The following is a 72,089-nucleotide window of genomic DNA, read 5'->3' on the forward strand; positions in this document are numbered from 1 at the left end:
CTCTGATTCCCATAAAGGCAACATTAACAGAGGCAAGCTGGCCAGGAAGACAAGCAGCTTATTCTGCTAAAGATTGTACATACATTCCTGTTGGCTGAGGAGCAGACAGCTGTTTTATGGTTTTAAAGGGCTGGTATTACCCTGCCTGATCTGCTTTGCTTCACCCTCACACACCCCAACATCCACACCTGTATGAGTTTATTTTGTATTTCCAATATTTTCTAGAATCTTCTCTCCGGCTCATATAAAGGACTTGCCCTTGGCCAGAGGTGGAAACTGAAAAGGGGGGAGGGGAATCACTGTGTGCTGTCTAATCCAAGTACAGAAGGCAATGAGAAACACTTGACTTCTGGACAAAGGCGCCAACGTGCGCCAAAGATTGAGGCGCTGGGTGACATCACACGTGTGTCATGTGACGTCACATGGCATTTTGGGAGGAGCCATAACAACAACAACAACAACAATTTATTATTTGTACCAGGGGACGAAGCCAAAAGCAGTGGCCGTTGGCTCCTTTTCTCTCATGCTCAGCAGAAGCAGCAGCAGCTGGCTACTGAAGCAGTGCGTGGCCTCCTCCACACACACACACACACACACAGAGCAAGGGACATTGGGGAGACAGTCCAATGAGACTGCCTAGAGCAAGTCTGTGGGAGGGACATTTATTCTTCCAGATCTGGACTAAAGAAGTGCCACTGATGGGATGTGCCTGTGTGTCCCTTCCTTCCCTGTTCCACTGACATCCCACCCTTTACTCTGTCCCGCTTTAGGCATTCTGCCACTATGACAGCGTAGAATTTTGCATTCTGCTGGTGTATTTGCTTTTTCAGTTAAAAAAAAAATATTTCCTAACATTTATACACCTGAAAGCGGTTTACAAAAGATAAAATCAGTAAGGTCAATTAAAAAAATACAACCCTACTTTAAAACATACAATCATTAAAATACCAAAACATTGGTAGCAGTGCACCCACCAAATCCTATTGTCCCTTACCTAGCACATCACCAGTACACAATTGCTGTTACGCTGTGATCCTATGCACACTTACCTGAGAATAAGCTTGTTCATTGATCATTAGTAATACAGCTGCTGGGTTGCAGTGTTGTTTTATGCTTAAGGCACTTCAGCTTCAGCAGAAGAGAGGCCAATTAACACTTTAAAGAAATAAAACAGAAAGACATTTAATAAGCAAAGGCTGCCCACAAAAGAAGGAAAGGCCATTTTTAATATTATTCTTTTCATTCATTAGTACAGCGACTTTACCTTTAACCCCTCTGGTTAAAAAACTGGTCCTCAGCCAAAGTTTTAGTGGGCTGATTTAACAATTAAAACTTGCAGTTTTACTTCCAGGGATTTTAGCAAACACCAGTAGCCGTAGCTGTGGCAAAATCAGGAATGCATTGTTAAGGCAAAAGTGACAGCTTGGGAAAGGTGTTAGGCAAAATGCTCTTCAGCGTCAAGCCTTCCCTTGTGGCTTAATTTAAAGCATTAGCAGTGAAACCTGAAAAAGTGAAAGCAGCAAATATTAAATTGTAAATACCAGGCAGACTGTGGTGTAAGCAGATGTAATCGCCAGACTCACAAGGACAGCAAACACCGTCCTGCTATCAGAACAAACTCAGCTGTTAATGGTGCTGCCAGGTCAAAATACACCACAGTATCTGAAATGGAGGGCCTGTGTATAGACTTAGCATGAACATATTGTACTTGAGCTGGAACAAAGATACCATTTTCTAGATCTCTGAGTAAGAAACAGAAGGTGATGCACACATGCAGCTTCTAATGGTAAAGTAGAACACAAGTTCTATCTAAAGAATCAGAGTTAATGCAAAGCTATAAAGTCCACAGAAGACACTGTTAAAAATAACAGAGATTGTCATCATCTGAAATTTTTAAATATATATATATATATATATATATATATATATATATGTATGTATGTATGTATGTAAACATTACTTTTCCCTTTCCCTTTTTTGCTTTTAGTCTGAGAATTCACCAGTTAGTTATAGGAAGAAAAGGGAGTATAGAAAGAAAAATAAAATGAAACATAAAATTAACCTGACTTGCTGCTAACATCCATAGCCCCAACTTCACTCATTAGCTAAAAATACTGAAAGGTAGGAAAAACCAGGCTCATCTCACAGAAATGGCTGTGAATGGTACATGTACAGTTTGTTCCATCACTTTATTTCCAAGAAGACTAGACTAGACTTTAAAAGCGGGGGGCGGGGGCGGGGGGGGGGACTCAGAGTCTGGGGGTCCAGCTGACTGAAAGTTTGCACTACATCCATACATTCTGTCTACCCACCTCTCAGTGGTCCTACCCCATAGACCCAGGTTCAAATCATGGGCGTGGCCAGGGGGCAGCTGCCCCCCTAAATAAATAAAAACCAATACAAATATGAGGTTCTGCCCCCCTGCAACAAAAGCCTACCACACCAACAAAAATCCTAGCTACATCCGTGGTTCGAATCCCCACTTTATTCCTTTATTTAAATATTTATAGGCCACCTTTCAGGGCACGCGGGTCGCGATGGGATGCGGGTAGCGCTGTGGTCTAAACCACTGAGCTTAGGGCTTGCCAATGGGAAGGTCGGCGGTTCAAATCCCCACAACAGGGTGAGGTCCCGTTGTTCAGTCCCAACTCCTGCCCACCTAGCAGTTCGAAAGCACATCAAAGTGCAAATAGATAAGTAGGTACTGCTCCAGCGGGAAGGTAAACAGCGTTGTGTGCTGCTCTGGTTCGTCAGAAATGGCTTAGTCATGCTGGCCACATGACCTGGAAGCTGTCTGCGGACAAACACCAGCTCCCTCGGCTTATAGAGCGAGATGAGCACCGCAACCCCAGAGTCGTCCGCGACTGGACCTAACGGTCAGGGGTACCTTTACCATTACCTTTCAGGGCAAAGCAAAGCAGCTGACATCATAATACAATAATAAAATACAACCTCACATTTCAATAAAAATAAGCAGTTAAAGCAGCACGTGCTGGCATTACAAATTCTGAAACAGTTTCGAAAACGCTGCACAACAAATCCTTCAAGCAAAAAATGCAACCTGAAATGATGAGACTTCTAAAACTCATTTAAAAGCCTGGACGGATGGGGCCTGCCTCAACCTGTATTTCCCTCCAACTGCTTACCCATTTGTAGCATGGAAGAAAAGTTAAGGCAAGAGTGACATGTTCTGGTTGGCTGGGCAGCCTGATTTGGAGCCGTTTCATTAAAGGCTTTGCACAAGTCAATAGTGACATGGTAGTTTGCATTGCAAATAAAAGATAAGCAATATTGTCTGACTGGCACTTGCACTTGATATCGATCCTGAAATGCGTTTCAGTATCTTATGTATAAAAACAAAGCATCTTTCTTCATGCTGAATGTATTTGGTTTCATTCTGGAAGGGCACCAGTAGAGTTTCCCCAGGACAATAAAGATGAAAGCAAAAATATATTCACAGCTATCCATTTTTTTAATGCTGTATTCCAGGGGCAATAGCAGACAGGTTGGCGGCAGTGTTGGTGGAAGAAAGTTACGGTACCAAATGGCGGGTCCTGGGCTTCCTCAGGTTTTACATGTACACAGGACGGCCATACTTAACACAATGTTTCACCCACATTTGTGACTTTAAGGATGTTGAGAGTTGTTAGGAGACCCCTAGTCCCCTCACAGAGCTACAGTTCCCAGAATTCCTTGGGATGAGGGACTGATTGTTGAACCACTTTGTGAGGGGAATAGGAGGCTACCGGTAAAAAAACCCCACATAAAATAATACCACGTTTTCTCTTTCTAGAGCTTTTGATACTAATTTCAATTCCATGGGAACAATACTGATTTCCTAAAAACTCAGTGAATATTTTTTTTTAGATCACTAGAAAAGCATATATCCTGGAACATTATGATTTACACTTGCATTCATTCTCCCTCTCCATCATTTTGGCAGGTGTTAAAAATTATTATGAACTCCTTAATGAGAGTTCATCCTTGTTACAACATGTACAAAGTGCCTGGCTTCTGAAGAGGAGCTTTAAAAAAAAAAAGACACAATGCCTTTACATATGATAATGTCTATTATTTTGAGAAGGGTGAAGAGCATTCTGCCTTTCTCCCCCATTACTATAGCAACAGACATCTGTGAGTAATAGCTCTTTTAACTGTGTCAATTAGGCTTACATAAGAGTATTTTAATGACAAAAAGCCTGTGCAAAGTGCAGTCTAAGGTCTGGCAGAAGGAAAACTTCACACTCCAAGTGTTTAAAAAAAAAAAAAAAAAAACCTCGCCCCAACTTCCATGTGCAATAATTGCCATGTTCTGCATTCGTTAGCTACGGTTCACTGACGTGTTGTAGCTTTCCATTAAAATCTGGAAGTCCGTTTGCTTCTCAGGCTCCGGGAAATAGAGCGAGCACTTGTTACGTGTCTTCTATAAAAAGACAGCAGTATTAATGGGGGGTGGGGTAGGAGAGATGGCAGGCATGCCATGCCAGGTGGCTATGCTATGCCAGGGCTATTACCACCATAACATAAACTCTCTTCAGGAGTTAGGACTCCACACAGAAGTAGCATCATGTGGAGGAGAGTTGTGCCAAGAAGCTCTGCCTCCTGATGCCACCCCACCCTGAGCTGGAGGGCAAAGGTGTGAGCAAGGGAGCCTCCTCTACTTGTATAGAGGCCTATAACACAATTTAAAGTCCTGGAAGGCCATAGCCACAAAGATGAATGTGCTAGCTCTATTACCCCCAACCTCCAAATTGTCATCTTCATCACCATCATGAGAACATGCAGGATGAGGGCCAGTGATCCATTTAGTCCAGCATCCTGTTCTGACAGTGGGCAACCAGTTGCCGATGGTAAGCCCACAAGCAGCTAGCTCCTGAGAGCAACAGCACTTGCGATTCCCAGCAATTGCCGTTCAGACACATACTGCCTCCGATAACGGAGGCAGAACCTAACCACTGTGGCTAGCGGCCATTGATAGCCAAAGCCTCCAAGAATCTGTCTAATCCTCTCTTTTTAAAAAATAAATAAATTTAAATTTGTATACCGCCCTTCCTCTGCAGATCTCAGGGCAGTTAGCAACATAAAATTACAATATAAAAACCACAAAATACATAGAACAACAACAAACCCCAATAACCCCCCCCCCCCCGCTTCCACAACACATTTTTCATTTTATTTAATAAATGAAGCCATCCAAGTCGGTGGCCATCACTGCCTCCTGTGGAAGTGAGTTCCACAGTTTAACTATATACTCCATAAGTTGGGGGGCACCTATCTGAAATGGGCAGCTGCCCCTGTACCAGTGGAGACTCCCCATGTGTTTCAGCATCTTGATTTTCCAGGACATGTATAAAAAACAAAAACAAAGGTCTATAAGAAAGCAAAGCTGGTCAGAAAGAAAGAAAGAAAGAAAGAAAGAAAGAAAGAAAGAAAGGAGACAATGAATGCTTGCTCATTGCTTCATGGCATTTCAGTTGGTCATAATAAATGTATTGCTCAGCTGTGGAGAATGTCAACTGGTGTGGTGATGACATGTTCACCCCTGCACACACATGCCACACGTTTACTTAACATGACGGGAGAATGCCTGGGATTTTACTGCTGCCAGTTACCCAGAACTGAACAGGAAAGCTGGTTTGAAATGAAAAACAGACTTGCTCATTCTGCCCGTTTATCATCAATGGACAGTAAAGCCTTTCACACACTTTGTGTGCACTTTTCCCTTGCTCATGCTATGTCCATGTATGATCATGGCTGCATACATAACACTGGTGCTTTTTTTCTGGGGGTACACATACCCCCTAAACATTTTGTGAATCTAAGTTTGGCCTCATTGAGGGGCAGTATTTCAATACGAGTAGGAAAATGAGAGTACCCCTAAACATTTTTTTTTTAAGAAAAAAGCACTGCATAACATATATTTAAAGGACATACCCACTCACCCCCCAAATTCCTGGGGACTGTAGTTTACCCCTCACAGAGCTACAATTCCTAGCACCTTTAACTAAAGTTCCCAGGATCCTTTGAGAGGAAGGAAATGTGCTTCAAATGTACAGTTGTGTATGCAGCCCGCAGCTCTGCTTGCGTGGTTGAAACTAGTCTTCATTTACAAGCTTCTCATAAACAGGCAGGCCTCCAAAACAATACAAGCTTCAACCACGCATATCTTGTGTGAGACGCTGCATTGTTTTTACCAAAATATAATTTACCTTTGAAAAATGTCAGACATCAAATTATTGTTTTATGATTGATATATTATATCGTGCTTGAATACCAAAGGATTTAGTTTTAGCTGTTTCAGTTGTTTGGATTACAGTATTTTTTTTTTCTAGATAGAACATCCCGGAACAAAAAGGTCTTGTTAACTTTTTTTTTTAAAGGACTACTGACTCATACTTTTAGAGTACATAACAGCCATATAACCATAATGCTTTTTAACAACACTCTTCGTCCCTGAGGAAATTAAAGTACATCATGGACTAACATATTAATCTGAGAAGTGATATTTAACTGGAATGCTACCGTCTCATCTTCTTTTAACAAAACTAATAGCTTTATTAGGGAGCTGAAGAGCATTTAAACCAGAAAAAGGAATGTAGCTGAGGTAAAATATAACTTCCAGGTGCAAGTTCATTTTGCATTCAGATTCAGTGAGATGTCTTCAGAACAATATTATTATTATTATAACATTTATTATCTTCATCATAATTACTGCCCTATCGCTGTGTGTTGCCTCCTACAGAGCACGAGAGGAGAGGACTGTGTCCCGTGGGGTTTAAAATCAATAATTTGATACAGTGGAGGTGTAAACATGGAAATAATGTGTTATTTTGGTTGACATACTGAACATAGTCTATAAAAAGAGCCTTGAAAAAAGAGCCTTGAAAAACCCATCTAGGATATCTAGGGAAGTTGCTCCACCCCACTAATCATGCTGTTTGCTCTTTTTTGAACCTTTTCCAGCTCTACAATATCCTTTTAGAGGTGAGGCAGAACTTTATTTATTTGAAGTATTTATGTATCAGTTATTAACAATGCTAGGGACGCAGGTGGCGCTGAGGGTTAACCACTGTGCCGCTTGGGCTTGCCGATTGAAAGGTTGCTCGGTCCCAGTTCCTGCCAACCTAGCAGTTCGAAAGCACACTGTGCAAGTAGATGAACAGGTACCACTCTGGCGGGAAGGTAAACGGCGTTTCCGTGCGCTGCTCTGGTTTCGCCAGAAGCGGCTTAGTCATGCTGGCCACATGACCCAGAAAAACCGTCTGCGGAAGCGGACAAACGCCAGCTCCCTCAGCCTTTAAAGCGAGATGAGCGCTGCAACCCCAGAGTCGTTCATGACTGGACTTAATTGTCAGGGGTCCCTTTACCTTTACCTTTACCCATTAACAATATTAAACAGTGTACATAAAATTACAAAAAAACCTGAACAATTCAAACAATAAAGACCAGTAAAAATGCATCATAAAGCCGGACACTACCTTAAAATGCCTGCTGAAATAAGAAAATATTGGTTACGCACCCAAAGTTCAGCAAGGAGGGTGCCTGTCTAATCTCAACTGGGAGGATAGGCTAGTAGTTACAAGCGGTGCTCCTGAGCCATGAGATATTACCAAGAGGTACACAGTATTCCAAGTGCAGTTGCACCATGGATTTTTATGCTGGCATTATGATTCTGACTGTTTCGTTTTCAATATTTTTTCCTAACAATCCCTAGCATGCCAATCTGTCCCTTTCACAGCTGCCAACTAGAAGAAGAAGAAGAAGAGTTTGGATTTTATATCCTGCTTTATCACTACCCAAAGCCGAAGGAGTCTCAAAGCGGCTAACATTCTCCTTTCCCTTCCTCCCCCACAACAAACACTCTGTGAAGTGAGTGGGGCTGAGAGACTTCAAAGAAGTGTGACTAGCCCAAGGTCACCCAGCAGCTGCATGTGGAGGAGCAGAGACACGAACCCGGTTCCCCAGATTACAAGTCTACCGCGCTTAACCTCTACACCATGCTGGCTCTTGACAACCCCAAGCTCTTGTTCCAGACCCCATTAGTGTGTATGTCAAGTTATCAGAATTTTTTTTTGTCCCAATATGCATCAGTTTGCACTTTCTTACACAGTCTGGAAAGATATTTTTGGGGATCCTAAACAATCTGGTATCATAAGCAGAGTTGGCTTCCTCACTGCTGACACCAAATCCCAGTAAATTAATGAACTTCTTAGCAGAATGCTAGTCCATGGGGTCACGAAGAGTCGGACACGACTGAACAACAACAACAAAAGTATTACTGACAGAGGAGTCAGCCCCACACACAGTGCAAATACTGCTTAGGTTACTGCAAAAGCACACTGCAAGCAACATTATACAGCTGAGAGGACGAAAGAAATGGGAAGACTGAAAGGAAGTTGCTTAGCTTGAACAGAGAAACAAGCAAGCTTTAAACAACTGGCAAGATGCCTTATAGCACCTCCTCTGTTGGAGCAGACTAATCACACTTTCAGTAGTTGTACTGAGTAATTGTACTGAGCTGTAGGTAACCCGCTTGGGGCCTCATGATGGAAGTGCAAGCTACAAATAAGTAAATAAAATTGTGGCACAAGCTTTTGTGGAGTCTTACTCTGTAACTGTCCGAACTTAATAACCTCTGTTGGGGGCTCTGCAATACCAAAATAATATCAAACTGTTTTCAGTTGGTTGGCAATGGTGGAGGATCAAGCGGGGAGCCGGGGGTGGGAGAAACAAAAGGCGCAGAAGAGTTGCTTGGCTTAATGTTTCCAATTCAGGCATTGACCTATATTGACCTGCTTCCTGGGACTAAAAGCACACTTTCCCATTCTGGTGAAAAAAGATTTACTTCCCCGTGGCTTTTAATCGTCAATCTCCCAGCAGACCTCTGTTTTTTCCTTCAAGGCGTTCAATAATTTGTCTGTTTCAGCAGCACCCACAGAGTCGCCATAAATCACTGTTTACTTAAATGCTTTCTTCCCCCTCACTGGGATGTCTAAGGGTGTTTTGTCATCAGTGCATTTAGGTTATCGAGCCTCCCCTCCCCACCCTTGCGCACAGTTTGGAGGGCCATTCACAATGCTCACTCAGCAGAGCATAATGCTTGGGATCTCATACCAGTATTTTGAACAATGCTGAGAAAGGCTTTAGAAACACCAGTTAGTAGAAATCTATGTTAGGTGGAGAAGGGGGGGAGTTGGATTAAGTTTCGGCTATGAAAAAGCGGGTTCAGTAAGTACCAGGACTGCAGTGCTAAATCAAGAATCTGCTAGAATATTCTCAACAGCTCTGTACATTTCCTGCTACAACTTTTTCACACACCTGTGTACTCAAAAGTAAATTCCATTGAGTTCCCAGTAATTGGCTTTAGGATTGCAGTGCTAGGCTGTGCATATATCACAATTTATTCCAGCTCCAGTGTACTCTTACTACTGGTGTTCACGTGACATTAGCCACAATCCAAATGTATCCTGTAGTTTCTTGAAAAACACCGCTATTTGGTGCATTTTCCTTCAAACCGGCTTCCATCTGATTTGAAAACATAAGCTGTGGTTAAGCTGAGGTGTGTACATTTGAGACACCTGTAGCGTGTGTGTAGATGACAGCAATATGCACAGACGACTACTTCACTGAATAGTTTTGGGCGCTTGCATGGGGAAACAAATGACATAATGTGCACTGGGTGAAGACATCCCAGCCCCCTCTCCTGTGTGACTTCAAAGGCAACGTGGGCGAAACGTCCTTGCTACATTTTAATCAGCTAATGCGCACTTAGCCTTAGTTGACTTAAAAGGTGCCCTTAATGAATCACATCAATAAAAGCTAAAATTTGTAGCCTGTATCATTTATCTGAATTAAACAAATATGCATATATGTGCTTAATTAATCTGTTTCAGTGAGTGGTGCGCAAGGCTTTGGAAATAGTGATTGAGCCCCCTCGTCCCAGCTTGCAGCTAACTCCAAACTGCCTCACCTATCTTTTGAAAGGATACTTATGAACTTATAAATGTAAGTAGACTCCTGCTTGATCAGATGAAAGACCTGTCTCATCCAGCTGCTTCTTACAGTGACCAGCCAGATGGCTCTGGAAAGCCCACAAGCAGGACTTGAGATCAATAGCCCTCATCCTCTGTTGCTCCCCAGCAACTGGTATGCAAAGACAGAATCACAGGACTGTAGACTTGAAAGGGACCAAGAGGGTCAAGCTAGTCCAACCCCCCGCAATGCAGGAATCTTTTGCCCAACATAGGGCTCAAACTCACAACTCCCATGCTCTACCGACTGAGTGATCGCCATATAGGCATCATGGACAGTAAGTAGCCTTTGAAAATCTGATCTGCCCTGAATATTGTCCAATCCCCTTTTAAAGACATCTAAATTGGTAGCAAATTCCGTACTTTAACCATGTAGTGTATGAAGATGCTTTTCCTTTGGTCAATCCTGAATCTCACACAATTCAGCTTCATCAGATGACATCATCTGAGAGAAAGACACCTCTCTACCCACTTTGGGGAAAGGCCATAGTTCACTGGTGGGGCATCTTTTTTGCATACAAAAGGTGCCAGACTCAATTCCTTGGCATCCCCAGATAGGGCTGGAAGAGAACCCTGTCTGAAATCCTGCGGAGCCGCTGCCAGTCAGAACTGACAATACTTAAAAAAGGTAAAGGTAAAGGACCCCTGGACAGCTGAGTCCAGTCAAAGGCGACTATGGGGTGCAGCGCTAATCTTGCTTCAAGCCGAGGGAGCTGGTGTTTGCCCACAGACAGCTTTCCGGGTCATTTGGCCAACATGACTAAACCTCCACTGGCGCATGGAGGACCGTAATGAGTGCCAGAGTGGACGGAAACACTGTTTACCTTCCTGCCACAGCGGTACCTATTTATCTACTTGCACTTTGACATGCTTTTGAACTGCTAGGTTGGCAGGAGCTGGGACAGAGCAACGGGAGCTCACCACCATCGAGCAGATTCGAACTGCCAACCTTGTGATCGGCAAGCCCAAGAGGATCAGCGGTTTAGACCACAGAGCCACCTGCGTCCCTTTGACAATACTGAGCTAGATGGACCAATAGTCTGGCTCAGGATAAGGCAGCTTCCGATGTTCACTTTCCCCTTACTATGCACAATTTTATACACCTCTACCATGTCATCCCTTACTCACCTTTTTCCTAATGTAAAATGCTGAGTACCCTTTCCTCATAAGGGAGATGTTTCAGCCCCATGATCACCATGACAGGCCTTTCCTGCTCCATCTCCATCTCCAAAATATTGCTATAGGCTGGGTGGTTAGCCTGAATGTAATATATTGCGGTTTTATATTTATAAGATGAGTTTCTGCAGAAACAGACTACAGCACTACACTGGTAAATCTAGTCTCTCTGGCTCTAGCCAAGATTGTTAAGCATCTCTTTACAAGACTAAACAGTTCGGGGCTAAATGGGGAAGGACTTCAGCCCTCCCTTGGCTGGAGGCCACGTCACTGGCAAGTGAAAGAGGAAATCTGGAGCCAGTCCTGTCTTGGACTGCCCTGGGAAGAGACAGCCCTGCCTGGACCTTCTCTCCGTGCTTCACCAAAATACATGACTCTGGGACCCGCTTGGAAACCTAATAGGAGAGCAAGATCTTTGCTAATGCTGGTGGGGGGGGGCATTGCTTCTCATGCTCAGTCTGAATATGTGTCTAAGTAAAACTAGTGTCACAAAGACACCGCCCTCTCCAGTGACCTTCATTCTATGGAAGCTGAACCTTTAATATGAGCTGGTGTCCTTGAAATCTCTCACTGCTTGGAGGCACCTAACAAAATCGCTTCTGAGATGCAACAACCAGAACTATACCAGAACTATACACAGTAGGCCTATTCCAAGTGTGATCATATCAGAAATTTATATACAGTTATTATGATTGTGGTAAGTTTTATATTTTGTTCTCTTTACTAATGATTCCTGGCAAGGCATTTGCCTTTTTCACATTGCCTGGCATAACTTTTTTCAAGCTAGCCACCATTACCCCAAGATCACTTTCCTGGTCAGTAACTGCCGACACACTCCATCAGTGATTATGTGAATTTATGGATTTCTGCCCCACTCTCCATCACTTTACACTTGCATAAATCCTTTGGGGTTCTTTACAATCCCCATTTTTTACCAAGTTGTTTGGTGTCACCAGCAGCAAACCTGGCCTCGCTGCTCAACCCTAAACCTCAGCCATTCATGAACTCGTTAAAAACCTCTGTGCTGCTCCCAGACTGTCACTATTTTGTAAGTGGGGTTCAATCATTTACCACCAAATTTACACTGTGCAGTTCAGGTAAATTTGACTCGCTTGTGCAAGAACCACTGCATTCAGCTAACAACTGACACTTTTTCTGAAATAACACAACACAGTACACTGTTTTGTTGCACTTTGCAAAACTGCACTGATATATCTTTGTCTAAACAGGACTTTTAAGCTGGAATCCTACAGACACCTAGGGGGAAAGTTCCACTGAACCTAACAATGCTGACTTCTCAACAGACATGCAAAGGATTGTTCTGTTTTGGTATACACAGTACTTCCTGTAGAAGCACATAGCCTTGCTTAATTTTCCCTGTTGGAAGAGTTTATGTTGTTTGGCTAGATCACCTGCAAATATTTATGCAAAACTTTTATAATACATGATACCAGGTGCAAGATAAGCGAGCATTAACAGTATTAACAATGAATACATTTGCATCAAACACAGGCAGAATGACTCTTATCTCATTAGAACCTGTGTAAATGCCACTCATGTGCTCTCTTTAATTCCATCTGCTGTTTATGCCATGTCACCCCAGGCAACAAGAGGGAACAAAACAGCATATCCTTCACTTACTGCACTCCTGTGGAGAGTGACAGGAAGAAAAATAATGTTAAAAGTCAGATTTATTAACTATTTTTTTTAAAAAAGCCTCCCCCAAAATGTTTTCATGTGATTCCCATTAGCTGAGGCAGTCACAACAATTAACATTATAGCCATGATTCCCAAATTTTCTCAATTGCAGAGCACCTGGATAGCATAGTGGTTTCTGCAAAACACCAATAATATCCTTTAATGTCATCTTTCATACTAGGAACAATGTTAACAGTAGATAATATGATGTCATATTATATTATGGTCCTATTATTCTATATTAAGATATTGTATGAAAAATGCAGATTTGGAAAAATAAAGAAATCTAGCCATAAGCTATTTTTTCTGCAGATTGGGAAAAGCCAATCTCTGTCTGATTTTAGTGGTGAAACACCTCAGTGTTCTGTGGGAGCATAATTTGAGAACCAGCGTGGGATAAAAGAACTTCTTACATCACAATATGGCAGTAAAACATCTCTGCCCTGCCCTCCTGCAGGATTGTGTCATCCACACATTATTTCCCTCAAACAACACCTGTCTCAATGTCGTCGTCGTCGTCCCCCGTAAATTCAGGTCTACTCCTCTTCCCCCGTCCCCTACTTCCTCTATGCTTATAATTATTTTCCAGCATCGTTCATATTTCTAGCATGGCCCTGAATGGAGTCTTATTTTATATTCCTCAGATTTGCACAAAACCAGAAAATTGTACAAAGGGCATTAAAAGTTTCTGCACCAGTTATTGCAGCAATTAAAAAAAATCATGTGTGCTAAAAATTTACAATTGCTATGAACATAGTCTTATATTCTTTTGATCCCTTAAATTTTCACAAAACCAGAAAAATGCACTTTTTTTTTTACAATTGCCTGACTATGTGGTTTTGCACATGTAATAAGAAAAAATCTGCCCTTATTCCCTTATGGGGTACACAAGAGCCCTTGCAAAGTCCTTTGCAGATTGTCCATTGGTAGGAGTAAAAAACAGAGGCTAACCAGAGAAGATTGAGAAGCAAAGCAGCTAGTAAGCTTGATCTTTATTGAAGCTGTTGCAACAACGGTGTTTTTCAGGGGAAAAGACCCAGAACAAAGCAAGCATGCTCTTATAAAGACATTTCAAAATCCCTCCTGGAGTCTAGCCCACCCCCCAGAAACAGCATCCAATCACAGAAGAGGTGTAACCCAAGACCCTCCCCCCAGATACATCAGAGCTACATCACAAATTGGGGAGGGTCAGAGGATGTAACTTGGGAATTTTCCACATCTGTGCCATCTCTCCTTGACCCTCCCAGACACACATTTCTGCAAAACAAAAGGTTTCCTCCCTGGCCAGTAGGGCATTAATAGCTGTCCATTGTGAGGGAAATGGCCCATCCTCAGGCAGAGACTTCTCACCTCCTCCCTGCAGATGAAAACACTTGGCCAGCTAGGAGTCAAAATGGAGTGAGGCCTGTCTTTCTGTGCTGTTTTCAGACATGTGGCCTTATTTGTTTGGTAAATTAATAACAATTATTATATATATATGAAAGACCTTGAAATTCTTACAACACACACTTCCTGGGTGGGTTTAAAAAAACAACAACAAAAAACTTGAAGCTATCCGCACATATACCCTGCCAGTAGTCATACAGTATAACAAAATCAACAAATTAGAAGGCAGAGAAACACAAAAGAGAAGTATGAGTTGCTCCTCATATACAGGTTCAAATAGGTGCAGGTGAGGACTACTCTGGTCTAGTTCTGTGGAGGGTAAATGAATTAACAGCTCAACTATGCTTTAATGTGGACAAGCCCACACACAATCTCAGGTGGTACAGAGTTCATTTCAGGTGCCAGGAAAATATATATTTTTGTTCTCCCAGGCCTTAATATCTTTTAAATATGTCATCCATGTCGCCTTAGGCAGCAGGCAGAATAATTTATTTTATTCTAGTCTCTGCAGAAGAAGGGCAATTTGGGTGTTTCTTAGCTTTTGCAGCTGGACTGAGTTTTGCAGGACTAGTTGCTAAGGTTTTCATTTGTGTCTGGCTACGTGGGATTTTATGGTCGGATTTTATTGTTATATTATTGCCAGGTTGGCTTTTATTGATTTATGGTTTTATGGAGTTGTATGGTTTGTTTTAATTTTGTCTGTTTTACTGTGTAGATCAGGTAGAGTATATTTTCCATGAGGCAAGCTGAATACATAAAATAAAATAATGAAGCTTTCTTTAGGCTGGAAGAAGTGCTAGGGCAGTTGTCTCAAACCTGGGACCCTTCACATGGTTTGGACTACAGCTCCACAAGGTGCAGCCAGCCAGCATGCTCAAAACATCTGGAGGGCCCCAAGTTGGAGAAGGCTGTGCTATGATATCTGAAAGGGGATGTTTTATTTGAGGTGTCTCAAGTCTTAAACTGAGGTGCACTTTATTTTTATGCACTGGCTTGGGGCCAACATACATTAAATCATATTGTGCTAACATAAATCTTTCGACTGTTTTCTGATGGCAGGAATGAATGATTTGGTTGGGTTTGGTCCAAAATTTACTTTGGGCAGTAGTGGGTAAATGCCAGTCCCTTATCCATGCTGCTCATACACCTTTGCCTTGGCAAAACATGCAATACAGCACACATGCCATCCGTTGGAATAATTGTTTTCTGGAGCACTGCTGGGAAGTCTTATATCACCCCCTGTGATGTGTGTGGGCAGTTAATATGCTTAGAATAAACTGACAGGAACATTCTGTGACATGCAGGAAGCAGCAACTGATGACAAAAGGAATGTTATGCCAGTATCATCATTTTACAGCCCTTCTCAATTTATTGCAATAAGGTGAATTTAGGAATAGATTTATTTTAATATAAAGAAAAATAATTCAGTGTCCATCATTTGCAGCCCCTATGCATGTCTACACAGGAGTGGAGCAAGTCCCATTGAATTCAACGGAGCTAACTTCCAAAAGACATGCAAAGGATTGCAATGTCTGATGTGTGCGTGTTAAATGTAACGTGGAAAATTTAGTATGGAACATGGAAAATAAGATCAGGAGTTTTTAGCAAGCACATTGGCAACTGGATACTGTACATTCGGATATTACCTAAATTCAGTGTAGTATCTTCTCAAAGTTGGGAGAGTGCTAACATCTGATTCCACTGTGGGTGAGTAGCTCCTGTGTCTGAGAAACTGGTCAGCTGCCAACCCTGGAAGGAGCAGGTTTGCAGTTTGGGGGTGCTTCTGAATCCAGCTCTGTCACTGGAGGCTCAAGTAGTGCCTTTGACCAACTGTGGCTAGTTTGACAGCTTACAGCCATTCCTGGACCAGGAAAACCTTGCCACAGTAGTTCATGTGTTGGTTACTTGATTACTGCAATGAGCTCTATGTGGGGCTTCCCTTGTACTGTACTTGATCCGGAAGCTGCAATTGGTACTGAATGCCGCAGCACAACCGCTGACAGGAGTGAGGCCTTGTCACCGTATACCGTAACACCCATGCTCAGAGATCAGCTCTGTTTGCCAATTTGCTAATGGGTCAGGGTCAAGGTGTTACTATTAGTATGTAAAGCTCTTAACAACTTGAGGCCAGTTTACCTACAGGGGCCACATAATACCCCTGTATTATGTGGCCCCTGGCGTAAACCACTGAGCCTCGTGGGCTTGCCAATTGGAAGGTCAGTGGTTCAAATCCCAGCGATGAGGTGAGCTCCCATTGCTCTGTCCCTGCTCCTGCCAACCTAGCAGTTCAAAAGCACGCCAGTGCAAGTAGATAAATAGGTACCACAGCGGCAGGAAGGTAAACGCCATTTCCGTGTGTTCTGGCTTCCATCATGGTTTTTCGTTGCACCAAAAGCGGTTCGGTCATGCTGGCCACATAACCCGTAAAGCTGTTTGTGGACAAACGCTGGCTCTCTCGGCCTGAAAGCGAGATGTCAGGTTTTCTGGACATCTTAGAGTTAATAATGCAAGAGGCGTTCTGATCCTGGGAGTTTAGCCTTGCCCACTGTAATACGGGCACTTTTCCTTTGTCTAGAAAAGGGGAGGTTTGGTTTCACTTTCCCCTTCTCTGCATTCATTCTGCCTTATTGCTTTGTGTTACTGCTGAATGTGAGTTTGTTAGTTTGCTGCAAGCATGCAGCTCAAGTCTGGAGGACTTGTGTGTGTGTGCTACTAAATAAAGTCTAGTTTAGTTTAGTAGCACTGGCGTCTGTCAAGTTATTTCACGACGCCACGGAGAAGCAGACCTAAAAAGCCGTCACGACGCTGTGCTTAACTCTGCTGAATTGGAGAACGCTCAGGGCGAAGCAGAAGTGTGCCTGGGCGCCATTGATGTCGGAGACGATCGTAAAGGTGATTGATTGCAGTGCCGGCCAGCAGCACTACTTGGGTCAAAGTTTTTATGACCCAATATCAACACTATTCAAAACAGGTTATGGCTTAATGGCTTAATTGCTTTATTGCCAAGAAGCTACGCTTTGATGGCGAGGCGTCCTGAGGAGATTGATTGCCAGGACGGGAGGTCTGCATGTCTGCGGGGCCGGCAGCCGATAGCCCAGCTGGAGGACTGTTTTGTGCCATGCTTTTGAGGCACAAAGCAGGGAAACCTCGCTGGTGAAGAGAAGCCGTTTTCCGGAGCTGGGAGCTGAGAGGCGAGTGCTGAGTTTGCAGCCACGTGAGTTACCTCAAGCCCCAGGGGGGAGATGGCGCAGTCCCATGAGAGTTTCGTGCCACCCTTTCCAAGGTTGGATGGGAGAAATTGGCAAGATTGGGCCAAGAAAATGGAGATATTTCTGATTGCTAAAGATCTTTGGACTTGTACTCAGAGCCCACCAGTTCAAGCCCCTGCTGCTGAAGCTGCTGCAGCACTTAAGAAAGACCAGAGGGCTACTGCTCACATAGTCATGGGCATAGAGGAAGAGCTGATGGTGCACATAGACGCTGCCACTAATGCCCACCAAATTTGGGAGTGTCTTAAGCGTGTGTTTCAAAGAACGTCAGCTGGTGCCAAACTTCATACAACTAGACAGCTGTTTGAGTTACGTTTGCAAGAAGGAGGCTGTGTGCGTCAACATGTGGCCAAAATGCTGGCACTCTTCAACAAGTTGAGACAGCTGAATGTTCCTTTCTCAGAGGAACAAAAGGTCTATATCCTTCTGAGCTCACTAGACCCCAGTTATGAGACTCTTTCCTTAACGCTGGAGTCCATGCCTGCAAGCCAGTTGAATCTGGACTATGTTACTGGGAGGCTGCAGGACGAACAGGACCGGAGGCAGAGAGAGAAAGGGAAAGCTGTTAAGGGGGGTTGCTTTTTGCCTAAGCCCAGGAGTGGAGAAAACGCTGAGAGCTCTGTTAAAGCTTTTGCAGCTAAGCGCTGTTATCTATGCAATTCTGATAACCATCTTCAGGCAGACTGCGATCAGGCTGACTTCAAAGATGGTTTCCATGGCAACCGGGAGATGAAAGGAAGACCACGTCGTGGGAGAAGAGGACCTTCCAGAGCAAGCAGAGGAGGGGCTGGAGCCCACTGCAAAGCAGCTGCATATGCCTTGGTTGGAAAGACAGTTGCTACCCCCAAGCTGCGTTGGTTAATAGACAGTGGTGCGGGGAGACATCTAGCGCCACCTAGCAGCCAGTTGCGGAACTGCAGGCCGATCCAAGATGCAACTGCAGTCACTCTGGCTGATTCAACCACAAGACCTGTTACCAAAACTGGTGTTATGTTCATGCCTTGTCTTAATGATGATATTGATGTGTATGTTTTAGATGGTATGAAATTTGGTTTACTTTCTGTTTCAGCTTTAGACAATGCAGGTTATCTGGTCAGTTTTGGGAACCAGGTATGCACCATCTCCAAAGATGGGAAACAATTGGTCCAGGTGAAAGGCCATGATGGGGTGTATATGCTGGAAACTGACAACAGCGCCACAGAGAGGGCGCAGGGTGCTGAAACAAGTAATGGCATCTCTGAGGAGACTCAAGCTCAGTATGCCAACTTACCCACGCATGATCAGTGTTTGCATTTATGGCATCGCAGATTCTCGCACGTGAATTGGAAATACGTGCGCAAGCAGGTAGAGTGCACTGATGGTTGTAAAATGAAGGAGTGCTCCAAGTTTCTAGACTGTAGAGCTTGTAAAAGAGCCAAAGTGCATTCTTGCAGCTACCCATCATCTGATAGGGTGACCAAGCAAGCTTTCGAGCTTGTGCATGCGGATCTCTGTGGTCCAATGGGGGTGCCAAGCATGGGTAATTCTCGTTATGTTCTTTGTCTCACTGATGATTTTAGTCGAGCAGGTTGGATTTTCACGCTCAAAGACAAGGGACAAACAGCGAAGGAGATTATAGAATGGGTGAAAGCAGTAGAGGTGGAGTTTGGAACCCGCGTGAAAGCGTTTCAGACAGACCGAGGCACAGAATTTACTGCATCTAAGCTGCAGGATTTCTTTCGTGCCAAAGGTATCAAGCATAGAAAAACTGCTCCTTATTCTCCTCAAGAGAATGGTGTTTCTGAGAGGAGGAATAGAACAATGCAGGAGGCAGTAGATGCTCTCTTGTTTGATTCAGGCTTGCCAAGATGCTATTGGGCTGAAGCCTGGAGAACTGTCTGCCACACTCTTAACAGGACATACAGTTCCGTGATAGGGACCACGCCCTACTTTCTACTTTATGGAAAGAAGCCCAAGGTCCACTATTTTCGGACTTTCGGGGCAGAAGCTTGGGTTCTTATCCCCAAACATTTACGTAGAAAGGGCAGTCCAAGGTCACAAAAGTTGATTTTCTGTGGCTACGAGACAGGTTCGAAAGCATGGAGATTTGCTTTCCCAGATGGCGATCGTTCACGAGTCATAATCAGCAGGAGCGCTGAGTTTTGTGAGCAGCAAGGCTGGAAAAGGATTCATGGAAATCCTGAGGTGCTCACAGATCCGTTCAGCGATCTTGACTATGAAGATCAGCCAGTTACACCTGCTAGTGGTGCAGAAGGTGGTCAACCTGCTGGTGTTTCGGGCCGCATTCCCGAACACGACCAGGGTGCAGTGTCAGAGGGGGCAATCCCAAAAAGACAGGTGAAGACAGAACCAAGGAGTGCACCCACATCTCCAGAAGTAGCTAGGAGAGGCAAGTGAGGTAGATCTCCAAGGTCCCCAACAGGGAAGCCCAGTCCAGGGGGACATAGCAAGCGCAGTAGGTCGCTTGGTGGTTCACCAGACGCCAGGGACTCCCAGGCTGAGTCTAGCACGTCTGGGTCAGGGGGCGAGTCACCGGTGGTGCCACGGCGTTCCAAGCGCACTACAAAGGGGAAACCTCCTGACAAGTTCCAAGCCACTAATGTTTGGGCCGGTTTTGCTCACTGCGAACCGGAAAGTTTCGCTGAGGTGCAGAGATTACCTCAGGCAGAATCCAGCAAGTGGCAACAAGCAATGGAGAAAGAACTTAGTGCCATGAAATCTCTTGGAGTTTTCACGCTGACAACTTTGCCAGCTGGACAGCAAGCTGTGAGCTGTCGCTGGGTCTATAGATTGAAACCCACTGCAAGTGGAGAGCCACAATATAAGGCTAGATTGGTGGCAAGAGGTTTCAGTCAGAGGCCAGGAGTGCATTACTCACAAGTCTATGCACCCACGTCCCGTAGTGAAACAATGAGATTGCTTCTTGCTGTAGCAGCGCAGAGAGGCGCAGAAGCTGCTCATTTTGACATTGATGTCGCCTACTTAAATGCACCGCTGCAGGAGGAAATCTATATGCTACCTCCTCCGGGTTTTGAGGGCGACAGGCCAGGTCTCGTATGGAGGCTACACCGCTCCATTTATGGTCTCAAACAGTCCGCGAGAAACTGGAATCAGTGTCTCGACCAAGCGCTGGAGAAGCTAGGCTTTAGGAAAAGCCATGCGGACAACTGTTTGTACATAAAAGGGAAAGGTCAGCAACAAGAATTGGCCCTGATCTTTGTCGACGACATTGTTCTAGTGGCCAACACAAACAAACAGGTGCAGGAGTTTGCAAGTAAGCTGAGGCAGCACTTCAAACTCAAGGAGTTGGGTCCTGTGAACATGTATCTAGGGGTTCAGATTCACAGAGACCAAAATGGGAGTTTTGTGTTGAACCAGAGCGCAAAGATTGATCAGTTGCTCAGGAAATTCAATATGGCAGACTGCAAAGGTGCAAGGACACCAATGGAGACGAGTTTTGTAACTGACAACCAATCTGTTGAAAAAAGAGAGTTTGAGAACCAAGAGGTATATCAATCTGCTCTGGGAAGCCTGCTCTATCTCTCACAGTGGAGCAGGCCCGATATTGCATTTGCAGTTAATCTGCTGAGCCAAGAGGCAGCAAAGCCCAGTGTGACGGCATGGAATGGGGTCAAAAGAGTTCTTAGATATTTGCAAGAGACCAAAGAGTTTAGCCTCACACTGACAGCCCAAGGTGATGAACAGCTTCAATGTTGGGTAGATGCTGATTGGGCTTGCGGCTCAGACAGAAAGTCAATTTCTGGAATAGTGGTAAAATTTGGAGGTTCTGTAATTGGCTGGAGGTCAAAAAAGCAGAGTTTGGTTGCTCTGTCGTCAACTGAGGCAGAGTTCAGTGCTCTTTCAGAAATGTGTCGAGAGCTTGAATTCTACAAGTGCCTAGTGCAGGAAGTGTGTGAGAAGTGTTACCTACCCATCACCATATGGGAGGATAACCAGCCATGCCTGAAGTTGGCTGAATCCGGTCAATTCAACGCACGAACCAAACACCTGGATATTCGGTTCAAAAATGTGCATGAGAGCGTTAGGACAAATGTGGTCAAGCTGAAATATTGTCCTAGCGAAATGAATCTTGCCGATGGATTCACAAAGCCCTTGAGTTTCCAGAAACACGAAGTTTTCTGTGATGGGTTAAATGTTGAATGAAATGCATATTCCCAGGATTGCGAACGAGAGGGGGTGTCAGGTTTTCTGGACATCTTAGAGTTAATAATGCAAGAGGCGTTCTGATCCTGGGAGTTTAGCCTTGCCCACTGTAATACGGGCACTTTTCCTTTGTCTAGAAAAGGGGAGGTTTGGTTTCACTTTCCCCTTCTCTGCATTCATTCTGCCTTATTGCTTTGTGTTACTGCTGAATGTGAGTTTGTTAGTTTGCTGCAAGCATGCAGCTCAAGTCTGGAGGACTTGTGTGTGTGTGCTACTAAATAAAGTCTAGTTTAGTTTAGTAGCACTGGCGTCTGTCAAGTTATTTCACGACGCCACGGAGAAGCAGACCTAAAAAGCCGTCACGACGCTGTGCTTAACTCTGCTGAATTGGAGAACGCTCAGGGCGAAGCAGAAGTGTGCCTGGGCGCCATTGATGTCGGAGACGATCGTAAAGGTGATTGATTGCAGTGCCGGCCAGCAGCACTACTTGGGTCAAAGTTTTTATGACCCAATATCAACACTATTCAAAACACGAGATGAGTGCCGTACCCCATAGTCGCCTTTGACTGGGCTTAACTATCCAGGGGTCCTTTACCTTTACCTTTACCCTAATGTGGCTGTGCCTACACTTTGGAACTCCCTGCCTATTGAGATCAAACAGGCACATCTTCATTGTACTCTTTTGGACACCTGCTAAAACATTCCTGTTTAGACAAGACTACCCAGATCCTTAGAAAGTTGAGGTGATTTTAATCTGCTTTTGTATTTTAACTTTTGCATATTTTAAAGTATAGCTGTAAATTTATCTTGATGGTATTGTTTTATCTTTTTGTAAACCGCTTTGAGGCGGGGGTTGTTTTTACCAGTCAAACGGCGCATAAATTTTATGAAATCAATAGAAATGTGATGCCAATCATTTAGCAGCGCAATCCTATGTTATGCATGTCTACTCAGAGGTAAACCTATTGAGTTCAGCGCTCGCAGGTGGGTAAACTACGGCTGCCATTCTAGATGCATTTACTGTACCTGGAATAAGCCCCGTGGGACACAGCACGACAGGATTTAACCTTTGCGGAGTCATGCACAAGAACGCACTGCAGCTTTTGACGAGGTGGAGGTGGTGGTAGGACTCTGGCCCTTTAAGTAAGTAAAGCAGCGAAGGGCGGGACTTAGTAACAGGAGGGGGGCGGAGCTGCTCAGCGGAGCGTCCGATTGGTCGGAGCGAGGAGAAGGACTGGGAGAATCCCGCTCTGATTGACAGGCGGGCGGGGCTTGAGCAGAATGGCGGCGGCCGTGGGTGCAGTCGCGGCGGCGGCTCTGGGCCGAGGGCTGCGCCCTACTCCCTCCGCCTGGCAGCTCCGAGGTCCTCTCGCAGGCCGCAGCCGGCTGCTCTGCCCCGCCGCCTGCGGAGGGGGCGCGCCGGCTGTGGCGGCTGCCTCTCACCAGTCGGGGGCCGGGGAAGGCGAGCGCTACTGCATGGAGCTGCTGCGGTGAGTCGCTGCAAATTCCTCCTACTCGCGGCTCGGATTTTTCGTTTCTTTTATTTTTGAAACGCTGCGATGATATGTGCTGTTGGTTTGCAAATGCTGGCATTCGGCGCTGCTCGGTTGGCCCGGGAGGGTTTTCGACCTTGGGCTGCGATCGTGTGAAAAGAGGGAGACCCGTGTACATTCTCTCCTTGGGGGTCGACTCGCCTCTGGTTGAGCACCTGGTGTCTTCCCCCCTCCAACCCGCCCCAATTTTATCCAGCCTGGTGCCTTCCAGATGTGTTGGTTGGGCCTGATGGGAGTTGATAATTATTTATTGCATTTATTTTCCACTTTTTCTCCCAGGAGCGAAAGTAGGGTGAACATGGTTCTATCCCCTTCTCCTTTAATCCTAACAACAATTCTGAGAGCAGGTGACTGGCTCAAGGTCACCCAGCGATCTTCATGGCAGAGTGGGGGTTTGAACCCTGGGGTTTCCCCAGTTCCAAGTCTGACACTCTAACCATTAGGCCACACTGGCCACCCGCCCAAGCTGTGTTAACCTTTCAATTGGATTATTGCAATGAATGCACTTTATGCAGGCCTCCTTTTTAAAAGCAGTCCAGAAGCTGTAGCTGGTACAGAATGCTGTCTCTGCCCATGCATGTGTTGGACAGCAAGAAGTGGAATCATGTTATGCTCACCTTCAAAAGCAATGTGCTGACTGGCCCAAGCTCACTTACTGAGCTCCATGGCTAAGTGGAGACCTGAAACTGGGTTTCCCCAGTACTTGTATGACACCACAATCCTTACTCCAGAAGTCATTTAATAAGGTTTGTTGCTCTGTGAAGAGCCTTGTCAGAAGTTCTTTGCTCTCTGGTGGATGCTGCATCTGAACTAACATACCAGACAGTGAGCTTGATAGAGAAGGGCAGTATCTCAGTGGTAGAAGCCATGTGCCTTGCATGCAGAAGGTCCCAAATTCAATCTTCAGCATCTCCAGGTAGGGCTGCAAGACCTTGGCATGAAATCCCTAACTCAGAAAGAAACAGCTTCTTATGTTCTTATGAACAAAGGCAGGCACAGCTTTTCTTTAGAATCAAAGTTTTCAAAACACGTACAGCAGAATGAGATTGCAAAATGCTGGCTTGAGGCTGGCTGATTTAGGGTGAAGCAAGTCGCTACTTACGTAATTGATTGTTATAGTAGTTTTACTCCCTGGGGGAGGTGTTTGTGGAATTTTCCACCATGGCTGCCAAAATTACTTGGGCAGCCTTGGATTATTCACCTTGACTTTGGGGTCTAGTGGCAGTGAGCCATTTTGCTGTTCTGCCTCATGTTGCAAGAGGCAGGAGGGTTCAGTGCTGAAGTGGTAGAATGAACAGCCATCACTCCATACTGCAGGTAGAGGAATTGTATATGACAGGCATGTCAAACTCCCAAGAGACTGTGATCTACTCCCAGTATAAAAAAACTGGCAGTGATCTACTCTGTCATTAGAGGGAGGAGGAGCGTGTGTGGGGTGGGTGGATTGCCCAGAATTGTTTAGCTTTTTTTAGGAGGGAAGTGCCCAGAGTTATTGAGCTTTTCTGGGGGAGGATTGCACAGGTTTTTTTTTTAGCTCCCCTCCATAACTTTTTGCACATGATAAGGATCCTGTGATCTACCAGGATCAGCTGGGGATCTACTGGTAGATCACGATCTGCTGGTTGGACATCCCTGGTATATGATCTCTGCTGCTGCTGCTGCTGCTTTTTAGTGATTCTCTACAACTAGAAAACCAGTATTGCTAGTTCAGTGGTGCATGATATGCTTTCAAGTAATTCCCCAAACCATGATGGAAATAATTACGGAGTGAGAGGAAAATGCCCAACCAATCCTGTCACACCGCTGATTTTTTATAGTATTGGGAACCCCTGACATTGCATAGCACTACAGCCCAGAGTTACCGGTAAGCGTTGGTAGTGTAAAAGGCTACTATGAGTGTGCACTGCTCCTTATATAGAGTTCAAGAGGTTCCTGCCCTATGGAACTTCCAGCCTGAAAATTGATACTGTACAGGGGAGACAGAAAAGGGAGAAGGAAGCAGATGTAACTGGGAGAAGAATGTTTTTTCAATGGTGAAAGAGCAGGAGCAAAGGTTTTCGGCAGCATTATATTGGGACAGGAAAGCATAGAGATACCATAAGAACAAAGAGTTTCTGCTGGCCCCTGGACTGAACAGGAAGCCAGTGTTGGGATTGAAAGAGGAGCATATGTTTTTCATGCAGAAGCTCCCAGGTCCAATTCCCAGCATCTCCAGGTAGGGTTGAAAGAGACTCCTCCTTAATACCGTGGGATGCCGCTGCCGGTCAGTGTAGACAATAATAAGTTAAATGGACAAATAGTCTCCTTTGGTATAAGACCACTTCCTGTATTCCCAAAGGTTGACTGAATGGTAGAGTTCTAGGCAGAAGCAGTCGGATGGGGAATATAACTGCAAACATCTCCATGGGTTCTAAGTTTAAACCACAAATTCTCCCACAGGGGGTTTGTTTGCTAATGTATGTGTGGGTGGTCTTGACAGGAAGAATGCTTGAAATTGCATAATGCATTCCCTGAACTGGGGACAGTTTGTATTTACTTTGCTAAGTGAGCTTGTTGCAGAACATTAACGCTTGTATCTATTTTTGTTTTCCTCTCCAGGAAACGTGACTATGAAGGGTTCCTCTGTTCGTTACTGTTGCCTGCAGAGTGCCGTCGCTCTGCTTTTGCCCTGAGAGCCTTCAATGTAGAACTAGCCCAGGCAGGTATTAAATTATACATTAGTAAAATGTTGATTTTTTTTAAAGTGACATTAAATTTTGCCTTTTTTCCAGTTCCATGTTACACTGATCTGTTCAGTGAACTTTCCATAATGTACCCCACATCTCTTTCTTGAGTGGCTGCAGCAAGGGTAGCCTACATGATGTCACCCAGATGTCGTGGGCCACAATTCCCATTGCGAGTCGGGAGTTCACAACATCTGGACTGTCCCTTTGTAATGTCTAAAACCTTTTGTTTTGTGCAGTGCTGATAGCCAGCTTGATTGTGCGGTGAATAAATGTAGCAGGTGGCACTCAAGGAATTGGGTATATGCAAAGGAAGAAATGTTGGCTTGATTATTTTAAGATCAATAAATTGCAGCATTGTTCACTACCAACATAATGTCGCTGCTGTTCCAGATTAAAGAATCCGTAACCCAGAAGACAATCGGCTTGATGAGAATACAGTTTTGGAGGAAGGCTGTGGAAGACATGTATCATGACAACCCACCACAACAACCAGTTGCCGTAGAGCTGTGGAAGGTAAGACGTATATATTTGTACTACAGTTCACGTGTGTTCACCATTCTTTTCATCTCTCGGGACATGCTGTTGGCAAACCTGCCATTTTTGATGCACTTGGTCTAAGCAGCATGAATTCAAGGTGATGCAGATGTTTAAAAGAGGAAATACAAGCACAGCTGCGGTTTGCCTCCGAGTGGGAATTTTGGTACAGTATTTCCTTGCATTGGAAAGCCATGGGAAGATTAGGCCAGGCTTTATAACTGACCTGTTAAACTCAGCATTCTTCAGTCAGATACCCTGGGCCTGCTTTATTTCGAGCATCTAAATCAAGGGCAGTGAACCACTGGCCCACAAGCCAGATCCAGGCCCACCAAGCCAATTGTGGCATTGGCAGTGCTGAATGAAGTCCCCCACCTCACCCCTACCTTCCATCATTGAGAGCCTTGAGAAACAGCAATGAATCATTTGCTGCAGGTTGGGGCGCAGTTTCTTTTTTCTGGAGCCCTTCAATCTGCTCTCAATGGCAGCAGGTAGAGGAGAGGTGCTTTGTTCAGGGCCAGAAATGGTAAATTGGGGCTTAGAATGGTTTCCACCCAGCGCAGGGCTGTGATGTGGAGTAAAATGCTACTACTACCACCCCCCTGCAGTGCCCCTTCCTCTGCTGATCAGTGAATGCTCTGTTTGGTGTGTGTCTGTTTTGATGTGTGAGAGTGTGATGTGGCCACACCCGCTGCTAGCAGCTGCCCCAGAGGGTTTGCAATGGGACAATGATGTTATCAGGCCGAAAAAAGTTAGATGCCCCGATTTAGGAAATCTGCAGAATGCTTCATCTGGTTTAAGCATAGTAGATTAAAAGTTAAGCAGCTCTCCACGAAATCGCCTGCCGATCTTGAGGGGAAATAGCCAAGGAGACAATGGGAATGCATTGCTGTGATCCATTCTGTTACGAACCAACTCAGGCAGGCACACCTCTGCTGATCTCTAGATGCTCGCAAATCCTTTCATCAGTGGTGAATGTCACTGGTGAGCAGAATGCCCTTCCCAAAGGCTGGCTTAGTTCCCCCCCCCCGACGTGATTCCCAGAAATTTCAGAGGAACAGTAAAAAAAACTGTCTTCTACCAAGCCATTGATGCTTTTGAATTGTGCTGGAGGAGACTCTTGAGAGTCCCATGGACTGCAAGAAGATCAAACCTATCCATTCTCAAAGAAATCAGCCCTGAGTACTCACTAGAAGGACAGATCCTGAAGTTGAGGCTCCAGTACTTTGGCCACCTCATGAGAAGAGAAGAATCCCTAGAAAAGATCCTGATGTTGGGAAAGATGGAGGGCACAAGGAGAAGGGGACGACAGAGGATGAGATGGTTGGACAGTGTTCTTGAAGCTACTAACATGAGTTTGGCCAAACTGCGAGAGGCAGTGAAGGATAGGCGTGCCTGGCGTACTCTGGTCCATGGGGTCACGAAGAGTCGGACACGACTGAACGACTGAACAACAACAACACCAAGCCAGACCATCTAACACCATAGTGGCAGCAATTCACGAGGGTCTTCAGACAGAAGTCTTTTCCAGTCTTGCCTGAGGATGCCAGGAATTGAACTTGGGCCCTGATGCTTGTGGTTTGCCATAGAGATATGGCTTTTGCAACCAAATTACCAAAACACTGATGTGAATGTATTCCATTGAAATCAACGTGACATCCACCTGGTGCATTTCAGGAGTAGATTAAGGCTGTATTTCTAAGCAATCTTTCTTGACAGTCACCCAGTCATTGTTGTATTTAAAAAAGATTATGCTTGCTTCCTAGTAAATTATTTTAGATGTCAATTTACAGTGTTTTTGTTTAAAGGCATAACTGATATAGGGGTGCAAAGGGCCAGTTGTTCATATGAGGAGGGTTTGCCCAATCAGCAGAGTACTCATGAGAAGTACAAAAGGGTTCCTTCCCTGCTCCCCTGCAGAGATTGACCCTGGAGGGGAATGTGCGTGCTTTGGATTAATTTTCAGAGAAGGCATTTCCAGAGTAACCACTCCCCCCCCCCTTATTTATCTATTTATTAAATTTATATATTGCCTGTCATCAAAAGATCTCAGGGCGGTTTGCAAGATCAAAACAAGGTAAAAGCGCAAATAAATAGTCAAAACAGAAGCAACAGAATAGTAACCCCAAAGGCCTGGTTGAAGAGGGACACCCCCTCCCCAATTAAACCCCTTCCCTTTCTCCAAAAATCTCTGGTACATAAGTATCCCTCCCCTTTTATGCACAGAAGAACCGTATGAGGTAGTAGATTGGGCTGAGATACACAAACTTATGGAAAATGCAGAAATGGCGAAACTTACTGGAAGAGTAAGAAATCAAGATAACAAACTTTTTATGAAAGACTGGAAATGGTTTGTTGAATATTTACAGATAATTTTTCAAACAGATAAAAACACTGGCAGGATTACTGCTATAACCTGCAGTTACATGAGAGTATATACTGTATTTAAAGAAGATAAATAAATGAGTAAGAAAAGGTTAATTTGGATATGCAGAAGATATTAAAAAATAAATTTAAGGAACCGCAGAAATAGGGGGAAGGAAGTCAAGTTTTAAAATGTCAAAATGATTGTAAAATCAGTGAAATGTATATATCTGAAAAATATAAATAATGTTTGTTTGTTTTTCTAAAAAAAGATTAGGCTGAGAGACAGTGAGTGGCCCAAGGTCATGGCCGAGTAGGGACTCAAACCTGGATCTTTCTTGTTCTAATCCAACACTCTAACCACTATACCAGGCTGCTGCATGTGCCATCCCACCGTGTATTAGAGTACAGTGCTACCTCAGGTTACAGACGCTTCTGGTTAGAGATGCTTCAGGTTACAGACTCCGCTAACCCAGAAATAACGCTTCAGGTTAAGAACTTTGCTTCAGGATAAGAACAAAAATCGTGCTCTGGCGGCGCGGCGGCAGCGGGAGGTCCCATTAGCTAAAGTGGTGCTTCAGGTTAAGAACAGTTTCAGGTTAAGAACGGACCCACAGAACGAATTAAGTACGTAACCAGAGGTACTACTATACACATTTCAACAGATGGCAGAATGCTTATTGTTTTCTCCAGTCCTTGGTGTCTCCCTCCAGGAAGGGACATGAATAATTGTGCCAAGTTCCTTTTCAATGGCTTCCTCGTGAGCTTGCCTCTTGTTCCCTGTTTTTCTTTCCAAGTCCAGTACAGCTTGTTTACTATACTGCTACTTCTTCTTCTTCTTCTTTTGCTATGGACTTGTCCGGACTTGTTTTTCTGAGTGCCCCTTATAGATGAGTCATAACTTTCTTTTGTGAGTCAGAGAAGGAAGAGTCTCTCAGAAGAGTTGTGTTATTCAAGCAATTAACATTTCTGCTGCTGCTGCACAGATTGCGCACCATATTTTTGATACTCAGCACGTGTTATTGATAATAATTTTATTGTTTAGTCAAAGTATTTACTGTGCAGTTGGGCCAATTCTTCTTCCAAGCTGGTTGGCATACCAGACTTCATACACTTCTAAAATGGGTGTAATTTGTGTTTTTCTGGCACACAGATTTTTTTTTAAAAAAAACAACCACCACCATGCATCTGCTTGCCAGTCTTTATTATGTCTTTCCCAGCATTTATTTTCAAGATTTATACTTGATCAAATCATCTCCAAGGCATCTTAAAGCAGATTTTAATACAGCACACAGCAAAATAGCTTGCCTTCTGATGATGGGGTTGTAAAGAGACAGGGTACCCTTTCTGCAACTCCCTGGGGTTCCTGATTTTCATATGCAACTTGCAGTGAGCCCAAGATAAATGGTTTCTCTCCCTACCCCCAAGTCTGTTTTTTTATTTATAAAAGTATCTACACCCCTCCTTTGGTGGGCATCGCTCATCCAAGGTGGCTTACAATATTAACTACAGAATAAAATAACATCCGTGGGTGATACCCAGATAAGCAGGGATGTCCAACAGGTCGATCGTGGGGTATCTGTGTTCGATTTTGGTTGATGCCAATTTTTTATAGTGGTACTGGTAGTAGATTGTAGTCTCTTGGAAGTTGGACACCCCTGTGCTAGTACAAGTACAAGCAGTTTTCACTACACAGCAGAACTTCCCAGAGCCGCCCAGAGTGGCTGGGGAAACTCAGCCAGATGGGCGGGGTACAAATAATAGATTGTTGTTGTTGTTGTTCCTCTCCCAGCACACCCCCTGAATATGTTTTGGGGGTTCATCTGACCCTCCGGAGCAGATTTGGAGGATGCCACCCCATAAAACTAAGCTCCAGTGGCCGCAGCGTAAACAATGATTTTAAAACATCTTGAAATATAAGCTAGTAAACACAAATGGAAACCACATAACATGACAGCAGTATCATGTTAGAGTCTGTCTTCCTTTACGGAGGTGAACATGGATGCTCATAGCATGTGTCTCTTTCATGTCTTAGTTGGCATTCACCAGCAGTTTGGGTGCAATAATCAATACTTCTGATATTTATCTCTTATTGTCATAATTGATAGTTCACTCAGCTGCTGTCACTGATGAGCAAGAGAGTTGTCTCAGCCCATACTTTCATTCTCCATTCTTGCTCTAAATTAGCTTGGATGTTAATGCTAAAATCCCAATTTAAGCTACGCATCTGGCAGAAAACCTGATGAGTTCAAGATGTCTCTCTGGAGTAAATAGGATTATGGGGGAAGGTTTGGCTTTTTCCTCCTTTTTTAAAAAAGAAACAATTCTTTATTTAGTGGCTGATTTATATGATATGATGATGGAAAGGGAACTTCCTATAAATCAGTAGTAGCTTTAAGATGCATGAGAACAAAACAACATGCAAATAAAATATGACCTTCTAATAAAAGCTGGTATTGTCGATATTGCTCTTCCCCCATATGCTCTCTGTTCTGACCTAACTATATTCTGGTTTGGCTTTTCCTTGTTCACAAATGATTACAATGTGTTCCATCATTTCCAGGCAATCAAGAGGCAAAAATTAACCAAAAGGTGGCTTATGAAGATTATTGATGAAAGGGTAAGGTTTTTCCCCATTTAAAATATTCATCCATGCGAGTTTTTATTCTACTTGATTCTCTGCCCAGAAAGCCTGTGTTCTGGTGTTGCCAGAAAGCCTGTGGGAAACGAAATACTGTACCCCCCTTCATATAGGACTAAAGTTTTCATACAGGATTTTTCGTTGAACTATGAGCATATTTACACTTGAGTTACAGTCATTGTGTTGTATCCAGCTCTGCTTTTCTACTTGTGCAATGGAACATCCCTTCCCCACACCTCACGCCCTCCAAATTTGCTCTGGAGCCGTGGTTCCCAATGTGGGGCACATGCCCCATAGGAGGGCAATTTTATTTTTAAGGGGGGCAATTTGGAAGCTTGTTTAGTCCAAGTTAATGGCCTTTTAGGGTTCCTCCACGTGAATAGGAGTTCACTTTTTGAATAATAAGAATTATATGTCATGGGGGGACGGGGGACACCAGGATTTTAGAGATGCTTAGGTGGACAAAAAAAAAAAGGTTGGGAACCACTGCTCTAGAGGGTTGGGAGACCCACTGGAGCAGGTTTTGGTGGTGCATTGGGACAGGAAGGAGAAGTACAATTGGAACTCTGTTAGACAACATAGGATACAACCCATTATTCCACCGCCCCCCCGAGCCCTAAACTGCAGTGAGAGCTATGATTAGTTTCAAATTAAGCCCACCTCAAATCATGGCTGTGTTCATACATAACGACAAGCCAAACTTCTTGGCATATTGTGATTTTTTTTGGGAATGAGCAGCATGCTGGTGCACGCTGCCTGTTTGCTCCTGTTCTGCTCCTCTCCTGTAACGAACAGGATAAAACGAACCAGGAAGCCTTGACTTCCCATTTCGTCTGAAGCAGGAATTGTGGTTTGTTGCTCTCTATTCACTATTTTTCTGTGATGAGTTTGCTTTGATACCAGCAATTCATTCAACCACGTTAGCCCAGTGTTAGGAAACAGGTTTTGTTTTCTGTGTTCAAACTCCTAGGAAAAGAATATGGATGATAGAGCCTATCGGGATATCGGTGAGCTTGAAGCATATGCTGAAAACACCCAAAGTGCAATCCTTTATCTGACGCTGGAAATGCTTGGTAAGCGCCTTTTTAGTTACCATGTCTGTCAATAGCCTTTTATCAATGGGTGCAGAATCCTTGGGACTGTAGCTTACAAGTCCTAGCACCCTAACAAACTACAGTTCCCAGGATTCTTTGGGGCCAGCCGTGTGCTTTAGATATATGGTGTGGATATAACGCTTGTGAGGCATTTCAGCATTGTTTGGAAAATTGGCTTATATATAGACTTGGTGTTGACGCTTGCAATTTCACACAGCACTATAATCACAACAGTTGCAGTTAGCACGAGAGAAATATGGTGCAGTGAATTCAGCCTCTGCTTTTGGAGCCACCTCGCTCATAATTTTTCAGTTGTCTCGTAGGCACTCATATTTCTCAATTCTTTCACAGAGAACGTAATTCCTGCTGTTTTGCATAGAAGAAACGTAGCAAAGGAAGGGGTTGAGGTCTTGGTTTATGAACCTACCATTGTCCTAGGCATTGCCTAGGACAGTGGTAAATCAAGCATTAGGATCAAAGGTTTTGTTTTTACTGTCAGGTCTTAAGGGCAGACTTTGGAGACCAGCCCTAGTATTTACTATCAATACAAAATGAGTTTCTTTCTTTGTGTTGAAAATATTCTAATATTAATGCTGAAATGAGATTTGCCCATCTGACTCAGTATTGTCTATTCCAGGGTTTCCCAAATTTGATTCTCCAGCTGTTGTTGAACTACAACTCGCATCATCCCTAGCCAGCAGGACCAGTGGTCAAGGATGATGGGAGGTGCTCCAACAACAGCTGGAGACCCAAGTTTCTATTCTGATGGGCAGCAGCTCTCCAGGGCTTTGGGGAAAGGCCTCTCCCATCATCTGTCACTTGATCTTTTTAGCTCGAGCTACCAGAAATTAATCCTGGGACCTCCTGTATACAAAGCCGTGCTATTTTGCCAGCAGTGGGATTGCATGCCACCTTGGTAAACACAAATTTCCAAACCTGCATTTGCTTAGATCTTGCAAACGCGGGTGTGTCATTTGTATGGCAGAATTGCTGGGTGAGGGAACAGCTGAACAGTGCTCCCCACTGAACTTCCTTACAAATGATCCCCACTTCCCACTAAGCAAACGTAGAGCAGGGAAACCTCACATTTTCTCTAAACATGCAGTTCTGTCTTCGGACAGCTACTGTTTTAACGTTGCTTGCGGCTTTAGTTGTGTTTTGCAGCTAATCATGGGTACTTGGAAGTAAGTCCCCACTGGGTGCGGTGGAACATAGAATCACAGAATGGTAGAGTTTGAAGGGATCCCGAGGGTCATCTGGTCCAACCGCCTGCAATGCAGGAATCTCAACCTGTGGTGTCTCATCCTGGTTCAAACCATATTGGACCCTGCTTAGCTTTGCAAATGAGCATGCCTTCCAGTAACTGTGCTCAGGATTTCCTTCACAAGGTGGTTTTGATCTTCTGTTTCTGCAAGGACAGGTGTGAAGGACCTCCATGCTGACCACGCTGCCAGTCACATCGGGAAAGCACAAGGCATTGTAACCTGCTTAAGAGCGACTCCGTTCCATGCTAGCAGAGGGAAGGTGTTTCTGCCCATGGACATATGTATGCTGGTAAGGAGATACAGCTGGGATCCAAACTCATAGCAGTAATCACAACTGTGTTTTTCCTCCAGGCCAGGCTTCTTCAAACTCAGCCCTCCAGATGTTTTTGGCCTACAACTCCCATGATCCCTAGCTAGCGGGACCAGTGGTCAGGGATGGTGGGAATTGTAGTCTCAAAACAGCTTGAGGGCCGAGTTTGAGGAAGCTTGCTCCAGACTGTAACAGTAGGGCATATTGAATTTTTCAACTTTCACATTCCAACAATGAGAGGTGTTAAAAAGTTTGTAACATCACTTGGGAATTCAAAATATATTTTGGTTACAAGTAATATAATTTCGTTTTGCTTGTTAAATAAAATGCACATAAAATTGCATAAAAAACATTAAAAATGATTGCCAAGTACTTGCAGTCATAGTATAGATTAATACTATTTTTTATTTCTATGTTGTACATATTTTATATTACCTGACACTTTCAGAAGATAAAATTTAAATTCTTTGGCTTTCCGAGAGCAGTTTATTTGCTTCTTAATCAAACATAGACTTAACACACTAAATGTTGTCCAGTCACAAAAATAATAGATTTGAATTCCCTATACCCAAAAGCATATTTTTAAGACCCCTTCACTGAAGAAATTTACAAAAATTAAGTTTCACCCCTTAAGATGACACGTGCTACTGTAACAGCATCTGTATTTGATCAGGGCATTGATGTAAAATTTGATGGCTTATTAGCATCCATTCCCATTATCATACATTCCGGTATCACTCCTTTCCTGAAAGGGCTTCTCTTAGTCATGTGTCTCGACTCTGTTCTGATAATGAGCAGGAAAGTTTGATATTGCCTACATTGACTGGCAGCGACTCTCCAGAGTTCTGGACAGGGTTCTCCCCTAGCCCTACCTAAGCCAGAGGCTGAAACCGGATCCTTCTGCATGGGAGTCACATACTCTACTCCTAAGCTATAACCCGTCCCCATAATTGAACCTCTCTTACCAACCTATGATTGGACACAGGAAAACTACAGAGGAAGGGAAAGTGGGGGGAACAGGAGGGCCAGATGTGACAGTTTCAGTTAAACGTGGTTTGGCTTTGTCACAGCCTAGTACAATGGTGTGTACGGTGGCACCATTCACATAACAAAAAACTACCTCGGAGATATTGACATTTTCGAAAGGGGGGCGGCGGTCTGTGGCTTGGCCTTTGAAAAACAGGGAGTCCACAGCAGTGGGGAACCACTAGCCTAGTACAATAAAGAGCCCACAGTTGCCTGCAGTTCCCACCCCCTAGTTTGCTAAAAGGCATGGAGGAAGGGGAGCTGCTGTCTCTGCAGTCCAGCCAGGAATGTGGGCTGGTAGCCTCTTAGTAGGCTAGTTTTCAAAGCCACTTGAACCCAAAGGGCTGGTGGAAGAGAGATACACAACTGGCCTTGGGTAACAGGAAGCCTCTGTTGTAACTTACACTCGAGGGTGGGGAGGTTTGGCTTGTTTCTTGGAGTGACTGACGCACATTTATTATTAATAATAATTCAATTTCTAACCCACCCTTCTTCCCAAACAGCCCAAACACACCACTAAAACAATTATCTTTAAAAAGAACAGTTTTAAAACAATCACATTCTCTCAGCCCGGTGACTTCAGGGCTGTTGGGAACCATGCCTTTCAGCCATCAAATACCTGAGTAAACGAATGTGTTTTTAAATTTCCCCTGAAAGTCAATAATGGGTAAGACAGATGGGCCTCACCAGGGTAGGGCATGCTGCAAGTGTGGAACCGCTAATGAGGAATTCCTGTCATGGGACAACGTCAGCAGGGCAACCCCAGAAGGCCTCACCTGTTGATCCAAGATGGTTAATACTGGGGAAGGCACTCTGTTAGATACTCTGTTCCCAAGCTGTTTAGGACTTTATATGTTGGCGCTAATGCTTTGAATTGGGCCCACTAGGCCAGGGATGTCCAACCGGTTGACCGCGATTGACTGGTCAATCCCCGGGAGGTTTGAGTCAATCGCGGGCTCTTTTTCTTTTGCGGGGGGAAAAGAGGATCTGGCCCTGCCCCCTTGCCCTGTTCTTGATTCACACATGATCACTAGAACGGAAGACGGAGTTTTCGCTGGGAGGCTGTTTGTTTCCCGATCGATATTTTGGTGAGCGACTTTTCCCTTTTCCCCCTAAAGAAAGCTCAACATTTTAGACCTGCCCCTCTAAAAAAAAGTCAACAACTTTGACCTGAACCCCCCCCCCCAAAGGGGCAGACCACTGCCAGGTTTTTTCTGTGAGTAGATCGCAGTCTCTTGGGAGTTGGATTACCCTGCACTAGGCCACTCACAGCCACCAGGCTGCCCCACTTCCTCTGTCAAATGTCCCCTCTCTTTAAAAAATGGTGGCCGACTAGTGCCTTGAAGCATTTATTTTTCCTTTGCTATTTTTGCCTGACCAGAAGCAGGTAGAATGATATTTCTGTACAGGGTATGCAAAGCCTGAGGATGTTTCATGAGGGAGGAAGAGTGTGGGATCATGTGCTGACATGATGCGATTTAAAGTGCCAAATTAAAAATGATAATTGTGCTGCAATTGTGTAGGCAGGCCATTCCTAATTTATTTACCAGAAATGTTTTTAACTTGTGATGTTTTCTCCTTCTCACCCCCCACACCCCGGTGTATTAGCATGGTGTTTCGCAAGAGGATTTCATCAGACGTAATCAGGAGAAGAAAATGAGAGATGTAATTTATGACATTGCCAGTCAGGCACATGTACATCTGGAGCACGTGAGTTTCTGCCCTTTTTCCTGATATTTATGTAAGAATATTATTGTAAACAGTGACTGTGCAAAACAATTCCTCCCTTTAGACTTTTGTAGCGTCCAGCATTTTGATGGTAGACATTATAGCCTTTGGTTGTTGGTGGCTTTGAGCCGATGGATCCCACCCTGTTTGCTTAGGATGGGACTGAAAAACGAGCTTTGAATGTGATCAGAAGTCTTATATGGATATTTTATGATATTCTATATTTTTTGATAGGGTGCCATGGAAATACTTTCATAAATAAATGTTCAGGCTTTTTAAAAAATGTGGTGGAATCCACACATATAAAAATGCTGTGAAAAACTGCTTTTTTTGTTGAATTTGGCATAGCTCACTGTCGCCATCTAGGGTCACATTTGTATATTGCACTTTACGGCGCATTTAAAACGTTTTATTTGCAGCTGTATAGCTGAGTCCTGTGTTTAAGTGAGCCACTTCCATTTGAAGAAAAAGCAGCCTTCGAGCCCCAGTTCAGAGTATTCAAGTAACCCGGGGGAAATAGTCCCCTCCCTGACTGCTATTTGTTCCCAGAGGTGTTGTTTTGCTGGAAACAACCCCTTTAGGGGCAAATAGCAGTTGGGTTGGGGGGGGGGGTCAAGAGATTTTTTAATGCATGGCTTTGTTCCAGGGCCCCCATGGATGCTTTCCCTTCAAAATTATAAATGCCCAGTATAATTACATGTTTTTAAAAGCACGAACGACACGGCCTGTAACTTGGCCCCTGCAAAAGTGACATCTGCTCAGATACTTTTCCTCCTGAAACCTGCTTCTGCTAGCAGCTGGTGCTGTCTTGCGGCTCAGCCCAGGTGGTATCCCTGATTAGTGCTGTCACTTTCAGGTTTTGCGAAGCTTTCTCATGCCCCTCTTGGTGCCTGCGCTGTCATTAACACCCGATATAACGAGTGGCAAACAGAGCGAGACAAAACACAGCAAAAGGGAAGGAGCTATAACTGGCGCGGGCAGCATAGCCTAAACCACGAGGCTCATTTCTTTTTTGTCCTGCGGTCTCTGCTTGTCCTGTTTGACGGTAATGCGATGCGGTGTGGACAGCGCCTTTTGTTGAAGACTCAGCTGGCACTTTTGTTGGATGCCCCCTGTCTCCACTTGCAAGCTGTTCTGCTGCCGATTCCGCGGTTGGGTGAAGGCTCCTTTCTCAACAAACCATTAAATAAATTGGCATCCTCTCTTGTCCCAGCTCTGTTCCCCACCCACCAACACAGACAAAAGCGATAGCTAGGTATAATCCATAATACATAAAGGATATGTATTAATTCTGTTGAGAATAGATGGAAAAAAAATGATTTACAGTGAGTGAGCTTTGAAGGGCCAGTTCATGTTTTTGGTAACTGTGGCAAGATTGGATTGTATTTTCAGGCAATATACTGAGCTGTAACTGGGATGAAATTATTGACTGTTGTAAATGCAAATTAAACTAAATTGATGAGTGCCTGCAAAGCTTGATGAAAGTTGCTGTTCTAGTGAATCTTCATTTATGGCCAGCAGAGGGCAAAATGAACCTACTGTCTAAGATGATTCAGATTTTCTTTCACTCTGATGTCCTCAGAATTGCAGACTTAACCCTGGGAAATGTTGTAACCCCTGCTAGCTTCCTGATTTAGTTCTGTGTGTCTCTTGATTGATTAACATCCATCTATGTTTGCAAAGTGAAATAATGTGCTCTCTGCAAGACCTTCAAATTCAATTACTGTATATTCTGGCGTATAAGACTACTTTTTAATTCAGGAAAATCTTCCCAAAAGTTGGGGGTTGTCTTATACGTCGGGTGGAGAATCTGCGGTCGAGTATATCTCAAACTCTGTATTTTAACTGGAAAAGTTGGGGGTCGTCTTATACGCCCAGTCGTCTTATACGCCAGAAGATACGGTCATTTGATCTCTTTACACTGGTTTTTCCTCCAAAAAAGAAGGGGGGGGGAGAGGCCAAAGCAGTTACCAATACTTTACCCCAAACTAATATAACAATATTGGAAATGGCAAATTGACTAGGGATGCTTGAGCAGTTTGATTTCTGTGAATTCCTTGGGGCTCGGACGTAGTCTTTTTGATGGTGCTTTATCAATGCCAGTAACGATTGGCCGTCTTTTAGCTTTGACATGTTAAATATTCCTGTTGTTGGAGAACTTGGCCTACAAAGGGGTTCTTAGAAACCAAGCAAGTCATTGTTACTTGATATTAAGATTTTGTTTAAGGGATTGGTGGAAACATATATATTTTTAATTGCACTTGCAATCCAAATGACGCTGAAATATTGACTTCAGCCATGCAAATAATCTGTGGAGTCCATTGCTCTGCCAGTTGCTTCCCACTCTTTCTTCTTGTTTGTTGCATATATTGTTGCCTGTTGCATATCCTTCCTGCCCACACACCACAACCTAGTCATTCATGCTTCTTCAGCTGCCTGCCTGGACAGCTGAAATAGTCTTCTTCTGTGTTCCAGCACACAAATAGCAGTGCAGCGCTGTGAAGACTCTGTATGCTCTCCTGTCCGGCATCCATTGGAGCATAGGAGAGAGCATGCAGTATTATGGCTTTGCTCTTTTGCCCTGACATTTGGCTGCTTCTGTCAGTCTTGCAAGATGGGCACTTAAGGAGAAAATACAGTGCTCTTTTCAGCTTGGCCTAGTGGGTGTGTTGGAGTTTGGATACTTACCTGAGCCACTGAGTCGGGGGCAAATGGCATCTCTGTCTTACTGAATTACTTAATGTGCTTGTCTGGGTTGCAGCTGATGTGTGAAACATATTCTCGTTTTGGTTGTAAACCTTCAAGGCAACTCCAAATCAAGCAAAAGTATTTGGTGGTTCGTCCTCGGAGCTTGAGAGTAGCGCAATTCTTTGCCATGTTTTTTGTGGTGACCAATGCATTAATACAGAATTAAACTTCCTTTTACATCCAGCAACACAGTTAAGAGTGTGAGTCAACAACTTCGATCATGCATAGATCAGGCATTGGCCTCAGTGGCATAGGGAGGGGGGTGAAGGGGGCGGGGCGCCCTGGGTATCACCCTGGAGAGGGTGACACTCTGGACGCCCCTCCCTGTCGGGATAGATAGCCGATACCGCACGTGTAGCCTCACACGGGGCACCACGGGGCACTGGTTGTTGGGGTAGCCTGCGGACGGGACGGCTGGTAATCCTGGAGCCTGTTCCCACTGCGCCGTGAACAAAGGGATCCGCTGGCTGCAATCTGAGGGTTAAGTTCTGTGAGTCCGTAAAGATTCTTCCTCGTAAATGGTTGCAAGCATCTGTCTGGTTCAAAAGCTCCGAAGAGGAAAATAAAGCTAAAGGCGGCCAAAACTAAACGGCCAAATAAAAGACTTTTTAAGTAAAAGTGAAAATAAAACAACTGAGACTGCAGTCTGGAGGAAAATGGCTTTAGCTGCCCTGCGTGGATGGTTTCGCTTTCGTTTTGCCTAGGCTTGTCACGCAACGTTCTTCTCTCTGGGCTTCTTCGCGCATTCTCCACCCCACAAACAGGGAGCGGCAGCTATTTATTGAGTGAATAACCAACGTCATAATCAATACATCAACCAATTACAACTCTGTTGTTGCCCTAGTTTGGGCGGGAAGAAGATTAACTGACCGTTGTCTAATTCAAAGTTTGGAGCCACTAATACCCCGTGGAGGGATCCCAGCAGTGAATTGCCTGCCGGATCCTGCTGCTACCTTTCCTTCCAGGTGGAAGGATACAGTAAAATTAAGCACAAATAATCACAAATAAACACAAATAACCACAGGTGCGAGCGCACCTGCAAAGTATATTCCCACACCTCCCTGGCTCACCTCTGCCTGGACGGGCTTGCTCAGGGCTTGCCCACCGGAAGCGCACCGCTACGGAGCGCTGCACGCTGCCTGCGGGCCCCAAGCAAGCCACGGAGTGAGGCCGCCCCACCTGGGGCTCGCCCACCGCCGGCGCGCTGCTCCCAGCACGCATGCACAGCGTGCGTCCGATGCATGCATCGGACACACGCTGCACGGGTGTGCTGGGAGCGAAACCACGCCCCCCGGTGCTTCCGGGTTTGCAGCCCCGGATAGCCGGGCGGCTTCCTCTTCCCCTGATCGGCCTATTTCATTGTTCAAAGCTTGGATTGTCACCACAGCACTAATAGAAATAAACTGTTGCTGATGTTGTTAGATGAGTGGGATGTAGCTCAGAGCATCTGCTTTGCATACAGGAGGTCCCATGTTCAGTTCCTGCTACTGCTGTGAAGGACTCTTGCCTGAAATAAAAAAAATAAATACTATTTATATGCCGCCCATCTGACTGGGTTGCCTCAGCCATTCTGGGCAGATTCCTGCAAAAATTAAAAATACATAAAAAACCTTCCCTTTACAGGGCTGCCTTCTGATGTCTTCTAAAAGTCGTTTCGTTGTTTATCTGGTTTGACATCTGATGGGAGTGTGTTCCACAGGGCGGGCACCACTACCGAGAAGGCCCTCTGCCTGTTTCCCTGTAACTTCACCTCTCACAGTGAGGGAACTGTCAGAAGGCCCTCGGAGCTGGACCTCAGTGTCTGGGCTGAAAGCCAGGAGAACTGCTGTCAGTCAGTGTAAACAATACTGAGCTCGATGTTCTAATGGTGTGCAACAGCTTCCTGTGTTTCTATGGTGATGGCATAGTCCAGAGAAGAGGAAAAATCTACAGGATCATGTTTCTGGCAGTCAAAAGGTTACAGAGAGTGTAAAGAAGCACAGTTAGATTTTGCAGGGACTGTGCCGTGTTTTCCCAGGTCTGTTGTTACATTTTGATGCGCATGATAAACCTGATTGTGCGTGGCATGACAGTGCCCAGTTCGTGAAAAATCTTGCAGTATATTCAGTATTTTGAATTGCCTCTTGAAATCTAACGTGCTTTTTCTGTCTGCCTGCAGGCTAGGTCCTTCAAAAAGAACGTTCCTGTTAAAGCATTTCCTGCCTTTCTCTATACCGTAAGTGGGGCTACTGCATTTTTACCCCCTTGAAAATAACTTGGATCAGCAATGGGCGATATGGATCTCTCCCTGAATACTTGAAGAAAGGTTGGGGTGCTGCTTGTAAACTGGGTGACTCTGCTCCCTTCCAAGTGTGCCCCAGGGCCTTCTTTGAAATTCAGAGCTCCTGTTTCTTAGATGCACATAGGAATTTGATGTGTTCTGCAGTGCTGTTTCTGATAGCGTCATTCTCTCTATAGCCAATGTTCGGGCTGTGGGTGCTGTTGGTTATGTAACAAGGATGGCACCACTTTTGCACAAGAGGGACGAAACCACAGGCTTTGAGTACGCCAGGGTTTGCAAAAGTACAAAATCTCTTTGGGGTGTGGGGAAGCTAAAGAGGGTGGAACGGAGACAAAAAAATCCCAGTGAAGACTGAGCATACTTAGTGGATGCCCGGCACAACATGGGGGTAGGACAGAAAAACCAGGAGGGGTGGTGGAAGAAAAGTATTGAATATCTTGATCAGGCACACTCTGCACTGCCAACATTTTGTTGCAGGCTTCGCTTTTGACATCTTAACTTTCATTAATGTGGTATTTTTTTTTTAATTTTTAATTTGGTACTGATCACTATGAATGGATGTTTCATCCATTGCTGCTGTTAATCTCTTGTCCTTTCACTTTAGTAGTAGTAGTAGTAATAATAATAATAATAATAATAATAATAATAATAATAATAATAATAAATCCCTTTCTTTTCTAGGCTGCTCTTGAGGATTATTTGAATAAAATACAAAAAGTTGACTTTGATATATTTCATCCAAGTTTGCACAGGAAGAGCACTTTGCTACCTTTGCATTTGTATATTAGATCCTGGAAAAAAACATATTAAAGTATATTCGACATGAGATCCGAGTCTTTCTGGTTATTGTTGGCTGAGTTTTAGCCTCACTCACCTTGCAGTGAGTTTTTCACCCTCTTCTCCTTCCCTGCCCACTGTTATGCTCACAACAACCATGTCAGGAGAGTTAGACTGATCTAGTTTCACAGAGTAAACTTACTGGCTAAACCAGGATTTGAACCCAGGTCTCCCCATTGATGTCCACCACTCTTCACTACACCACACTGGCTGTGCTTCTAGTTTAGACTGATCCCTGGCAGGGGAGTCAATTCCTAGGGGCCCACGGGCACCCACAAACTTTTTGCTGCGGGTGCCCGGCCTCCGCCCCCCCAACACTGGCCAGCTGCCGCCCCCTCCAGCTGCTGACTTCCGGGCATATGTGCTGCTTATGTTGAACACCCTGGTTAGCTATTTGTTTATTTAAACCGTGTCTTGCCTTTCCTTTTGTGGCTAGCAACAAATAAAAACAAAATCACAAAAATTACTAAAAACAAGATTTTTAAAAGAGACAAATTCTGGAGAAGCTGCCAAAACGTTGGGATGTACCACTCATGTGCGTTGCACCTGTCCTGAGGTAGCTGCTTTCACAGACAGGGCATTTGGAAGTAATGCTAAATGTTCCAATCAGACAGCGGATAAAAGTCCCCCAAATGGGATTGCTAAATTTATTTAACAGTGAAAACAAATATCTTAAAAGTAAACCCTTAATTGAGCATTTGCTGATGGCTGTGTAACCATCTGTCAGAAGGTTGTTAAAGGGGAGGACAAGAGGGGAGCCTTCTCAAACATTTAACTTGAACGATAGATTATGTCGGTCACATTCTTCAATCGACTCTTAACAGCCACACTGCCTTTTAACTGTTTCCTTGCAAACAATGCAAGAGTTCATGAGCACTGGCAGTCACATGACTCCTCTTTAAAGACGTTGCTCTTGACATCTACAGGGTTTGTTCTGAGTGTTATGGCAATATATAATCTCTTATTTTTCCTCTTCCCAGGGGGTGTCTGCTGAGTATGGCTTACATGTATGTAGAAACCAGAGCTAAATGAGTGCTTGGATATTCCATATATGACTTTAACCTAATGCGATCCTCCTAATGGTGAAACAGTGTTTTGCACCATTCTTTACAATGTAACAGTATAGAAGTAACGAAAGTACTTTTGGATGTAAAAGCCTAGGTATTTGTTGGTGTAAGGATGGAAGAATGAAGCACTGCAACATTGCATTTTCTAACCGTGTTCTCCTTTGCATAGGCAGTGTGAGTCACAATGCTGAAGTTCCAGTCCTGCAATTTGATTCACTTAATTAGAAGTTGGGGTGATACTTTTTTAGAAACCAAATTAATCTCAATAAAACACCATTGGCAGCCACTGGTCAGGATAATTGTGTTATAGTAACCTAGTTTGTTCGACAAAGTATGCCAAACAAATTTTAAAAAAACATTTATTTTTTTGGAAGCCCTGTGGCTTATTGGGACTGCATGAATGTGTGGGCTCCTGGAGAGGGGCTCACAGATGCATGTCTCTTTTATTCTAATGCCATGCTGAGCTACGCCAGGGTTTGACTTAGCGTGCTGTCCAAACCCAGGCTTGTGGTTAAGCTCTGTCCTCACTAACCATGAGCCAAGGGGAGAGGGGAAACTTGCTCTCCTGGTTCAGGAGTAAAAAAGACTGGGGAAAGGAGCAAAGCAGCTGTGAACTCCTCTCCAGCAGCCTCCATGTGGCCTACTATGTTGAGCGAACCAGGCCAATATGCCTCTAACCTGTATTGCAGTCTTTGGGAATCTCCACTGCCTTGTGCACCAGCTTGAACACTTCCGTTCATTTAAAAAAGTTGTCCTGCTGTTTGCAATTCCCAAGAGGTCTTAACGTAGGAAGCTGCCTGACACTGAATCAAACCATTGGTCCTTTTAGCTAAGAGCTTGAGGCAGGAGTCTCTCCCAAGTCTACCTGGAGATGCCAGGGACCTTTTGCATGCCAAACATGTGTTCTGCCAATGAAGCACATCCGTCTTCCATGTCCATCTCCAGTCCAGGCATTCATCAGAGCCAGGCCTGCAGAGCTTTGCCACCTGGTCCATCATGTGTGTTTTGGCCAAACTTCTTCAGAAGTTGTGGGATTCCAAGTCCCACCAGCCCCGGCCAGAATAGCAAATGGTTCAAGCAAGGTATTTGGGAATTGTAGTTCAACAACGCCTGGCACACCACAGGCTCCCCAGCACTTGACTACACCATAACCTGGCCATGGTCCATATGTTATTTACAAAAATATATATATGGAAAGTAATTTCTTTCCTTCTCCTAAATGGACTGGGCTGGAAGCTTATTGGGACCAAGCTGACTTGCTCCTGCAGCAAGGCTGCCCCTCCTTCATATGTAAGCTACCCATAGTGAGTTGAAGGTAGTGTCACAATAGGAGGGGTGGAGGAAAGAATCGGTGCCCTTGCATCTTGCAAATGAGCAGTAGTACACAGTTTGTAGCAAAGGCCCAGATGCACAAAAATAACACAGTTCACCCAGACATCTATCTGTTTCTCCACTTTACTTCTTTGTAGCTGTCGTTGAGTTGTTGAATGAAATTCTGTATGTAATCCCCCTCTTGCCTCCCCCCACAACTTTAATCAGGATTAATCCCCACAGCTGCTTTGTTGTGTAACAGCATCCAGTGCTTTTAGTGAGCAGCGTGCCACATAATGAATTTGTCTAAGCGGAAGATCCTACTGCAGTTTCAATCAGAGGGCCTATTGCACCGAAGGAAACTTGGAAAATCCCAAAATAACAACTTAACGTGAAGGCCATTACAAGCTGCGCTTTGGGGACCAGTGCTTTAAATCCATTGTTTCATAATGATTTGTATCTCATTGAAATGGCTAATTGCAGGAGTTATTTGACTAGCTTATTCTACATTGTTTGGAAAGTGCTAATCCTGGTCGATTTGTGAGGAAGAGCTTTCCTGACATTCTGGAATAGCGAGGGCCCCAGCTGGGTTGGTTTCCCACTCTTCAAGTGTCTATAGTGAAAAGAAAAAATCCTATGCATATTTACTGTACTCATTTATTTGGGAGCAAGTTTCTTTGAACTCAGTGGGATGTACAGCAGTATCCCCTGTGCATCCACTAGCAAGTCTCACTGGGGCTCATGGGTGCATAGGGATGCGCTTCTTTCATGTGGCACACCGCTAGTTTGAAAGAGGATGTATTCTGAAGGATGCCATGGCACCCTGCCATCAAGCCACGTGTGCATTTGGTCTCCCTGAAGGACTGGTTTTTTTTAATGTTGTTGGTCTCTTCAATATCATAAACAACATTGCCAGCAGAAACAAGTACTTCCTTAGCTGTTATTTTAACTTCAGAGTAGTTTTAAACTTTTTTGGCTGGTCCACATTGTTGAACTTTTTATTATATAAGTATAGTTGGGTTGTTGTTGTTTTTCCAAAATCACTTTCCAAATGATTTTAGATAAGAAAACGCATCGGGCTAGAAATTAATCCTGTATCGTTTTCTTTCCCCCCAATTGTTGTTGTTGTTCAGTTGTTCAGTCGTGTCTGACTCCATCCTTCCCAACATCAGGGTCTTTTCTAGAGAGTCTTTTCTTCTCATGAGGTGGCCAAAGTACTGGAGCCTCAGCTTCAGGATCTGTCCTTCCAGTGAGCACTCAGGGCTGATTTCCTTAAGGATGGATAAGTTTGATCTTTTTGCAGTCCACGGGACTTTCAAGAGTCTCCTCCAGCACCATAATTCAAAAGCATCAATTCTTCGGCGATCAGTCTTCTTTATGGTCCAGCTCCCACTTCCATACATTACTACTGGGAAAACCATAGCTTTAACTATACGGACCTTTGTCGGCAAGGTGATGTATTTGCTTTTTAAGATGCTATCTAGGTTTGTCAGTGCTTTTCTCCCAAGAAGCAGGCGTCTTCTAATTTCGTGACTGCTGTCACCACCTGCAGTGATCATGGAGCCCAAGAAAGTAAAATCTCTCACTGCCTCCATTTCTTCCCCTTCTATTTGCCACGAGGTGATGGGACCAGTGGCCATGATCTTAGTTTTTTTGATGTTGAGCTTCAGACCATATTTTGCGCTCTTCTCTTTCACCCTCATTAAAAGGTTCTTTAATTCCTCCTCACTTTCTGCCATCAAGGTTGTCATCAGCATATCTGAGGTTGTTGATATTTCTTCCGGCAATCTTAATTCCGGCTTGGGATTCATCCAGTCCAGCCTTTCGCATGATGCAGGCTCATAAATAGGTGTGTTATATTATAATCCTTGCAGATTGGTTGGGATTGTAGCCTAAATATTAAAATTCCTTCAATAAATGACATCAGTGCATGTTGCATGTCTAGCGGTAGCTAAATCTGGAAAGGTGTTCCATAGAGTATTTTAAAAATACTCCAAACATGAAACTACAGGTGTCCCAATGTTTTGATTGCACCAGGTATGATTCAGGCCCCTTCACTTTGCTTTCACTGTACTCCTCCTGCTGGTTTGGGAACACATGACTATTAGCCACAATCCATGCCTATCTTGTTTCTTATGAAATACTCTTTCCCTCAAAACCAACATTCTTCCAAACTGAGAAAAGGGATGACCTCCTTGCATTCTAAACTTGTAATGTGTACACAGCTTGCAAAACACAAGCTGGCATGCATTTTATTGGTGTAGAGAGTGAGAATTTTACAGAATTTTACAGAATAGCAAATTAAGCATAAGTGTAGCAATAATCTTCAACCTATCTTTTACAATGTGGAGATCTAGCTTTTAACCCAGAAGTGGAACATGGGCTCCATCTTATTCCCCGCCCCCCATATAGGCTCACACTTCTTGTGGTTCGCTACCACTGTTTTCGTGGTAGAGGTCAAAACACAGTAGCAGTAGTAAAGCATGTTGTATGCATGCAGGAAAAGTTTGTTCACTGGCCTCTCTAGTTAACAGAAAAAATCTGAAAGACCTGTACCACAGACTGTGGTACACTTAGTCGGACACTAAGCACATATTAGAGATGGCAAAGTGTCTGAGATGTATAAGGTAGCTTTTTAGACTTTTGCTTGTCTTTCTGTTAAACTTTAACAACTTTAACAAGGAAATGATATGATGGGTGTGGTGCTACTGGTGTAACACAGCTGAGATCAAGGCGAGACCCAGTGGTTGTTCAAAACCCACCAGTGACCAATGCTGGGAGAGATATCATCAGGTGCTGGACATCAGGGAGGCAGCTTTGACTGTCTTTGATAAAGCATGGCATAGTTATTTTATTGGAGAGGCAAATGTCCAAGATGCTGGGTTTTTCAGTGATGCATGCCTCTTCCTCTTCCATTTGTGCTCAAAGCAAAAATAAAAAGTATGATATGGCTAGCCTGTCTTTTAAAATCACTGGGGGTGGGAAATTTAACCAGGGACAATGATAAGTGGATGCTGTCCTTCCAGTTATATGATCACTCAAAAATGAAGCATAACAAATTGTAACAGGGCAAGGTGGTGAGAAAATTAAACCAGGAAGTATCCACTTACTTTTAAAGAAGGCTCGGCCTTACTGGGTTAGCATTGGGCTGTGCATGTAAAATCAAACACTTTGCTTTGACAACTGATGCCTGACAGCTGATTTTGTATAACTCAAAAGCCCACTTCCAACATTGTGAAAACACTAGCTGATGCAAGAGAATAATCATATCACTTGTTCTGTGAAACTATACACACCGACTACCTCACTCCGGAACAATGTGAGCTGCAAACCAACAATATCTGGAGGGCCAGAGGCTAGATGCTGCTGGTTTAGCCAATACTGAGCTGCAAGCACAAACAGTGTGACTCTGTTGAATTGCAGCTTTCTGTGTGCTCCTACCCTCCATAAAACTAGCTTGGCTTGAGAAATAAATGGTGGAAGGTGTGTGGATCCTATATAATACTGAGGAAAAGCAGACAAATCATTCCAGTGCTAATGGAGAACACCTAGCAGGTGCGTAAAATCCAGCTATGGGAAGACATGTAGCTGCAAAAGAAAAAAATGAGTGTCTGTTGTGATGTCAGGAAGCAAATGTGTGGTAAGCAGAGGAGAGAGAATGCTTAGAAATAAGTAAACAGGATGTAAGCAGTTACAACAGCTTGCAATCACCATGCGCAATTATATGGTCATAGAGGTCATATGGTAATATGCTAAAACCCTGATAGTGTACTCAGGCATTACCTCTCATTTTGCATACAATATGGGGGCCGGGGGGGGGGGAGGAAATGCCACGACAATCTTAACATATTCAACAACAGAGCTGTGAGATTGGAAGGTGTGCTGCTCTACCTCAAATAAAGCATTCTACTTCTTTTATGAGAGTGATGTATAGAACTCCCAGTAGGGATTAGATTGCATTGTAGGCAGCATGTGACAGGTGAGGATGTACCTCCTTAGTTCATTCATTAACTCATCAGCCCCTTCTGTTCAAGTGAGTCAGCCTGCCCACTCCACTTCCTCTGGCAACGCTGTCCTGTCATCGCTCGTCTTTTTTCCCCTGGAGCCACATATGCAAAAGCCGCTGTGCTTTCTCTGTTAGCAGTTAAAACATGCATTTGGAAAGTAAAAACATTTGATTATCTTCAACACAATACTATCTTTAAAAAATAATAATGATAGTTTTAATCTTCATTACAGCACAGTCATACTGATGTTGCTAACCAGGAGACCCACTTTAAGTGAACACAGAGTTTACACCAGGAGTGGGGCATCTCCACCAAGCCCTGCAGGAGGAAAAGAAGTACAGTGGTACCTTGGTTATCGAACTTAATTCGTTCTGGGAGTCTGTTTGACTCCCGAAACGGTTCAAAAACCAAGGCGCAGCTTCCGATTGGCTGCAGGAGCTTCCTGCACTCAAGCAGAAGCCGCGTCGGACGTTCAGCTTCCGAAAAACGTTCGCAAACCAGAACACTTACTTCCGGGTTTGTGGCATTTAGGAGCTGATTTGTTCGGGAGCCAAGCCGTTGAGAACCAAGGTACTATAGTGTGTCTTTTTAATTTTTGGTTCTCCCAGCCCCTCTGGCCACCACTGAAACTAGAGCAGCCAAATAAGAATCCAACCTTTATTTATTTTGTATATTTTGAGAGTCCCATGGACTGCAAGAAAGTCAAACCTATCCATTCTTAAGGAAATCAGCCCTGAGTGCTCACTGGAAGGACAGATCCTGAAGCTGAGGCTCCAATACTTTGGCCACCTCATGAGAAGAAAAGACTCCCTGGAAAAGACCCTGATTTCGGGAAAGATTGAGGGCACAAGGAGAAGGGAACGGCAGAGGACGAGATGGTTGGACAGTGTTCTCGAAGCTACCAACATGAGTCTGACCAAACTGCGGGAGGCAGTGGAAAACAGGAGTGCCTGGCGTGCTCTGGTCTATGGGGTCACAAAGAGTCGGGCACGACTAAACGACTAAACAACAACAACATATTTATTAAATTTCCATACTGCCCTTCACCCGAGGATCACAGGGTGGTTTACAACACAAAAGCACAAAAAATATACAGTGTAGCAACAAACAAAAAACAGAAGCCCCCCACCCCCACCCCCGAGTTAAAAGGCCATAGTTTAATTAGCCAGGGAGAAGAGGAATGTTGTTGCCTGGCACCTAAAGATGTGTAACAGAGGCTGCAGGTGAGTTTCCCTGGGGAGAGCGTCACACAAGTGCGGAACTACTGCAAAAAAGGCCCATTCTTGTGTTGCCACCCTCCGGACCTCTCATGGAGGAGGAACACGAAGAAGGGTCTCAGATTATAATTGCAGTGTCACATGGGGAAAGGCAATGCCTTAGGTATTGTGGTCCTGAGCCATTTAAGGCTTTATAGGACTGCAAAAAGATCAAACTTATCCATCCTTAAAGAAATCAGCCCTGAGTGCTCACTGGAAGGAGAGACCCTGAAGTTGATGCTCCAGTACTTTGGCCACCTCATGAGAAGAGAAGACTCCCTAGAAAAGACCCTGATGTTGGGAAAGATGAAGGGGACGACAGAGGATGAGATGGTTGGACAGTGTTCTCGAAGCAACTAGCATGAGTTTGGCCAAACTGTGGGAGGCAGTGAAAGATAGGCGTGCCTGGCATGCTCTGGTCCATGGGGTCACGAAGAGTCGGACACGACTGAACGACTGAACAACAACAAAAGGTCAAAACCAGCACTTTGAACTGGGTCTGGAATCTAATTGGCAGCCAGTGCAGTTGGGTGAGGATTGGCGTTATATAAAAGTGTCTTGCCTCAGTGAGCAACCTGCCTGCTGAATTTGCAACACCTAAAAGTTTCTGAACCGTCTTCAGAGGCAGCCCCACATATGATGCATTGCAGTAATCTAACGTAGAGGTTACCAGAGCATAGACAACAGATAGGAGTGGGGCTGGCTACTATATTAAGGAAGGTGAAATATAAATTACAGGCCTTTTGGGAAAACCCATGTATATTCAAAAGATTTTGTATGTTCACAGTGGGACACAATTTCGTCTTCTCCTAGTCAAGTACCTTCCACGAACTCCCTTAAGGTGGTTTGGATGGATTTATTTTTTTAGATGCAGGGACAGGGCAGGGCATGTGGTAAATTCCTGGATTCAAAGCATTCGAACCCACAACCACTTGTATGAAAAGTGAGGGTCGTGAGCTTACAATTGGCGAGGACATGAGGCACTGGAGTGTGCAAGGTAGGCCAAAATGGACATTTATATCTGTACACTTAGTTATGAATTTGTTTAGGGGTGACATGCTAGCAAAATGTTTGGACATCGCTTCTGTTTGTGGTACAGCTTTTGGAACGGAGTTTGATGGCCATGTAATGAAAGCATGACATTAACTTTATAGAAGGATGGAAGTGTCCATATGTGTATGCATTTGAGGAGCTGCTGTTACATGTTGCAGAAAGGTGCAACTGAATGGTGTATTCTTAGCACATGTCATCATAGTATAATAATATGCTCAACCATCCGTCTTCATTCAGCTGAGACTGTCACCCTTCAACAAGCATCCAAGGAATGCAAGAACACAGGGGTAGGGGAGTAATTAAGACATAATTGCTCATTTTCTAGTGACTAAAAGATGCCAATGCTACTTGGCATATTTGTTTACAGAACCAGGCAAGACAATTCATACTGTTAAAAGGGCTCCATTCTCAGAATTAAATGTCTGGCTGCTTCCCTGGAAACATAATTCAAGATGTTTCATCAACAGATGTTCTCTGTGCTAAAACTTAGGTAAATATGCTTTCGTATATCTTATGTCCCACTGCACAATTTAACAAAAGCACAATTTGGGCTGCATGCATCAGAAGAAAACTTCAATCCTAAAAAAAAGGTCAACACGCATGTTCTCTTCATCAAATCTGGCCCTCTTTGAAAAAAGTTTGGACACCCCTGTGTGTAGGTCTACTCTTATATTGGGGAAGTCCATGCCAGATCAATGGCATGGAATATCTTTGGTTCGGAAATGTATCAACAAACTGTTGTCTTGTTGTCTGTTGCTGGGGAGAGGACAGATATTTTTCTCAGCTTGGGCCTCTGGATTTTGAAATGAGAGGGAAGGACGGATAAATGGCTACTATTCAAGCTATGCTAGAATGACCTATAGCGTGAATAATATACAAAGTGAAATACATACAGTGATAAGTTCTTTGGAGCTCATCAGTTGCAGCAACACAAAGCGAAGTTTAAATTTCAAACTTACATTTCAAAGAAAGCTTTGCTTTTATATCTTCTTCCTTGCCATTTGTTGTTATTTTCCACTGTGTTAGGTGCATCTATCCTGAGCTTTCCATAGTCCTTTGTGCAGGTCGGATTAAGTTTTTTAATGCTTAGGTTTTCCTTTTAACTTCTCTGAACTGCTTCTTATGATTTTTTTCCTGGGCTTTGGCCTACAGGCAGCTTTGAATAAGTTTAATTTTTATGTTGCTTTTCCCTTCTCCTTATTTAATTTATTCCCTGTGAAAATTTCACCCCTCTATTTTTAAATATTCTCATTTTCCACTGAATTATTTTTTCTTGGGTCTTATCTTGGGCCGATTTATACAAAATTTCACATTGGGATCAACCTTTATTTCTATCTGCTATGCAGCGTGCAGTGTATAAACCTTAACTAGAAGGTTGTTGGAGTTTAGGTGGGTTGGTGGCTAGAGTGCATTCAATTTTAATCATGCATGCTGCAATCTTACATAAAAACTACTTTAGCTGAATGCTTCACATTTTCTCCTGTAATCACTGTGTTCCAATTTTTGCCTCTTGTATACACAGCTTCTTATATTTTCTCTTCTCCCAAAATTAATTCATGTAAAATGATTTTCCTTTGACATTATTTGTGGACTATGCTTACATCTTTCACATACAGTACTAAATTGCATTCACTGGTCTTCTGTTGCTAACTGAAATCCATTTAGACAGTTTATCTCTGTACATAACTCCCTTGTTTACTAGGTAAAATTATGAACCTCACATTCAAACTCCCAACTCCCATTGCCCCTAATAACTGACCACACTGCCTGTGGTTCATGGTAGCTGGAGTCCATAACATCTGACAGGGCAGAGGTTCTCTTTTAATCTTAGTCTATCCTGTTTGGATCCAGATCTGAGGGAGGTGTATGGGAGTTATCTCCACGCCAATCCCGAGACGCAAATTAGGCTAAAAGATTGGGATTGGCACAAGGCTATCTGGTGAGCTGTATGAACCAAGGAAACAGGATTTTCCCAATCTGTCTGTCTTTCATGAAGGGGGGAAATCATACAAGCAACGAGGCAGTGTGCATAGAATGTATAACCTACCATAAAGAGCATTTTAGCTACACTGCAATTGGAAAAACCAATATATGGAGAATACGTCAGCATAGGAAACAAGAGTGCATCCTGCGTACAGTGCGTATTACACACATATATACGTTTACATACATTTGTTTTTAGATTTACACTCACATGTGGGTTGCATCTTATTTATATCAAAGTACTTTCCCTGTAAGAATTTTTTTGTGGTTTTTTTGGTGCACCTTTAGACAAATGCCAGCAGTTGGATGTGTGGACGTTTGAGAAGCTTATACTAATTGGATTGTTCTAAATTCAGACCTGTTTGTCTTTCCTTCTTCTAACCAAGCACCATATGTGTGCCTGCTGAACATATTCTTCCCGAGAGACTATGCTCATTTTTCTAGGATGTTATGCAAATATTTCTAAGGAAACAGAAGGCATACAGAACCAGTAACCCCCCCGCACTCTTCTCGCCAATAATTTCCCCTTCTGTCCAAAGGTCCTTTATATGGTTATCAATGATGGGCGACCTGTGGCTTTGCAGATGTGGTTGGAATCCAAGTCCTATCATCCCCAACCAGCATGGCCATTGGTCAGAGCTGAGGACCAGGGCAGGAGATACATTAGCTGAAGCCTTCTCACGGATCTAGAGCAGGCTTCCTCAAACTTGGCCCTCCAGATGTTTTGAGACTACAATTCCCATCATCCCTGACCACTAGTCCTGCTAGCTAGGGATGATGGGAGTTGTAGGCCAAAAAAATCTGGAGGGCTGAGTTTGAGGAAGCCTGATCTAGAGCACTGAAATACATTAGGAGCAGTAACATGTATGGGCGAGGCATTTCTACTGACCATGTTATTGATGTAGGCTGAGTTTGGAAATGTGACATAAATTGTTGATTGGGATAATTCGTGTGACTTCTTGAGCTCATTTCTGAGATAGTTCCTTGTTCCAGCAAATGAGCAAGTCAGTTGTGCTTGCAAACACAATTTCTGGCACAAATAGTAGATGTAAGTACATTGGACCTTGGCCACAGTCCCAAGTCCCTTGCATACACAAGGGCTCGCTGTTCTCTCCCTTGAAGGGAAGCAGTCTGTGTTAAATGCAGCAGCAGTTCTCTATGAACAGAAACGAGTGGGGAAGTCTCAATGTAGCTGTATATGTGCTGATAAGACCCGCTGGATGATTGATCACAGCCTTACTTTTTCAAATCCAACACAATCTGAGTTAAGCCAGTACTGGTCAAACTCTGACCTATGATTTATAGTTCACCACACATATACAACCACCTTGGTTATTTGTTACAGGATGCCAATGATTAACTTTAGAAGAGCCCCGCTGAGATCTGACCAAAGATCTTGCTGCCAGTAAGTCGAAACTTTTAAGACTCCCTTAAAGCATCAGACATAGCTTCAGTTTCTGATGTAGGCCTTGAACCTAAAAAGGCTGCCCCAAATACAGGAGGTGAAAAGGAACTTGAGAATACGGCAGAAATTCCAAGCCAGATTCTAAGGCAATCAATGAGAGTGTGATGGCTGAAATGGTGATGTAGCGAATTTCTCTGGGGAAAAAACAACAAATGACTGTGTTCACTAAGAAAATGTGGGCAGGGGTAGTGGTACGGGAAAGTGGATTATAAAAAATGAGTGTGTTCTTCAGAATAACATTAATAACTTGAAGAACTGTGCCTGAGGGAATAATCTAATATCATACAGGATGCTACTGTAGACTATGATCAGGTGCTGAACCAGCACCATTTTGCAAGGGTGCTTGGTTGAACTCCTCACAGATATATCAGAAGATAAACTGCTTACCTAGCATGTTCTTAATTTGTGGTGGCCTCCATTCATGAAAGCTACAAAACCAAAATACTTCATGTTATCTAGAACAAGAGCTCTCATACCTGGGTCTTGCTGTACTCTTGGAGGCATATTGAGAGGGCTTCCTCATGTGGTGGATGCTGAAGGACATGGTGGCTGTCCATGGCCATTTCTCTACGGGTTCCTCCTTACAGGTATTGCCATTTTCCTGAACTGGTATCTCAGCAGCAGTGATGCTTTCCTGTTACAGGCTGGGCTTTCTGTGTTGCCTGGTCACATTTTCCCACCACCTCACAGTAAAGTGTGTTGAATTTTTCAACTTTCAAATTGCAAAAAATGAGGGGTGCTAAAGAGTTTGCAACATGACTTGGGAATTGCAAAAGATATTTTGGTTACATTAATATAATGGTAGTTTTGCTTGGTAAATAATATGTATATAAAATTGCATTGTTGTTGTTCAGTCGTTCAGTTGTGTCCGACTCTTCATGACCCCATGGACCAGAGCACGCCAGACATCCCTATCCTCCACTGCCTCCCGCAGTTTGGCCAAACTCATGCCAGTCACTTCAAGAACACTGTCCAACCATCTCATCCTCTGTCGTCCCCTTCTTCTTGTGCCCTCCATCTTTCCCAACATCAGGGTCTTTTCCAGGGAGTCTTCTCTTCTCATGAGGTGGCCAAAGTACTGGAGCCTCAACTTCAGGATCTGCCCTGCATAGAAATAATTAAAAATGTTTGCCAAGTACTTGCAGTTGTATTATATATTAATATTTTTTCATTTATATATTATACATATTTTATATTACCTGACACTTTCAGAAGGTAAAATTAAAATTATTTGTTTCTCCAAGAATAGTTTATGTGCTTCTTCATCAAATGTTGACTTACCAAGCTAAATGTTGTCCATTCACAAAAAACAAACAAAAGCAGATTTGAATTCCTTACCCCCCCAAAATATTTTTAATACCTCTCACTGAAGTAATTTGCAAAAATTCAGATCCACCCCCTAAAATTACATGCTCTAACCTCACACTGTTAGGAAAGTTGCCTATGCAAGCAAGCAAGCAAGCAAGCAGTCAGGCAGGCAGAGGCAACCAGCCCAGGTCATGTGCTCCTCCATTCATGTGTTGCACAATGGTTCTGCACTGCAGCATTGGAGCAGGCAGTGAGCTGATAGCAGGAAGCAGAGAAGTCAGTGAGTAAAGTTAGAAGGAAGATCTACATATACCACATGGCCTGCCCTGCCCGGCACCCTCTTAAGCTAGCCTGCTACTCTCAAATGCTGTGGAGGACTCTCTCCTGCCAGCAGTGCTGAAATAAGACCAAATTGCCACGATGGCAGGTGGGAGCTGGAACACCTTTGCTCCAAGCAGCAAAATATATTGGGCCAGCCCAGATCATATTCTAGTAAGTAACAGAAAGAATGGAGATGAAATTTGGGATTCAACCGCCTTTTAGGATTCTAGAGACAAGACACTCTGTGTGGCTTTATGCCAGTTTGCTAATGACATAAAGGGTGGGTGCCACTACCGAGAAGGCCCTCTGCCTGGTTCCCTGTGACTTCGCTTCTTGCAGTGAGGGAACCACCAGAAGGCCCTTGGCACTGGACCTCAGTGTCCAGGTTGAACGATGGGGGTGGAGACACTCCTTCAGGTATACTGGGCTGAATCTGTTTAGGGCTTTAAAGGTCAGCACCAACACTTTGAATTGTGCTCGGAAATGTACTAGGAGCCAATGTAGGTTTTTCAAGACAGGTGTTATGTGGTCTCGGCGGCTGCTCCCAGTCACCAGCCTAGCTGCCGCCTTCTGGATTAGTTGTAATATCTGAGTCACCTTCAAAGGTAGCCCCACATAGAGTGTGTTGCAGTAATCCAAGCGGGAGATACCGGTAACTAGAGCATGCACCACTCTGGCGAGACAGCCCACGGGCAGGTAGGGTCTCAGCCTGTGTACCAGATGGAGCTGGTAGACAGCTGCCCGGGACACAGAATTGACCTGTGCCTCTATGGACAGCTGCGAGTCCAAAATGACTCCCAGGCTGCGCACCTGCTCCTTCAGGGGCACAGTTGCCCCATTAAGGACCAGGGAGTCCTCCACACCCGCCCTCCCAAAACAGTACTTCTATCTTGTCAGGATTCAACCTCAATCTGTTAGCTGCCATCCATCCTTCAACCACCTCCAGGCACTCACAAAGGACCTTCACTACCTTCACAATCACTGGTTCCGATTTGAAAGAGAGGTAGAGCTGGGTATCATCCGCATGCTGAACACCCAGCCCAAACCCCCTGATGATCTCTCCCCGTGGCTTCATGTAGATGTTAAAAAGCATGGTAAAGAGTATGCTGTTGCCAAAAGCTTTGTAATTGATATGCTATGATGTAATTTTTTGGCTTGACTTTTAAAGCTGAATTTATGTTTTGCATATCTTCTGTTGTATCCAATAAAGTACTTTGATAAACATAGTTAAAAAGGTGTGGTGGTGGTGGAAGGAACCATAATAGGAGATGAAGTGTGTGAAACACATACCGTATATCCCAGTCTCAAGAAGGCTAACCTCTAAATCACTGACATAAAAATAACCATATTCATGGCACCATGCTCTTATGAGCTTTGTAAAATTTAAGGCACAGCCAACTAAGTGGTGTGCTGGTGGAAGTGTTTATATAAGGTTGAAAGAGCGTTTTATCTTGCCGGTTGAGAGCTTTCAAAAGGAAACCATCAAAGGAAGTTGGAAGAGAAGTGAAACGGAAGAGATCAGAAAAAAAGCAAAACTGTGAGGCATCTAATATAAGGTTTTTCAATTTCTGGGCTTTATGAGGAAGAAGTTCTTATACAAACTGAAGTTATATGAATATATAATTACTTGTAAACTGTTACAAAAGGGAACTGCAAACAGCTTGCAAAGCCATACATGACTTAGGATTCAAGCAGAACCCAGCCTAGAACTAGCCAGTCTGAGTTTTGCGATCTGCAGGGGATGCTTCGCTTGTGTTGTCCTCAGGCAATATGGCTCAGGAGGACATTGCAAGGCTAAGGAACTCCCTCCCTGAAGAGATCAAATTGCCCTCCACACTATGTTCAGTAAGACTTAGCTATTGCAGCAGGCCACTAGAACATAATAGAAGTGACATCATTTGTACAATGTCATGTTGATTATTTTTGTATGTTGTATTGTAGTTCTACTCTTGCTTTTAATGCTTTTAATAATGTTCACAATTATTAATAATATTCACAATTATTAATAATATTCATGTTGCTACGTGGACTGCTTCTGTTCAGGACTCTTCATTCCATTCCATTTTCCCCAAACAGATTTTCATATTTCTCCCCAATGTACAGTGAGCATTCCATAACTACTGAGCATACATGGTCCTTTCTCACTGAACTGTTTATCTGGGTTCCTCTGAGTCTGCTGATACCCCACTTCTTCTATGTAGGTGGTGTCATTTTGGCTACATAAGAGTGATACTCACAGCCTGAAGCTTGAAAATAGAAGTAACTATGATAACATCTGGTTTAGGCCAGACCACCACTTTGTGCTGGAGGAGTAAGCAGAACAAAAATTGATCGCTCATTAGATTTGTCTTGCATTTGATATGCAGTTTGGATTTGAAGTTCAAGCACTTAGTTTCCCAGAAATAAAAAGTGTAGCTGTATGAGCAGTGAAACAACCCAGTGGAAAGAGCAGTGTTAAATACCATAACAAGAATATATTACGATCATAACAAGGTAAACTTGAACCACCAACATCAAGATGTGTGGCCCCCCCCCCCCCGGAAAAAGAACGTTTAAATCATTCCTTTAGATTCTGCTTGAGGAAATGAAAATGAAAAGAAAATGAACAGGGAAAATGAAAATGAAAAGAAAATTACCAGAGTCACAACAAGCATAGGGGGATATATTATAAAGCAAACTTGATGTCTCGTTTTAGGGAAAAGGTTGAAAGGAAGATTTTTTGGGGGGGCGTGGTGGAGGCATGAAAACTCAATGGAGCAACATAAAGGCATTGAAAGGCCAGGACAAAATCAGTTAGTGGGAACAAGGGAATACAAGAAGCCCATCTTAGGCTGAATAATACTGAGGCTAGGTAGATGAATTAGTTGACAAAGAAAGGTTGCATTTTCCTAGAGTGTCAGAATCAAGTATTGATCACAATCATCTTTAAAAAGATGTTCTATTTATTAAAATAATAATTATTCTGTTAAGAATTTTGCTTTGTGAGTGGTGAATAACGGGTGTGTGTGTTGTAGATCTGTTGGTGTGAGGGTTGCCTGTGGTTTGAGACTAGAGGCACAGTGTGTGTGTGGCTTGTCACTGTGGTTGTAGACCACAGTGTCATGTGTCTGTGGTTGCCACAACTTGCACTGAATTGAATAATTTGAATATTAAATGTTTATAAGTGGGACCTGAAAATAATCAAATTATTGTAATATACCATGAACCAGGTTGAACTCAGACTTTTTGGGGAAAAGGGACTATCATTATACCAATTCCACGACATAACGCACTAAATTTAAGATCAATATATTCAAACTTACTCTTACTACACTTAAATTCAGAAAGGTCTGAATTAGGTCTGAATCCAGATGTTGTTGTTGTTTAGTTGTTTAGTCGTGTCCGACTCTCCGTGACCCCATGGACCAGAGCACGCCAGGCACGCCTGTCTTCCACTGCCTCCCGCAGTTTGGTCAGACTCAATGTTGGTAGCTTCGAGAACACTGTCCAACCATCTCGTCCTCTGTCGTCCCCTTCTCCTTGTGCCCTCAATCTTTTGCAACATCAGGGTCTTTTCCAGGGAGTCTTCTCTTCTCATGAAGTGGCCAAAGTATTGGAGCCTCAGCTTCAGGATCTGTCCTTCCAGTGAGCACTCAGGGCTGATTTCCTTCTGAATGGATAGGTTTGATCTTCTTGCAGTCCATGGGACTCTCAACAGTCTCCTTCAGCACCATAGTTCAAAAGCATCAATTCTTCGGAGATCAGCCTTCTTTATGGTCCAGCTCTCACTTCCTTCCATCACTACTGGGAAAACCATAGCTTTAACTATACGGACCTTTGTTGGCAAGGTGATGTATCTTCTTTTTAAGATGCTATCTAGGTTTGTCATTGCTTTTCTCCCAAGAAGCAGGTGTCTTTTAATTTCATGTCTGCTGTCACCATCTGCAGTGATCATGGAACCCAAGAAAGTAAAATCTCTCACTGCCTCCATTTCTTCCCCTTCTATTTGTCAGGAGGTGATGGGACCAGTGGCCATGATCACAGTTTTTTTTGATGTTGAGCTTCAGACCATATTTTGCGCTCTCCTCTTTCTTTGAATATCTGAATTCAGATATATCCCAACAATTAACAATCCCAGTATTACTACTTTTGAAATAGTATTATGGGATATAGCACAATCTATCCCTTCATGAAAAGGCTATAATTCAGATACAGTAAGTAAACCAGCAAATAAGTGTGGAACAGCAGTCATTTTCAATGGAATCCACTTCAGAAATAACAATATGTGGATATATGTATGTGAAATAGATGCTTGTCTTGGCTGCAAAGGGAGAGACAGAATGAGGTCTTGCTCACATCAAATTCTGCAAAGGTGTGACGAGCCCTTTAGGTGTCCCACCAAGAGCCCTCACAACTGTAAAACGTTTCCCCTTTCTGTGTCTCTCCCTCGGGTTCACCGACGACTAAAATGAATCCCCAAAATGATATTATGAGAGATGTCCTAGGGGTACCTCAGTTCTCCACGTTCTTAAAGTGAAACTCCTGCCACCTTGGGATTCTCCCACCCTGGGTTCCCAAACTGCTGCAGCTTGCCCTTTTCTTTCTGGCAACTGCGTGGCACCTTTGGCTTCCCTGCCCAGTCCTCTGTGTGTTAGGAAAATAAGCCACCCGTCCCCTTTCTCTCAGGAAACCTCTAGTGCTTTTCCCCTCAACCACACCTCTAGAGGTACTGACGCACTGCCAGAGTCCACGAACGTTTGAACAAACAAAAATATGTTTATTGAGGTAACATTAATATCAAGGAAGTTAAGGTAGAATGCGGTTACAATGTTTTTTCTATTTGGTACATAAGCTTGGTTACAACATGAAATCGGGATAACAACTTTCCTTTCCTAACCTAAGCCTAACCTCCAACCCGCTCTCCCTCTCACCCTCACTCCCTGACCCACAACCCACAACAACCGCCCCAACTGCCATTCTCCCCTTTTAAAAGGTGGAAAAGACCCGCCTCTGCGATTGTGCTGCCAGTCATCTAGAGTGGGTGTTAACTCTTCGAGTGCTGGGCACCTGCTCACACCCAGGCACAGGGTTGGTCCGTTACAAAAGGTCTTAGAGAAGATTTGACACACACACACACGGTGAAAGTAGAGAGTAAGCTCTCTGTACATTCAACTTCTCCTACTTTACCTGGTAGGCTACTGTTATCTTTACTTTTAAGACAAGGTGTGGAAGCCCTTAGTGTCCAGAAGTCTGTTATTACTCAGGTCCACCAGTTGAGCCTGCAGAAAACAAACAAACAAACAAATAAATAAATAAATGCCACAAACTGGGATGGCAATTCAAACCCTGGCCGGGCTTAATGGAGTGGCTGAGTGGGTCACTGCCGCATCTGCAGCCCTGTGTCTTAACCACTCAGCACAAGAGGACAGGCAAATTGTTTTGCCAACTTGGAGTTAGTGTAGCAATGGACCCAATGTTGGGGATTCAGTGGACTGGGGATAGCTCAACCCCTCAATGTTTCAGGGCTTTCTGTGGCCTACCTAAGAGTATGGATTCTCCCAGCTGCACTTCCAAGGAGGATGGAGCGAAATATTTTGCAGTACTAGTGCCATGGGCTTAGCCAAGAGGAGGGCAGGGAGGGGCAGCTGCCCACCCCATCAATAAAAAGAATAACTAACTGAGGTTCTGTCCCTGCTCCAACAAAAATCCTGGCTATGCCCATGACTATTGCAGTAATGCTGGTGCAAAGGAAATTTCACTTGCAGCCTAAAACCCAAGTAATAAAAAACACTTCCAAACACATTCTAGGAGAGACCTACCCAAAGACACCCAGGTGCTAGGCAGTCAAGCCTTTGTGGAGGCGAATGCCCATCAGGAAAAGTATTGCACTGAAGACTTAATAAGAAAGGTGTTTCATGTGCACCCCCCATCCTCAGTGCTAATAATAGATGTGTGGGCACAAGCGGCTCTAACAAGCACAGGAACAGCCTTATTATATATCTTCTTCCTCATCAAAATGTTGATTACACTCATCAAAAGCCATAACATCATTCATAACATCAACGGACACTTAAAATATACAGCAATCACAACCCAATCTGGTGAAAATGTTTTGTTACACAAGGCGAGTTAAGATAGAGGGGAGTCACATATGGTTTGTGCGTGTTAGATCCTCCGAATCTCTTTTACAATGAACGGCTAATATATCCAAATTATTCCCCTTATACTACTCTAGGGCAGAGTGAAGTGGCAAGTGCTGGAGCAGGACCTTGCTGCCTACGTATGCCAGGTAACCAAAGATAATCCTGCTGCTGCCTCAGGTGTAGTGGGAGAAGTCCCTTTTCCAGGCTTGAAGCGAAGCCCACTCGGTGTCAGTGCACGGAAATGCGAGGTGTGCAGCATCCACGTTGCCCTTCACCTCAGGCAGCAGAAATGTTTTGAACAGCTCGGATTGCGCGGGAAGAGGCCAGAGAGCTTCAGGGGAGAATAACCCAAGGCTTTGCTCGAAAGGCGCCCCGTGTGAACCCCGGCACATTTCCGTGTGCCCCTTCTCCAGCATGTATTCGGGAAGGCTTCGACCCTTACTCCCCCTTCAGCAGCGCACCCACCCCCCGCCTTCGACGGGCGCCTCTCCCAAGATGGCGCCGGCCCCTCCCCTCGGCTCTCTCTTGGGAAATCGAGCTGGGGCGGGATGCCGCCGAGGCTCGTCCTCCTCGCCGCTTGGAGGCCGGCCCAGGGTGCTGTGTGTGTGAGAGAGCGTGTGTATGTGTGTGTGTGTGTGGACGCGCACGAGCGGCGGGCGGGGCAGCGGCAGCGGCGGCGGCGGCAGTAGCCCGACTAGCAACGGCGGCTGAAGGAAACCGAGGGAGAGCGAGAAGCAACAAGCTGCGGCGGACCTGGGAAGCGGAGCGAAGGGAGGGCGCGCTTCGGTTTCTCGGTAAGCGGCGCGCTCGGGTCAGGGGGGGGGCGCGGGGAGAGAGTAGCCAGCCGTCCCCCTTGGTGGCGAAGCCGAGAGCCGGAGGAGGTGGTGAGGAGGAAACTTTTCTCCTCCCGGTCCCTGGCGGATCCGCGGCCATGTTGGGATCCCGTCTGTTCTGGGGAGCGAGGACGGCGGCGGTGTGGGGAAGGGGGGAAAAGGAGGCTCCCCCACAAAGACCCGGACGGCGTCCCTTGATTTAGGCGCGGCTCCGCGGAACCTCCCTCCGGAGGAAAGGCGGCTCCAGCTTTGCCCATTGGGAGCCGGCGTCCCGGAGGCGCGGGATAAACGCGGCGCCGTCGGGGCCGTGTGTTTGTGTTTGCGGTGGGTTTCGGGCGCGCCCTGACTCCGTCGCGCACAGGCGGCGGCACACGACTTGGCACGGATTGAGGACCCCTGCCTGGCAGCAGCAAAGGGCGGCTGCGTGAAAGGAGAGAGGAGGAGGGGGGACGGGACGGGACGTGGCGGCCTCCCAGAGTCTTAAATAATTTAAACCGGTTCCCCTTTTAAGTGACACTTTCCGAAAGTAGTGGTAGCCGAAGCTTCTTTCCCCCTCAAACTCTGGCAAAAGTGAGAAGCGGCCGCCCGAAGAAACACCCCCCCCCCCCAATCTGCGTTCATTGTGGGGCTGAGATCGAGCGGCTGCAGCTTAATTGGCACCCCGTGGATATGTGCAGGGGGGAGTGTGCGCACCTCCCACTCCTCAGCGTGGCATTTACTTTAGGTAAAATGAGGCGTATGTGGTCGCCCCCCCCCCTTTCCTCCCCTCAGTAAACAAAACGGAAATCATTTCCCACTTCTCCAGAGAAAATAGGCTTCCCGCTCGGTTCTTCTCTTTTATTCTAGCACTGGAATAATAGTGGTTTTTAAAAAATACCTATTTATGAGATTTATTTTTTATTGGGTTGCGGGGGTCTTCTTGCTTTTAAAGGCTGCCTGTCAAAAGTTGCGTATGGTGCGTTTCCCCTCTTTCCCGGGCGAGTTTTGTGATGGTGCGTGATTGTTTTGCATCAGAAGGCAGGGAACTTCCTGTGACTGTCAACAAGGGTTAGCAAAGCAAGTGGATTCCGGTTGGAAGGAAGTTAGCTCTCCTAAGTTTTCTTCTGATAGGCTGGGCCTGGCTGAGATGTTGTTCATGCCAGTGGTTTTTTGTTTTAAGTTTCTAATGCCATGGCATCCTGGAGACGGTGCCAACTTTCTGTTAGCTGCTACAGAAATAAGAGCTGGTTCTTTTCTTATGTTACCTGTCTGCATTTGGGATTTCATTTGCTTATTTATTTAGAGAACCCATACCTGCTTTTCCCTTAAAAGAGCACTCAGTGCAGCTTGTGAAAATTACTATTAACAACACAGACAAGTCTAACACTTAAAAACGAGGCAAAGAGTTTTATAGGTGTAAAGTCACAAAATACTAAACATGGCTTTTAAACAATAATGATTGAGATAAGTATTGAAGTGGTAAGCCAATTGAAGTGATTAAAGCCTTTCCCCCATGTTATTCAGATTTTATAAAAAAAATGCTTTCTGCTATCAGGTAAGATAAATATGTTAGCTTAAAATAATATTTTTTTCTGCTGTTGTAATTTACATTGGAATAAATTGGTCCAGTCAGCTAAGTTTCTTATATTGATGGCCATCAGACCTAACAGTTTCAAACTAGCCAGTACATTTTCTTTTTCCATGTTTACATTCAGATGATAAATATTTTGGAGTGCAGTCTTACACCTCCTCCCAGATCAGCTGATTAGAGAGTGTTAGGAAGGAGGGGAGACACCTCCACTGGTGGAGAACTTGACTGTTGAGATCCCTCCTATGCATGCAGATAGCTCCATGTGCATAGAACTTCAGTTGGTGGTTCTTTTTTTTGCCAGTGGTGGTTCTTTTGCCAACAGTAAAGGTAAAGGTAAAGGGACCCCTGACCATCAGGTCCAGTCGTGTCCGACTCTGGGGTTGCGGCGCTCATCTCGCTCTATAGGCCGAGGGAGCTGGCGTTTGTCCGCAGACAGCTTCCAGGTCATGTGGCCAGCATGACAAAGCCGCTTCTGGCGAACCAGAGCAGCGCACGGAAACGCCATTTACCTTCCCGCTGGAGCGGTCCCTATTTATCTACTTGCACTTTTTTGGGTGCTTTCGAACTGCTAGGTGGGCAGGAGCTGGGACCGAGCAACGGGAGCTCACCCCGTGGCAGGGATTCGAACCGCTGACCTTCTGATCAGCAAGCCCTAGACTCTGTGGTTTAACCCACAGCGCCACCTGGGTCCCAGTAGCTGGCATTAATCCCTAAAGTGGGATGACCTGGGGCAGGGGTGGGGCAGGGGCAGCCTTGGATCTGATAGATTCAAGGTCCCTTTTTTCCAGGTCAGAATGCTCCATCCTCTCTGAAGCTGGCTTAACTAATTCCTTCCATGTAGGAATATAGAAGGGTGAATTTAAAGAGAAAAGCTGTGTGAAGCAAAAGAAGCAGCAGCAAGTTCCCTTCACCTTCTGGACTGGCCAGCACAAGCTGACAGGGCTTCAGAAGTGATAGTAGGTACACCACTCAGTGATGTGGGGGCAGTGATGTGCTTTATTTTTCTGCAGAAAACTGTTTCAACCATTCTTCAGTAACAATGACAGTCAGTGTCCCTTCCAGCTCTACAATTCTATGGTTCTATGCATTAGTTAGCTGTGACTTATATTTCTCCAGGGTTGGTTTCATATGGCATTGGGTGATTGTCTTTTGGCCCCCAGGCAGTTGTGCAGTTTGGGTGCCGTTGGGTATCATATTGTCCCTAGTGTCGTGTAACATATATATGAAGCCATGGGAATGGTTATTAGGAGATTTGGGGTGAGCTGTCATCAGTATGATGATAATCCCCAGCTCTGCTTCTCTGTAACATCTGAACCAGGAGAGGCCATGTAAGCCCAGGAGTGGTGCCTGGACTTGGTGGTGAGCTGGATGAAGGCCAGCAAACTGACTGAATCCTGGCAAGACAGAAATGCTGTGGATGGGTGATACTTGAGTCCAGATAATTTGTCTTCCCTAAATGGAGTTGTATTCCCCCTGAAAGAGTAGTTTTATAGTATGGGAGTGTTACTGGATGCATATTTGCTGCAAGAGGCCCAGGTGACCTAGGTGGCTAGGAGTTCCTTTCACCAGCTTCAGCCATTCCTGAATCAGGATAGTCTGAGCACTGTCATCCATGCACTTGTAACCTCCAGTTTGGATTACTGCAAAGTACTGCAGGTGGGACTGCCCTTGAGGTTGGTCTGAAAGCTTCAACTAATGCAAAATACGACAGCTACAGGGTATCTCCACCATGCTACACCACTGCTGAATTAATTGCAATGACTGCCAGTTAGCTACTGGACTACTTTCAAGGTGTTGATTTTGGTGTATAAAGCTATATAACATATTGGCCTGAATATAAGCCTCACTTTTTCTCCAAATTCCGACCGTGAAAAGTTAAAGTGCGGTTTATATTCCCGAACTTACGGTGTTGCAGCCAGGAGTGCGGGGCAAACAGCACTAGGAATGCAGCAAAGCCCTGTATGAGCATCAAGGAATGGAGTGACTTATATTCAGGTATTTTTTCTTTTTCTTCTTCTCCTCCCTCCAATTTTAAAGGTGCGGCTTATATTCGGGCCAATACAGTACAGCTTGGGACCAGGATTGTCTCACTCCTTATATAGTCACTGTGCTCTTTTGTTGATGGCCTCCTGCAAATACCACTGTTATCAGGAGGTCCATTCCACACTGTATAGGAATTGGGCCTCTAGAACTGCGACACCTGCCCCATGGAATGTCCTCCTATTAAATATTAGGTGCCGCTTTGGTTGTCTTTTTGGCACCTCCTGAAGTCCTTCCTCTTCCAACAAGCCTTTTAAGCAGGACTTTTCCCCACTCTGCATCTGTATTTGAATTGTTTTTAGGTGTTTTTATTGTTTGTGTACTTGCCGCTCAGGGCTTTTTTGGTAGGAAAGGCAAGATATAAATTTAATACAGTAAATACTTCTGTTAATAGTTCAGCAGTGAAATGTCGAATCCTTGCCAATGCATCTGTGGAGGGAAATATATCCAGTTCACTTCATAACCTACCCATATATTGGTAGGTTTCTGCCAGAAGAGGCTTTTTCGATGTCTATTTAAGAGTAGATGTGTTTTCTCACTATCTATGTATCTTGGACTTAATACATTTGGCATTTCCTTTTCAGAAAATGAATGCTAGTATGTATGGAGGTGTAACTGGCTTTCTCACCAGCTGAGATCTTGGGCCAGTCCTGGTTATTAATTGTTAGTCCCAGCATTCACACTCATCAGTTTTGAACTTGTTCATGTAGGTGGCCTTGAACCTGTAGTGTAAGATTCTTCATCTTCTGTGTTTTGATAGGAGCTCCTGTCACATTTATGTTTTCCTTATTTCTAAAAAAGACTTAAGTGCAAAATCAGTATGTGAAGTACTTCTCATCTCCCTTCCCTCAAAAGTTTCTTTGCTTGTTAGCCCACAAAATCTTGGAAGGATGTAGGCCAGCATTTCCTAACCTAGTGCCCTCCAGTTGTTTTGGACTGTAACCACCATTAGCCTCAGCCAAGACAACTGTGGCAGCCGGACCTGATGGAAGTTGTAGTCCAAAGCATTTGGAGGGCACCAGGCCGGCAAGGCTGCTGTGACTACATGTAGACGTCTTGGTTCAGATGAAGTTTTTGAACTCTTTTACGTAAGCCCCCCGCCCCCCTTTATAAGTTTTTCTCTTCTAAAACAAAAAAGGGGGAAGTCTTATGTAAAAGATGAAAAGCCACAACTAAGAGTGTTCACATGTTCATACAATATACAAAAAGCAAGAAAATTAGAGAAAGGAAGCATGAAATAGTAAAAGCATGTCGTATAAATGTTGTCTTGCCAGATCTAGTGACAAACAAGCCAATGGTTGCAATCTTTTCACAGCCACACGGGAAGCGTGGAGGGAGTGGACAATTTTAAGGCTCATGCAGACTCATTGCATTCCAGTTGGACATATGTTAATAGAACTAAAGATTTGTTCTTGAATTGTCATAAACCTGAAATAATGTCTTGAATTCCATGAGAGCATGTATTAGTTGGTTAATCTTCCTGGAGGAATACATTTCTAAGTGCAGGCTTCATTTCTTATATTTGCATTTGGACTTTTGTGTTAGCTGTTTACTTGAACATGTTTGTACACTTATGATTTGTTCTGGCAGCTGAAAATCCTGTTCGTAGAGATAAAAACATTATGTGCTTCCTCCTATTATGTGATATTTTAAATTATGCGATGACTGCAGAAATAAGTGCACACATTTACAAACCTGTTTGGGACTATCATATATCGGCTTAATAAGCTGCAAACATTTTGCCAAAGCATACAACCCTTTCCATTCTTCCTTCTTTGAGTGCAGCAATCAAACCTGGAAGTCTACAGTTATCTGTAGTTTACCACTTAATGAAATGGAAAATTATGGTTACCTGGTTCAGAACAAGTTGGGATCTCAAATAAATATCTAACTTATATGTGAGCTATTGACTTGTTCTGAACGTGGCGAGCATACTTTCCCAGTTAATGATTAATTTGAGACTTAATTTCTATGAGGAGGGAAGGGGCTGCATGTGAAGGCAAAAGGCTTGAACATATTTGTTAATTAAGCAGAGATATAATAATCTGAATATGGCCAATTGTCAGGAGAATTTTTTAAAAAGACGAAACAGAGCCAACATCGCTCTGATTTATCTGAAACAAACCCATGTTGTTAAAATGGGTCCTGTGCTACCGTAAGATTCCAGAAATACATTTTCGTAATGAACTTTAGTTAGGACTGTTAACATCAGAGCTGAAAAAGCAAAATTTGTTGCCGCCACATCAAAGATTTGGGGCCCCCAGCCCTAAGAGCACCAAATTCAGTTTCATTGGGGAGCAAAGACTTGCCTTTTTAGGGACATAAAGAGTCTGCTGAATCAGGTCACTGGCCCATCCTGTTCTAGACCAGCATCCTGTTCTCACAGTGAGCGACCAGATGCTTGGGGAAAACCAGCAAGCAGAACATGAGCACAAGAGCAGCCCCCCCCTTCCCTCCTGCAGTTTCCAGCAACTGGTGTTCAGAAGCATTACTACCTCCAGCTGTGGAGGTATCGCGTAGCCATCGTGGCTAAGTAACCATTGATAGCCCTTTCCTCCATGAATTTGTCTATTAATAAAACAGATCCTCTTGCGTTTCTAATATACGGTAAATACCGGTACATACCGTACTTTTCCGTGTATAATACTAGGTTGTTGTTTTTTTTTACTTAAAAATAATGTTGGGGGGGCGTCTTATACACGGGGACGTATTATGCACGGGAAAATACAGCACATTTTCATTTTAAACGGTGACCCAAAGGTTCAGAGGAGCTGCAAAAAGAAAACACATCTCTTCCCAATACTAGGTGACATCCATTAATGGCTGATGCCTCTTACGTCTGGTAGGGTGGAAGGCAGAGAGCCCAAACAGGAGCTGTTCGAGTTTTGTCCCCGAACTCTTCCCTGTTGAGTTCTACAAAGGCAGCACTGAAACTAAAGGCAAGGAAGCTGAAAGGCAGTGCCATCCCCTGTGCTGGTTGTAAGTAGCAAAGCACAGACAGGGCGAGGGCAGGCTGAGGTTAGTGGGCCAGAGCCCCATTTGCCCTGATATACCAGCCTCCACTCTGAGATCCACTTGTGTCTTTTCTGTGAGCTGAACAGACATCTTCCTCGGCTCCCTCCTGCAACTCCCACATGCGCCCCCAAAACTTCACCAGAGGGTTGGTGGACTCTGTGCCAGAGGGGAGGGATGAACTGCAAAGGGAGAGGAGGAAAGGGAAGTTTCATTACATGAGTGGCAGTCACTCACACAGCATTGCATTTTGCCAACTGTGTCAGTTGTTTCAATGTTGATAATTTCTAAAGTGATATGGCTTGCCTTTCAGTTCCCTTTGGCTACTATGTAAAGTAAATATTATTAAGAAAAATGGCTACATTCCAAATACTGACTAAAACCCTGACTTTCTAAATATGTTTGGCAAGATAAGCTTCTGTGTTCTTGCCTCGAACCCCAGATTAAGAATTTCATCAGTATTCATTGACTACATTCCAGAAGCTTCAGTAGACTCATTCCATTAAGTTTATTTGGTTGCTGTGAGGATTAAATCATGCTTGTCACATTTGTGTGTGCTTTTTTCTGCACCTGATATAGCACTATGGTGAAATGGAGACTAAAAGCTAAAGTTTATAAAATTATCAAGGCTTTTGAGAGCATGCTGCCACTTTGTTTGTAACTAGATACCTCCTTCCCCAAAGAGGAAGAAATTGTCACACTGGCTGAGTCAGTCAGTAATATACTTCAAAGAGGAATGAATTTCTGTTATATAAGTTATTCTAGTGGCAGCTTAAAACGTATTTCCAGTGGCACATTTTTCTTTTTAAAATGTGGTGGTCTTAAGTTTCTCAAGGTAGTAGTATAGGGGAAATTAGGAAGTTATCTTACTGGATGTAAATAAGAAGATAATGAATTCCAAAACATTTATTGATTACACGTGCAATCAATAAATGTTATTGAATTCATTTTCCTCTTATTGACCTCCAGAAAGGGAACCTCCTATTAATGGACAGTTCCATGGATAGGGCTCATGTTTGGATAGAAAGAAGGAAATAAATTACTTATTAGTAAAAATACAACAAAAACCTTTTGCTTGTAGATTTGCTGTAGAGGACTATGAGTCACCTTTTTCTGTCTCTCTTGCCTTTGCAATTAAGAGTGAACCACATTTTCTGAAGCGATTCCTGGTTGGATAGTGAAATTTGCACTTGGTGTTGGAGACACAGGTATTTAAAATATGGAGATTGCTGACTTGCATTTTGAGTTATGGACCGTGTGCAGAAGTATGCTGCAAAAATTTTTTAGTCCATAGGGCACTGAAGAAGAAGAGGAGGAGGAGTTTGGATTTGATATCCCGCTTTATCACTACCCAAAGGAGTCTCAAAGCGGCTAACATTCTCCTTTCCCTTCCTCTGCCACAACAAACACTCTGTGAGGAGAGTGGGGCTGAGAGACTTCAAAGAAGTGTGACTAGCCCAAGGTCACCAAGCAGCTGCATGTGGAGGAGTGGAGACACGAACACGGTTCCCCAGATTACGAGTCTACCACTCTTAACCACTACACTACACCACACTGGCGAAAGAGAGGCCAAGAACTCTGTGCTGGGTGCAGCTGAGGGGGCTTCTCTCCTCTGAACAGCCTACTTGCTTTCTCTGCTAGATGCAGAGATGGGGCAAAGTACTCCATCCACCTGGGCTGCTTACTCAGTACTCATTTGCATGCAATTCGTTGTTGCCTGTGGCCACAAGGCTGAAAATAGGGGCCATATTGCACCCATTTTTAATAAGCATTTCTCTATATTCAGTTGCTACTGGAATCATTTCCCAAAGGATTAAAGTCTTTGGTGTAGTTTTACCTATTTCTTTCACTTTCTTTTGTTGCACATTTTTCTTTTGCAGCTTAGTGCTTCCTTGCTTATAGTGGCTGCT

The 72,089-nt window shown here is 44.2% G+C and overlaps 2 protein-coding genes across 3 annotated transcripts in view; both read left to right on the plus strand.

Moving 5' to 3' along the window:
- Window positions 1–23,029: 23,029 nt before the first annotated feature.
- On the plus strand, window positions 23,030–42,820 carry NDUFAF6 (NADH:ubiquinone oxidoreductase complex assembly factor 6). 2 transcript variants are annotated; one of them, XM_033155608.1, is made up of 9 exons: window positions 23,030–23,214; window positions 25,876–25,975; window positions 26,394–26,516; window positions 31,465–31,521; window positions 32,513–32,615; window positions 34,057–34,190; window positions 36,846–36,947; window positions 41,872–41,928; window positions 42,676–42,820. In XM_033155608.1, exons 1-9 carry the CDS (start codon window positions 23,201–23,203, stop codon window positions 42,802–42,804), a joined length of 819 nt encoding a protein of 272 aa, XP_033011499.1. In that variant the 5' UTR covers window positions 23,030–23,200; the 3' UTR covers window positions 42,805–42,820. The 2 variants fall into 2 exon arrangements, with proteins under 2 accessions (XP_033011499.1, XP_033011500.1); XM_033155609.1 differs by lacking the exon at window positions 23,030–23,214 and having other exon boundaries at window positions 25,876–25,979.
- Window positions 42,821–63,366: 20,546 nt separating this feature from the next.
- The window catches only part of PLEKHF2 (pleckstrin homology and FYVE domain containing 2), a 16,746-nt gene continuing 8,023 nt past the window's right edge, over window positions 63,367–72,089 (plus strand). The window contains exon 1 of the mRNA XM_033155610.1: window positions 63,367–63,518. The gene's annotated coding sequence lies outside the window, so the exon portion shown is untranslated. The remainder of the gene's footprint in view (window positions 63,519–72,089) is intronic.

Source organism: Lacerta agilis, chromosome 7 (assembly GCF_009819535.1).
Source record: "Lacerta agilis isolate rLacAgi1 chromosome 7, rLacAgi1.pri, whole genome shotgun sequence".
NCBI classification, from domain to species: Eukaryota; Metazoa; Chordata; class Lepidosauria; order Squamata; family Lacertidae; genus Lacerta; species Lacerta agilis.

Coding starts and splice junctions, on each gene's coding strand:
- NDUFAF6 (XM_033155608.1), top strand. Junction 36,948..41,871: donor CACATGTACATCTGGAGCAC/GTGAGTTTCTGC, acceptor GTCTGCCTGCAG/GCTAGGTCCTTCAAAAAGAA. Junction 41,929..42,675: donor TTCCTGCCTTTCTCTATACC/GTAAGTGGGGCT, acceptor TTTCTTTTCTAG/GCTGCTCTTGAGGATTATTT.